Source organism: Coffea eugenioides, chromosome 9 (assembly GCF_003713205.1).
Source record: "Coffea eugenioides isolate CCC68of chromosome 9, Ceug_1.0, whole genome shotgun sequence".
In the NCBI taxonomy this organism is placed as follows: domain Eukaryota; kingdom Viridiplantae; phylum Streptophyta; class Magnoliopsida; order Gentianales; family Rubiaceae; genus Coffea; species Coffea eugenioides.
In genome coordinates, this window is record NC_040043.1 from 5,549,539 (window position 1) to 5,610,486 (window position 60,948).

The 60,948-nt window shown below is 36.6% G+C and overlaps 10 protein-coding genes and 2 long non-coding RNA genes across 12 annotated transcripts; 6 read left to right on the plus strand and 6 right to left on the minus strand.

Moving 5' to 3' along the window:
* Window positions 1-974: 974 nt before the first annotated feature.
* On the minus strand, window positions 975-3,078 carry LOC113783802 (floral homeotic protein AGAMOUS-like). Its single transcript, XM_027330024.1, has 2 exons — window positions 2,991-3,078; window positions 975-2,054 (listed from the first exon to the last, which is right to left on the minus strand). The coding sequence occupies exon 2, from the start codon at window positions 2,050-2,052 to the stop codon at window positions 1,087-1,089; it is 966 nt and encodes a 321-aa protein (XP_027185825.1). The 5' UTR covers window positions 2,053-2,054; window positions 2,991-3,078; the 3' UTR covers window positions 975-1,086.
* A 1,108-nt stretch (window positions 3,079-4,186) lies between these two features.
* On the minus strand, window positions 4,187-8,153 carry LOC113782052 (WRKY transcription factor SUSIBA2-like). Its single transcript, XM_027327963.1, has 6 exons — window positions 8,121-8,153; window positions 6,869-7,363; window positions 6,513-6,692; window positions 5,537-6,398; window positions 5,246-5,378; window positions 4,187-4,928 (listed from the first exon to the last, which is right to left on the minus strand). The coding sequence occupies exons 1-6, from the start codon at window positions 8,151-8,153 to the stop codon at window positions 4,187-4,189; spliced, it is 2,445 nt and encodes an 814-aa protein (XP_027183764.1).
* Window positions 8,154-9,183: 1,030 nt separating this feature from the next.
* LOC113783807 (seipin-1) lies at window positions 9,184-11,023 on the plus strand. The gene is made up of 2 exons (XM_027330032.1): window positions 9,184-9,881; window positions 10,203-11,023. The coding sequence occupies exons 1-2, from the start codon at window positions 9,267-9,269 to the stop codon at window positions 10,902-10,904; spliced, it is 1,317 nt and encodes a 438-aa protein (XP_027185833.1). The 5' UTR covers window positions 9,184-9,266; the 3' UTR covers window positions 10,905-11,023.
* A 1,121-nt stretch (window positions 11,024-12,144) lies between these two features.
* On the plus strand, window positions 12,145-14,169 carry LOC113783291 (UDP-glycosyltransferase 71K1-like). Its single transcript, XM_027329382.1, has one exon. It carries the CDS (start codon window positions 12,564-12,566, stop codon window positions 13,998-14,000), a length of 1,437 nt encoding a protein of 478 aa, XP_027185183.1. The 5' UTR covers window positions 12,145-12,563; the 3' UTR covers window positions 14,001-14,169.
* Window positions 14,170-14,293: 124 nt separating this feature from the next.
* LOC113783292 (isopentenyl-diphosphate Delta-isomerase I) lies at window positions 14,294-19,438 on the minus strand. The gene is made up of 6 exons (XM_027329383.1): window positions 19,045-19,438; window positions 17,462-17,517; window positions 16,785-16,876; window positions 15,383-15,485; window positions 15,160-15,297; window positions 14,294-14,776 (listed from the first exon to the last, which is right to left on the minus strand). The coding sequence occupies exons 1-6, from the start codon at window positions 19,356-19,358 to the stop codon at window positions 14,523-14,525; spliced, it is 957 nt and encodes a 318-aa protein (XP_027185184.1). The 5' UTR covers window positions 19,359-19,438; the 3' UTR covers window positions 14,294-14,522.
* Window positions 19,439-24,555: 5,117 nt separating this feature from the next.
* Window positions 24,556-26,150, minus strand: LOC113783695. Its single transcript, XR_003469951.1, has 2 exons — window positions 26,086-26,150; window positions 24,556-25,016 (listed from the first exon to the last, which is right to left on the minus strand). It is a non-coding gene; the product is annotated as an uncharacterized LOC113783695 (long non-coding RNA).
* Window positions 26,151-27,578: 1,428 nt separating this feature from the next.
* LOC113783657 lies at window positions 27,579-29,388 on the minus strand. The gene is made up of 3 exons (XR_003469941.1): window positions 29,130-29,388; window positions 28,955-29,030; window positions 27,579-27,885 (listed from the first exon to the last, which is right to left on the minus strand). It is a non-coding gene; the product is annotated as an uncharacterized LOC113783657 (long non-coding RNA).
* A 5,796-nt stretch (window positions 29,389-35,184) lies between these two features.
* LOC113782053 (peroxidase 5-like) lies at window positions 35,185-36,517 on the minus strand. The gene is made up of 2 exons (XM_027327965.1): window positions 36,290-36,517; window positions 35,185-35,961 (listed from the first exon to the last, which is right to left on the minus strand). The coding sequence occupies exons 1-2, from the start codon at window positions 36,515-36,517 to the stop codon at window positions 35,185-35,187; spliced, it is 1,005 nt and encodes a 334-aa protein (XP_027183766.1).
* Window positions 36,518-38,843: 2,326 nt separating this feature from the next.
* Window positions 38,844-39,515, plus strand: LOC113783659. The gene is made up of 2 exons (XM_027329857.1): window positions 38,844-39,002; window positions 39,114-39,515. The coding sequence occupies exons 1-2, from the start codon at window positions 38,939-38,941 to the stop codon at window positions 39,281-39,283; spliced, it is 234 nt and encodes a 77-aa protein (XP_027185658.1). The 5' UTR covers window positions 38,844-38,938; the 3' UTR covers window positions 39,284-39,515.
* Window positions 39,516-42,239: 2,724 nt separating this feature from the next.
* LOC113748426 (basic leucine zipper and W2 domain-containing protein 2-like) lies at window positions 42,240-49,252 on the plus strand. The gene is made up of 8 exons (XM_027291976.1): window positions 42,240-42,371; window positions 42,782-42,805; window positions 43,770-43,875; window positions 44,037-44,105; window positions 44,972-45,465; window positions 47,149-47,410; window positions 47,658-47,866; window positions 48,928-49,252. The coding sequence occupies exons 1-8, from the start codon at window positions 42,367-42,369 to the stop codon at window positions 48,992-48,994; spliced, it is 1,236 nt and encodes a 411-aa protein (XP_027147777.1). The 5' UTR covers window positions 42,240-42,366; the 3' UTR covers window positions 48,995-49,252.
* Window positions 49,253-50,115: 863 nt separating this feature from the next.
* LOC113782054 (small ubiquitin-related modifier 1-like) lies at window positions 50,116-50,555 on the plus strand. Its single transcript, XM_027327966.1, has one exon. It carries the CDS (start codon window positions 50,202-50,204, stop codon window positions 50,553-50,555), a length of 354 nt encoding a protein of 117 aa, XP_027183767.1. The 5' UTR covers window positions 50,116-50,201.
* A 1,447-nt stretch (window positions 50,556-52,002) lies between these two features.
* LOC113781931 (riboflavin biosynthesis protein PYRR, chloroplastic) lies at window positions 52,003-57,970 on the plus strand. Its single transcript, XM_027327806.1, has 9 exons — window positions 52,003-52,532; window positions 52,745-52,879; window positions 53,211-53,310; window positions 53,430-53,555; window positions 53,639-53,952; window positions 54,192-54,311; window positions 56,222-56,467; window positions 56,641-56,766; window positions 57,555-57,970. Exons 1-9 carry the CDS (start codon window positions 52,140-52,142, stop codon window positions 57,843-57,845), a joined length of 1,851 nt encoding a protein of 616 aa, XP_027183607.1. The 5' UTR covers window positions 52,003-52,139; the 3' UTR covers window positions 57,846-57,970.
* The last annotated feature ends 2,978 nt before the right edge of the window (window positions 57,971-60,948 follow it).

The following is a 60,948-nucleotide window of genomic DNA, read 5'->3' on the forward strand; positions in this document are numbered from 1 at the left end:
ATTTTGCCCTTCTTTTTCTCTGGCTGACATTGTTGTTCTCTCTTCAACTCTTTAGAATGGAGGCCAGGATGTGTATGCGTTATTGTGTGTGTGTGTGTATATATATATATATATATATCTTTGCTAAGCGAATTTCAAGTCGGCATCGTTCCCGAATCCGATATGTGCAAGGAAAACTTTTTTCCCGAGAAATAAGAAAACAAGGAAGCTAACAAAGTATTGCGGAAGACTTCGTAAAATAAATAAAGACTTAACATGAAAAGAAAGAAAATAAAAAAAAAAGAGCTGCCTATTTTGCAAGTTTGCGATTAACTACTAATGTGTCAGACTAGTAAGGAATTTCATAAGTCGAAACCAAATTTATTACAAGTACTAGTGGTAATTTTTGGATATCCATTTTCTCACTATTTGATGTCTTTTCAAAAAACTATTTTAAACTTTTGAGAATTGGCACTTTGAATTTGAGGATGTAGTGCTACAATATCGTTTATTTTTAAGGTAAAATATATAGTAAATGCCTTCTTTGATTTACCAAAAGGACACAGAACCCCTTATTATTCAAAAACACCCAAATAATTCCCTTGCATTCTCAGTTTAACTTCTACTTTTTTTAAAAAAAAAAAAAATAGAACTAATTAACACTTGTTGCCTCTTAGCAAATGCCTAACTAGACAACCTTTTCCGTGTCAAAATTATCGAAAATAAATTGAAACCCAAATCATTAAATTGCCCTAGAAAAAAAAATGGAAATATTGATAAGATCATTTTGATTAGGTATTTTGAGGCAATCATTTTTTTAAGTGAAAGCAAATTTGGAGAAGGACAGGTTACACATTCTAGCTAGGGTGAGGTGAGACATGCAATTTTCAGTGGCTTGCAGTAGTTGACTATGATGACAAAATTCTCACCATCAGAAAATATACACAAAACAGCTACTAACCAAAAGTATATTAGATTATAACATCTCAAGAAGTCAAAGTACAAAAAATTGAATTTTGGATGATTCAAATAAATCAACGGAAAACCAAAATCTACTAATCCTAGACCATAAAACTAACAGCTGAAAACTATCATGGCAGATCTTCTCTATTTTGGATTCATGAGCTGAAAATCACTGAACCCATAATTTTCATCCCTTTGAGAAGCATACATCTGTGTGGGAGCTCTGGATTGTTGCAAGGAATATTGCAGGTAGAGCGGCATCGGCTGCATTTTGGGAACGTAATAGCAAAATTGATTCCCAACAGCATTATTGCCTAAACTAGAAGTAATATGTTCTGCTGCTGCTGCTGCTGCTGCAGGATCCATATTAAACTGAACAAGGCTCCTACGATCACAGTTATCGTAGCTTATCAGAGGAGCATTAATGCTGCTGGAGGCGCCATTATTCATCCACATCATCATCTGTGGATTCACCATTGAGTTATAATTGTATGAATCTTGAAAGGCTGAATCTAAGCTATGTCTATTTTGATCAAAGGAAGACAAGGGCTGTGGCTGAGGGATTTCGAATAGTGTGCTGCTGTTTCTGCTTCTGCACAAGTACTGCAGGTTGCGACTTGTTTCAGCAAAATAAGTTTGAGTGCCCTTCATGAAATCAACTCTAGCCTTCATAATATCAACTTTTTCCTTCAATAGGTCATCAAATTGTCTCAGTTCTTCCAAAGATAAAAAGTCATATTTTTCGTCCCAGGTGGGGTGCTTGGTTTCAAGATTCTTTTTTCTCAATCTGGCAAGTTCTTCTTCAGCTCTCCTCTTTCTGTTCTGGTAAAAGAAAGAAAAATCAGTGGTTCTGCCCCTGCGATCATCGAGATTTGCCTTCTTAAAGGAGTCAACGAGGCTATCAATCTCCTGAGGATTTTGAGGCCACACTCTTGGTTCAATTGTCTGGTCATCGTCTACGGGGCCAAAAACTATCAAGCATATTCTAACACCACAGAGAGTTGATAATTCACGAGCTTTCTTCTCCAAACCTTTTCTCCTCTTCTCAAACGTTACTCGACGTGCTTTCTTGTTAGTTATCATCTCCATCCGTGCCTTTGCTCGTCCCATCCCTGGAATCATTCATTAGCAGAAGTTAGTCTTGATAGTTGATGCATACATGAATGTGCCAGAAAAGCATCCAGGCTGGCATTTGTTCCTAATTTGCTCTGGGCTTTCTTTTCTCAGTGAGAATTCTCAAGTTGGAAACTCTTTCTTGGTAAGATTCCTGAATTGGGATTTTGGAAGTACTCAGATTGAACATTTAAAAGAAGACGATATATAGGCTCCACAGGAGAACGAAGATAGAGAAATCTGCAGAGATTATATTTGATAGAGCCTGTGTAAAGCAAGGCATCAAAATTCAAGTCACCGGATTTATCAATTGTATCGGTCCTTCTTCCTTTACAATTTTTTCAGCCTCCAGAAACTGGGAAAGGGAATATGGCGTCTAGGCAAGGCAGAAAGGAAGAGGAGGAGGATCATGATATTAGGAAAGTGTAGAGACTATAACGATTTAAGAACCTTAGAAGACATTAACACCCTTCCTCCTACTATAACATAAGATTAAGAGAATAAGGATGCAGTACAAGATTGATAAATAACAACTGCTACAAATTATTGAAAACTTTAGTTGCTTTTTTGATTGCTTTCCACTCAAGAGAACTTCGTAAACTAGTCATAGTATAAATACACAATTAAACAGGGAAAAAGACAATAAGAAAGAAGTTTTTTAGTCTAGAAACAAAAACTAATCTTGAGAAACAAAATCCCACTTGCATAATTAGTACAGGATGCATTAACAGAAGACAGCACTTGACTGACCATATTAGCCTGCAGAAACTTTTCTACATGTTGTTGTGGGCACCAATGTACCAGTGCAACACAGAATCTATGAATTTGTGCAACACAGAATCTAAGAACTTATGCAAGAAGAAGAAAACCAGGGCGAATAATGACTAGTTTCTTATGAATAGACAGGAATGTATAAAGGAAGAAGTCTTGATTACCTTAACTCCTTTCTTTCTTTGTTCCTCGTATGGATGTTGGCTTTTGGTTAGTCATGATTGATACTTATATAGGTGTGTGTATTTGTGCAAGAGAGAGAGAGAGAGAGAGAGAGAGAGAGAGAGAGAGATTTTGGTATCTTTCGATGGAACCCAAAATTATGGTAAGATTGGGAACAGAATCGAGTCAATTACAAAATTGAAGGAAAATTTCTTTGCTTGCCTATTCAGAAATTGTTTCCGTAAAGAGTTACATACCAAAAAGCTAAAAAAGATATCGATTTTTCGGAGGGATGACCCAAATAGGAAATCACAAGCAAAGGGCCTTCGTCGGCTAAATTTTTAGAAATGTGACGAAAATTAATTAAGTGCTTAACATCATACCCAAATTTGGAAACTTGTGGTCATGATTTGGCCCGTCAAGACAAAATTGGAAAATGTGTGGTCTAAATTTCTTGATCAGAATCTACGTGGATCCACATGTATGTCGGTTTATTCAAATTGTACACAAATTTTACAAGTTTGCCAAAAAAAAAAAAAAAAAGCTTAAAAATTGGATTTGATGATGTACAACTTACCAATATGGTGTAAATCGTCTAGATCAATTGTGCTTGACCATTGTCTCGCCCCGAATCCCTAGTGGCTAGTTTGGAAGTTTTGGAAAGGGGAAAAAAAGAAAGAAAGGAAAGAAGAGAAAGGTAAAGGTAGAAAAGGGCCAAAAAAAAAAAAAGGAACATTTATGTCCATCTTCTTCTCTTTTTGAACTATGCATAAAGTAGAAAAGTGATATTTTATCTTTGGTTGCAAGTGTTTTTAAGTTTTCCTTCCATTTCATCCCACTTTTGGAGGTAAAGAGTGGGAGTGTTTGAAGATGTGGGAGGCCAATTCTGCAACAAGATTAGAAGGCAGAAAATTAGAAACCAAAACTGAAAAGATTGATCTAACTGGTAATTACATAACTGGCAACGACACCTTGATTAGAGCCTACAAGATTAGCATCTATCTTGAACTCCTATCTGCTGGCTACAGAAGCACTTCACTTAAATTGAATTACTGGCATCTGGGGAATGCTGTCCTCATGTGGTACAAAGTTATCATTTAGTGCAATAAACTGAAATCAAATACGTGATTTCACACTAAATAAGGAGAGCAGATGGCTCACCACCAATGTACATATATCAAGACTCTGGGGAAGTCGATTAAGATGGAAAATTTCCATTGGCCCGGCAAAATTCTGTTGAAGATGTCACATTTGAATTATCAGGGGTTGCCAGGCAGGTTTCATACAAGTTATCCTCCTTCTCCTCTTTAGGCCTGAGGAACCTCAAATCACCCTCTGTAATGTGCTGGCATCGGACTGCAGTGGCATTAGGAATTGTCTGGTTATGGTTATAAGAATGAAAAGCATTATTCAGGGCCATGTTTGGTGATGATCTTGGCACATTGATGGGTATTGACATAGGGAAATCGGGCACAACTGGAGGAAACTTCTGGCATGATACGCGACTATCACTGCCGCTGGAGTTCATCAGGAATGTACTATATGATAAAGGATTCTGCAGGGGAGTAGGAGGGAACTTCATTTGGTAGATGGGCGAAGCTCCAATCTGCATATGATCAGTCACAAAATCACCTAGCAAGTTAGACCTCAGGAAGTCATGATTTCCTAGTGCTGGTTTCATTTCATAGTGAAGAGGAAGATCCTGAACTTGCAATTCCCTGTTGGAGATGCTAGGATTTCTGGGCACTATCAGGGAAGAGTTAGGATCAGAGACATCAGGGGGCGAATTAGAAGCACTTGGGAGTCCGCTAGTTTTGTTTGTGGGGACTTCATGGTTGTGTTTCCCCTCATATGTTGTTAGTACTGATTTTATATCGTCAGAGGCCCTTTCAACATGCTTCCTTACAGGGCATCCTGCACTCGTGCATTTATAGTAGCTCCTGTTTGCAGCAATGCAATTCGTGTTACATGTAAATACCGAGTTAAAAAGCAACAATACCACTTGTATTATCAGTCTGAAATGGAAACAAGAACTTCAAATTTCCAGTAAACTGGCAAAAAAAAAAAAAAAGAGAGAAAGAAATGATGTAGACAGAAGTCGGAGAGTTGCAGATTCATTACATTGCAGTAAAATGTTATCAAAAGCTCATTTAAGCGTACGAAAAGAACGAACATGTCCAACAACTGAAATGCCTTCTAGTTCAGTAATTTTCTTTTGCATGTCCCTACGTACTTCTTCTAATGAAACTTCACTTACCTTGGGTTTGGATTTCCTTTTACAACCTTTTGTCCATATTTTCTCCAGCGGTACCCATCATCCAGGACATCAATTTCACTTTCTATCTGGACTATGACTCTGGGTTCACGGGTAGACCTCGATGGCAGATATGCTTCTGTTGAGAAGACTTCTTTCTTCCTGATATAAACAAAAGATTGAACAACAAAATGTGCTTATTTTTGTTGCTTCAATAAATAAATGTCAGTACACTAACATGCGAATTCTGAGTTTCCAACTACTACACGTTAAAGGTTGTAAAACAGAACTGACATTGGAGAGTACAAAAGTAGAAGATAACTTGCCTCCTTTTAGGCTCAGATTCATCTGCATCAGCTTCATCACCCTGAGATGTGCTTCCTTGGGTTGCCCGATCGTCATCTTCCCCATCTTGGTAAGCAGCAGTTAATGCAATCTCTGGAGTTTCAGTCGATCCAAATGCCTTGGCAGATTTTCCTTGAGTGGTTGCTAAAGGATCCAAAATCTCCGTCAAAACAGAAGTTGAAGATGTTCGTTCCATGCCATTTGGTCTCCAATCTGAAGTAATTCTAAAATCCTTACTCCTGATTAGTTGGTTATTGAATCTCCAACCTGTCCTGTTTTCAGCTTTTAGACCAGGTTCACTTCCTTCACTTGTCTCCAACATTTCACTCGATTGAGATGGAGGACCTAGGCTTATGCGAGGGTGAGGTTTCGGATGATTATGAGCACCCTTATAAATGATTTCTGTTATCTCGCCATCGTGGGAACGCTCAACCTTCTTCTTCACGGGGCAATTTGAGTTATTACATTTGTAGTAGCTCCTTGGATATTCACTTCCTTTAACATGTTTCTGCCCATACTTCCTCCAACTGTAGCCATCTTCTGCATTTCTGGACATTTCGGCAGCACCTGGATATGTCCCTTTTTGGTCCTCCCGGTGTAATTCTTGTATTCCTGTTTCTGATTTGATACCTTCTCTGAGATGAGGTAATTGATTATTCACGACGCTTATATTTGGTGTTTGCGAGTTCACATGGTTAGCCTTCTGAGGCATAGTCTCGAAAATGTTTGTTTTAATTGATCTTTCTAAGGCACAGCTCTTTACAGAAGCTTCAATTCTAGACTCTGGTGGAGATTTTGAAGTCATTGGTAGCTGGATACAAGAAATACTTTTTTCGTCAGCTCTAACCATGAATTCAATTTAGTCTATGGAGGAACAGAAAACCTTCCGGAAGTGCATCAAATTGGTGCAGTTTAATAGACATACCTGATTTTCTGAACTCAGGGGACCTGATATAATAGGAGTTGGATCAGCAGGAGGCTTGAAAGGGTTCGAAGTATGAATGGCACTGCCCTTATCCCTATCAGCAGCAGGACTGTCTGAGTTAAGCACAAAGCTGTCATGGTTGGAATGAAGTAATTGAAGGGTTCCAGTAGTGGGAGATGGCTGTTTACATACAAATGAAGAATAAATAAACGCAACGCCAAGCATATATCACAAGCATCCAAAACGCACATCCAAATAACAATTCATAAACTGTAATCTGTCATCAACATTGAAGAATGTATTCATTTGTTCCTTTCAGGCCCTGATAAAAGAAAGGGAGGGCTGGAGATATGCACCTGAGAATTGGGGAGCATGACTGGTGAGTCTAGCAATGCTGCAGGGCTGAGCCCAGATGGTATGGTAAGATAGGGTGATCGAACAAGAGGCGAAGATGGAGAAGTGGAAACTTCAAACTTAGCCACATTGATTCTTGAAGCATCAAAACCAAACTTCGCAGCCCTTCTTTCTGCAATACTTCCTCTGAATTCCACCTCTGGTGAAGATGAAGAAGATGATTTCTTGGACTGATCATCCAAATGCACGTCATTATTACAATTTTCATTATTGTTAATATTGATACTACTGTTATCTGAAGCGCCATTTACACCGTTAGTGCAAATATCACCAATGTTATTCCTTTCTGTCTCACCATAATCCTCTCCGGGCTTGGACTCGAATTCATCGACAACCACCAGAGCTCCCCAGTCATTAAAAGTTTCCCCATTCACTTCCATCTCCAACAGAAAATAATGGTCTACACTTCTACCACATCCCCGTACACCAAAGTCTTTCTGCAGGGCAAAACAGAAAGAAAACAAAAACACAGTATCAATCAAGAAACCCCAGCTCGGAGGGTTTCAAAAATCCGATTGATACTGTGTAATGCGATTCCTTACTAGCTCGCTAGCTTAGCTAGGGGTTTCTATGATTGGCGATGGCAACGTATGATGTCCCTGTGTGCTGAAAAGGTCGAAACAGGCACACTACGAATCAATCACAATCTGTAAATTAGTTTCCTCAAGTCAAGAAAACAAAATTTATATGAACAAATGGTTGGCCTTAAAAAAACTCTTAGCTTAACCCCATTTTTACGCATTGACAATCATTTTTGTTGTTCTTTTTTCTAGAAGCAAAAAGAAGATAGGGGCCTGTTTCTCATGACTTCATATTTATGTGATATTGACAAGGAAATAGAGGTGTCGTGAGCTGCTTTTTTCCCTGTTGCAGATACATTTGTGCTTCTTTATCATGGATTTAGTTAGGGATGAGCGAGTGATATGGAGATTGTATGGCCACCCGGGATACTGATGAGGGGAGGTTTAGATACACAAATGTAGGTTCCGGACTTGTTGGCATCTTGTAGAATCCAGCCCACATGTAAAATATTAGCCTCCTAAATTTCGGGTTTTGTTGCACAAATGTAAACCTTGAATTCGAGGATTTTGTTGCACTAATGAAAATCTAAAGACAATTGGTAGGAATATGCTTATATACCCAAAAAAAAAAAAAAAAAAAAAAAAAAAGAAGAAGGAGCAATACATAATCTACCGAATGACTGTCAATAGGATTATAGGGAACCATTTTTTTTTCTTTTAATAAAATATAGGCTAATATTATTAATAAACTAGTTGAAAATCGTTTAACATGATTTTTTTAATAAAAAAAAAAGCTGTACTAATTGCAGAAAACAAATAATAAGAAATAGCTAATATGGAACTCTATGATAAGTTTTGAAATTAAGACTTTTCATTTTAAGAAAACTAACTTTGATTAGCAATATATTGTAACCTTTCATAGATTAAATAGTGGAACTTTATCCTTTTCATTTGGTCATAATCCAAAGTGAATGTGCAGTAATAGGACATTAATCTTACGTGCACGCGTTGGAATTGGGATGAGTATTTACTTTATCATACACTGTGCATTAGTTTTGACTTGTGACAGTTCTTCTTGGAGTCACTTTTACTTTTCAGTAGTATTTCTTCAATGCATTAATGTGTTGAAAAATTCTCTAATTACTAGAGCTCATTAATTACTAACAGCTCCATGCATAACACTTTCGCATCAAAATCCATTCAAACGGATTAGGGATAGATACAATTGTACTTTTTACATGATAGAGCGTATATTTATATAGTTTCGTTGTGCTTCATGTAAATTTTATTTGTGTACGCCGTGCATAAATACAATCGCGTCTATAAACGTACACTAAATTGTAATTGAAATATGATAATCATATGCCCAAATGTGCCTAGCTTCCCAATTCCTATTCAAACAATGAAGAAAGCCAGAGATCTTAGACTCCGTTTGAACTTGTGTCGTTTTTCGTGATCACATTTTCTTATTATCTTTTTTTCTCACATATATCAAATCGCTATAATAATTTTTCTAAAAAAAATCCAAGAAAATGCAATCCAAACTAGGCCTTAGTTACCCAGCTAGCCGAAGACTTTCTCTTTCATTACACGTATCAGCTGTTCTCTTGCATGTTGTACAAGTGGTCTCAAGTGTCAGCCCGAGGCGGCTAAGTCAGTCTGGTGTCCTTCTTGCTCAAAAAAGAAAGGAAAAAATGAAATTTTCCCTCTGGCTTTCGAACGGAGTAACTGTGAGATCGTCTTGATTACTGAACCTTATATATCAATGTAAGCAATCCCAAACAGCTTGGAATTGGATCGCTGTTCTCCAATAATATTGATGGAAGAGGAAGAAGAGGAGGTATTGGTGAAGAATTGTTTTCCCATCCCAAATCCTACGTTGTACTGGTTCACAAAGCTGGTAATCTTGCAGGCAGACGTATTCTACAACTGCTTGGTTGTTCTGTTCTCACCCTTCCTCTTTCTGCTATCCCTAATTTCTGAGACCTCCCAGTCCCATTACTATCCACCTCAAGAAAGTAAAGAAAGTAAATTAACAGCAGAATCAGCCGTGCATGCGGCCGCTGGAGTCCCTTCCAAGCTGTTCCGCGGATGCGGCGTCTTGCTGAAGAAGGTGTTTCTTGGCTTTCTTGGTGCAGTTCATGTTTGCAAGATTCTGATGCTTCTGTTAGTCGTGGCTGTGATTTTGGGAGTTGGGTTGGTGCGATTTTGGGCGGAAGAGCCTGTTTTTATTGGGGAAAGATTGCATTTCGACTACACCAAAGCCCATCCGGTGGCAGCCTTCTCTTTTCACTGCGGTAGTTGGTGTCAAGGATATGCGCATCAGATTAACTACAAGAAGAATATGGGTGTGCCCGTTGGGCATACCTTTTATGTTTCTTTGGTATTCTTGATGCCTGAATCTGATTACAACAGAGAGATTGGGTTGTTCCAGGTGCGTGTACATATATCCACCTCTTTCAAGTTTTCCCGCTTAACTCAATATATTTCTTGTGGCTTTCTATTTGTTTTGTCCTAAGGATTAGTACGTATTTGTTCTTTATGCTGCGAAACCCTGCGAGTGTGCATGTGTTGTTTAATTACAATACATAGAAGTTTAGGGTGCATTATCAAGGACATGTATGGGGCATACATTATGCAATTGCTGTCATCTTGAACTAAACATATTTGTTTGTTAGTCACTTCTTAGGTGCATTATCGAATGAAATTTGAAACTAAACATGCAGTGAGTGAATGACTTTCTTAATTCACTCAGGTCACTGCAGAAGTCATATCGAGGACTGGAAACATAATGGCAAGATCAAGCCATCCTTGCATGTTGCGGTTCAGAAGCTGGCCAATCCGGACGATGCAAACATTTCTTATGGGCTTACCCTTCTTGCTGGGAATCAGGGCCGAAACTCAAAAAATAACCGTCCCAATGTTAAAGCACAAGGAAGATTTTCCCAGGACTGAGGCCATAAAAGTAACTTTGATTCCCAGAGCTGGAACTGATTTTCTTCCACAGTTATACGAGGCCGAAATCCTTCTGAAATCTGAGCTTCCCTGGGCTAAAAAGCTGGTTCATAGATGGAAGTGGACATTTTACGTGTGGACTTCCATGCATATATATGTCTTGCTGCTTGCGATTCTCCTCCGCTGCTCTAGACCTCTCATTCTACCGGTGATGAGGAAAAGTCCCAGCAGTACGAATAGTAAGCAGGAGTCAGAAGTCAAGGCATCTTCGGAACAAACAGAGGAAAGGTCGTCAAGAGATGAAAGGTATGCGTCGGTTACACTGAGAAGATGGCAGGAAAACAGAAGCAAGAGGAAAGCAATGCTTCTCCACCAAGACATGGCTGAAACAGTAGTATCATCTGCTTCAAGCACTAGCTTAACCAGGGAGGAAACAGGTGCAACATTGGAAGATGATGATGAAGATGATACAGGGGATTCAGAATCAGTGTGCTGTTGGTGATCTAGAAGAATAAATACAAGAGGTATAGAATTGAGAGTCTTCGCGCTACTGCAATGTGTAATCCAAATTCTATTCTCCAGGAGATTGTATTAGTCGAACTTGCTATATATCTTGAAGCATCTCTTCAACCAAGAAGCAGCTCTGGGAATCAAAGGTATATTCCTGAAGCATTATGGCGATATGAACTCTTTAAGTCACATGCCTATAGAAAATTTAGAAAAAAAAAAAAAAATTACTGAAAGAAATACTAAGTAAAACTCAGCACCTATAATAATCTTTTGCTGCAATAATCTTCCATGGAGAAGAAATATGTGAATAACAGTGCAATGAGGCAAGTAAAATGAAAAGCATATCCATTAGCAAAGAGGAGCTGAAATATAGATCTTCTCATGTAGGAAAGGAAAAAAAATAAATAAATAAATAAGCGATTAGGGCTCTTGAATAGGATTATGATTTAGCAAATATTAGCAAGCAATTTTCCTGAGGTAAATATAATATAACATTAAGAAGCCATTTCATTTGACGGCACAAGAACCATTTGGTTACAAAGTATGGATGAATTCAAACTCAAGAAATTTGTCAATTAGATTGCGAAAACAATCCACATAATTAGCTAGTCAATTTCTATGCTATAGCTTACCATATCAAGAACATTATCCATGGTAGCACACAAAAACTCAATGAAATCTTTCTTTTCTTTTCTTTTTTGCTTTATCGATTTAAATGTCTCCAATAAATATGTCTTAAGTGCCAATTGATCAAAATTTAATAAAATTTGGTAAATCATAAAATTAAGGATATTGGTGGCAAGCTTTTTAAGCTAAAGCATGAACCTAGATAATAATATTTATTTTTCTTCTATTGTTGAAAATATATATGATTGTAGTTACTTCTAAAAAGTATTAAGTAATAAAATATCTTTTTTATTTTGAAAAAAAAGAGTGAAGAAGTCCGGTTTCAATATCAAACACGTGCAACGCACGTTTATTTTGCTAGTCTACTATTATATTTGGAAGAAATCACACCCTAAAACACAAGATTTCTTATGTTGACTAAATTAATTACTTACTTCTTACGGTGAATATTTTCTTGCGTATGTCAAAGTGCTGGAAAATATGCAATTCATTCACCGTAGGAAGTATACAACCACCACCACCACCACAAGAACACACCTAATACTCGACAACAACGGTCATTATTACAGAAGGGCATAGATTAGAAAACTTCTACATGTATATACACGTAGCTTTTGTTTAACTTCAGTGATGCTTTTACATCAAACTGCTTATTTATTCCTCCCTGAGTCCATGTTTGGTTGGTTTTTTAATTTGAGTAAAGCAAAGCTACCAATGAAACGCATATCTAATTTTTCCGGGACAAATCATGTAATGATGATGCCCTCTTGAGTGCGAAGACGGCGCATTTGGAAAGTCAAAAAAGTTGATATCACACCAAGAAGATAAGATTTCTAACAGGCCATGTGTACAGAAGATAAGATTTGCTTAGCCAGAAAGCCGTGGTAAGTTTTTTTACAGACCATGATTGCTTTGCTTCCGTCCAAAATCTGTGGAAGTGTGTCGTTATCATCGCCACAGGATGCAAAGCGCTTCTTCTAAGACTCTGAAGTGTTTCCAATTTCCATAGAGCTAAAGAGGATTAATGAATCCTCCAGAGATGAAGAAATCAGAGTTAGTTTTTGTCCCTGCACCGGCAAGAGGTCATATAGTATCCACCATCCAGTTCGCAAAGCTGCTTCTTGAAAGAGATGAAAGAATTTCAATAACCGTTCTGGTCATAAAGCGCCCACATCCTCCGAACCTTGATTCATACATTGAAGAATTCGCAGCCTCCAATTCTAATATTCGATTCGTTCATCTCTGTCACGTCGATCCACCACCTCCGGAGTTGTTGAAGTCAGCTGAGAATTTCCTGTCCATTCACATAGAGAAGCACAAATCCCTTGTCAAAGATGCTATAAGCAACCATGTTGTGTCAGGTTCAAGCACTAAACTTGCCGGGCTAGTCGTTGATTTGTTTTCCACCCCAATGATAGATGTGGCAAATGAGCTTGGCGTTCCTTCCTACGTTTTCTTCCCCTCTAGCGCTGCTTTTCTTGGACTTATGCTATATCTCCCAACTCGACATGCCCAACTTGGGACTGAATTTAGCATTTCCAATCCTGATTCGACTATTCCAGTCTATGCCAACCCGGTACCCTCGAGGGTTTTACCATCTTTTCTGTTTGATAAACAAAATGGTGGTTATTCATCAATGCTACATCATGGCACACGGTTCAAAGAGACGAGGGGTTTCATCATAAACACCTTTGCAGAGTTAGAACCTATTGCGATTGAGTCACTGGAATCCCGCAAGGAATCAGCTGCAATTTACACAGTTGGACCTCTGCTCAACCTTGAGCTTCAAGAGCATTCCCAGTCTGATCAAAAGGTTATGAAATGGCTTGATGACCAGCCCTCTTCAACTGTGGTGTTTCTCTGCTTTGGAAGCCTGGGCGGTTTTGAGCCACCCCAGCTTGCAGAGATGGCAACTGCACTCGAGCGAAGCGGGCGTCGATTCTTATGGTCTATCCAGGCACCTCCGCTGAAGGACTTGAGAGTAAAACCGGCTGCGTATACCAATTTTTCGGAGATCCTCCCAGAAGGGTTCCTAGAAAGGACACAGAACAGAGGATTGGTGTGTGGTTGGGCACCACAAGCGGAGGTGTTGGCCCATGAAGCAGTTGGAGGCTTTGTGTCTCATTGCGGGTGGAATTCCATACTGGAAAGCTTGTGGAATGGTGTACCAATTGCTACATGGCCTATATACGCTGAGCAACAATCCAATGCATTCCAGCTGGTAAAGGAATTGGAATTAGCAGTGGAATTGACACTAGATTACCGAATTACGAGTTCTGATAAGCTTGTAACGGCGGATGCAATTGAGAAGGCAATAAGGCTTCTGATGGATTCTGAAAACCCTGTAAGAAACAGAGTCAAGGAGGTTGGGGAGACTGGCAGGAAGGCGTTGAAGGATGGAGGCTCTTCCTTCCTCTCAGTTGGACGCTTTATCGAAGATGTGCTGGTGGTAAAGAAATGATGAAGAATTCACGTATGCTCTGAAGTAGCTCGCTTTGAAAGGTATCAAAAGCCCCAATTTGGGTGTTGGCCTTTCGTAGTCTGTAATAGAATAGATGCCAGATTAAGATGCTTTTTCTAAGTGTCAAAACTCAATAAGTAACGAGTGGGAATCTGTTCAAAAGCCCCAATTCGTCTAGTGTTTTCCCCACGAAAGCTTATGCCACACCTCAATTGTTGAAAAACACAAAAGTCTAATTCAACATGTCTGCGTGTAGAGCAACCAAGTTGCTTCAGGATAACAAATCAAACGAATTCCAACTTTTCAAAACCGCTCGAAATTGCGAAAAGCCAACAGAAACTTCAGTGATTTTTTTTATTTCATACAAAATCAAGAAACATATATAATACAGTTCGTACAGTTATTAAACTCACTCAAAGCCTGAAACAGGAAAAAGATATAAACTAGCAATGTAAAGCCTTATGCATCTTCCTACAGTTATCACACCTTCAAACTTATTAGTCACGAACCAGAGCTAACAGCTCAAGTCAGCTTGTGAATGGTTTTCATATCAACTGCATCCAAGAGTGTCCCTTTCTCAACATGTTCCCACCACTTGAACAAGAAATTGTCAACCACCAGTCTGAACCAAGGGGACAGCTTGAGACCCTCCTCACCAGCATCTGCTTTTCTCAAAAGCTCTTTCAACTGCTCCCGATTGATGTACTTCACATCAGCAACTTCATCTGGGTTGGGATTCACCTTGACATCCCGAACAATGAAGAGAAGGTAATCAACTGCAAGTTACCAGAGATGTATTACTAAAAGTACACAATTGTAAGAAACAAAAGGATGCAGTGGCTGGTTGAATAACAGATTGACACGAGGCAAAATCTGAGGAAGCAGAAAATCAGGTAAAAAATCTTGAAAAGTTACACGAGCCAAACTTCCCCAATAAAAGGAGATGGTTCTAAGAAAGAGAACATAGACCTCTGAGTCAAGCTTGTCACCAGTTAATCTACTGCATTAGGATATTTTGATGCGACACTTCAGATGCAATAAAAATGGTGAACTTGGACAGAGAAAATCACTGTGGAATGTAGACAAAACATACTACATGTACTCACAGAGGGAATGACTGATCAAACATGCTAAGCGTCATTATAAAAACATTTCTTACGTTCATGCTCTCCCCACTTCCCGTCAGATGGGGCTTTGTAAAGCATACGACCCAAAGGGGTAAACTTATCGACTGGCAAATCTTCAGCTGGAATACCCAGCTCATCCAAAAGCTTCCTTTGTGCAGCATTCCTCACTCCTAAGAAGTTACTACATACATAAGATTGAGAAAAAAGCTGAATTGCCAAATTCACATCTCAATTAGAAATAAACAATAGATGTACCAAGAACATTCTCTTCAATAAGTTCTGATTCACGGTACAGTGGATGGCTGCAGCAGGTGTTTGTCCATACTAGAGGAAAAGTTACCTTGGTTGCAGATCGTTGCTGCAAAAATAAGATATTTAGTCCAAGGCCTAGTGAAGACGAAAATGGACAAATGGAGCAAGCAAAGAACTGGAATGCTAGTCAGCATACTTAGGTATAGTCATGAAATGGATTAATACTTGCACAAGATCAAAGTCCTAGAACATGCTGAACGTAAGCACCTTTGTTTACACCACATTAAAATATAACTGTATCCCTTATAAGAGAGGATTGCAACCCCAAAAGATGTTCCAAAGAAATGGTAGGACAGAATTAAAACACCTGAATTGTTAATGATGCATAGATACTGTTTGAGGACTAGAGTTTTCACAATGGCCAGCTCTTGGTTGGTTATAAACGTCATCCTTATCAGATTTCCAAGATCTCTCAATACTTCCAATCAAGGCTGCCAGTTGAGGAAGCCCATCTTTACTGATTAAAATATTTGGCAAGATTTTAACTAAAATGCCTGAAATGGTGTTATGTTACCAAAAGCTTGTATAGTTTCACCCGCTATCACCACCTTTAGATTTTTGAGATTATGTGAATTTTCGCATTATACAATGCATTCTTGATGGATGACCACAGGTAAGAAACCTGATCCCAGGATCTGGGAAGTAACATTTGAGCTCTAACTTCATTGCATGCTTCTCTCTTTTCATTTAAATGCGAGTCAAAGCTCAACTACTCCATGATTACACATAGCAAATAACAATTTTTGTTCTTTCTTTAAGCACGTAAAAACTTTCAGATAATATGAGCATGAAGTTGAGTATCTTAGAAGTTATTTTCTGCATGAAAATAACTGACAACACATGCAAGTATGTATCCTATTTCCACTATGAAGAGAAAAAAGTCCTATTTCCATGGAAATTTTATAATCATTTGTAGCCCGCCTTGGAATCTGGCAAGATTCTTAACTTAAACATGGATCGAACACATGAATAGAATTATTGCTTATTGTCTGTGAGTGTCTCAGGTACAATCAGTAAGGAGGCAAGTGCATATAGGATTTCACCTCTTGGCAGCATATGTCGTCATTTTGTAAATTACAATTGATAAATGTAATACGTATGCTGGTCCCTGAATACTCATGAAATGAGTGATAACAACGACCCACTAAAACCATTGAGACATTGTTAAGGAGGCACTAGGCACATTGTCTCTAAAAGTCAGGATTCAGGAGAGAACAGGGACATTAAATGGAATCTAAATTTTTTAAAATGCAATGTCAAAGATGTTCTGAAAATGGAGAGGGGAAACAAGTCCCAATTGACTCTTACATCACATGAACCAGCAAACATCATTTGCAGTGCATACCTGAAGAAGTAACTCAAACTTTGAGTTGAATAAGAATACGCTAAAAGCTCTGTGCAGCAAATTTTCAGATTCAATTTTTTCCATCAAGTGGCCTGCATATCAAAAACTACCATATTTTAATTGTCCAGATAACGTAAAAGCATCCTTAGCCTACACTATAGTATGTGAAACTAACAAAATCTTAATCATACAGACTCAAACTACTCCACACAAGGCTTTGTAAGTTTCTGTGACTTCAGAAGCCCATCATGTGCAATTAAATTTTGTACAATGCATATGACTGAGATGAGATCTCAGATTTTATTGGACTGCCAGATCTCGACTAACTACTAATTATCCAAGTGATGAGATATTAGCAAGAAAGTGAACATAAGAGGGAATTAGGATCAATGTTAAAGAAGCTGGAACTCAAAATAAACCAAAATAATGCTAATGCTTTGACGGTAAGCCATACTTGCCACAAAGTGATGAGAAAATAGCACTATTTCTGAAGCATATAAAACCATGGTTACGAACAATGACACAGAATCAACTTGGCAAGACAGGAAATCTATTGTTAGCCAGTGAATTGGAACCATCCAAATATACATAAATATCTAGATTTAGCAGGTGAATGTGATACAGGGAGAGAGGGCGGAGAGAGAGAGAGAGTAAAATGAAGAAAAGCACCAACTTACAATTATATTTGGTATCATGACCAACAACACGATCATTCTCATCTACCAAAATGCATCTGCAGGATCAAGAATCATACGATTGGGTCAAAACACTGAAAGACAGAAAGAAATGGGAAAGAAATAGGATGCATGGGAATTGAAAGTTAATGAAACTCATCCACATTCAAAATTTTGACATAAACTGGGAAAATTTTTCATTTTTTAAATTAAAAATTTCAACACAACTAGTCCACATCATGCCATCATGTTGATGAGGCATTTCATCAAATTAGAGCACAAAATTTGTTAATAAGAACTTCTATCTCATGACATGCCTTTTCTCATTTGCTTTAACGATTTAAAGTAGCTTTACAAGGAAAATATTTCTGGAAAAAACAATTTTAAAAAGATAAAAGGCTACTTTTGTCTGAGAATACTTAAAAAGCAAAACAAGAGGTCCTTCTTAAAGCTCAAACAAAATAAAAGCAACGATTAGGGGAAAAATATCAGCCGACTGCAGTAGAGGAAAAGTAAGCAGTAAACAGCTATCGTACACAATACAAACAAAACCATCAGGAATGATCAATATGCCCAGTATCGTTCTGTCAACTTAACCATATTCAGATTTCCAAAGAGTGAGAAAAACAAAAAAGAACAACAGAAATCTGCAGAGACTTTTTACAGTCAGATTTGCAAGAGTTCTTTTCCAAAGATAAAATGCTGGATACTTGATATTTCATCATATTAACCCAGAAAATGGTATAATAACCTTACGCACTCTAAAAGTGCGCTGATTTCTATATACTGGGACAAATCACCTAACAAACTTCAGATTGGGAATATTCACGAGTCAGGAAAAGCTCATAAAACCAATTTCACCCAAACAAATTTGATATTTCTTCCGTTGTACATAAATCATGAAGAACAGCAATAATGTAAAGAAAAGAACTTCCTCCTAGAGGAAAAAAACTGCTCGAGTGAAATTAGTAAAGTTTTAGCTCCATTTGATTTATAGGTCAAGAAAAGAAATCAAAGAAGGGCTTCATTTCCTTCTTTACTTTTTTGGCCCGTCTTCAAAGTAGCATATGTCAATTCAGATTTGTCCCATCAACACGGATCCGTGTATCCTTTTTTTTCCCCTTGACAAAGAAATTTCAAACAACAAAATCTCTGCGAACCTAATTCACCACTTTCAACCCAAACACGGATTAGACTGTTCATTAACTTTTATTCGTGCAAGACAAGAAATTTAAATTTTTTCAAAAGACTTGTTGGAGATTCTAATTAAAATTCAAAACACTCTAATAAAATCACAACCAAAACAACAATGAGAACAAAATGAACGGATGATGCCATTCCTCTCCTCTTTACACGGATTCAAATCTAAAATCTCAAAACTGACCTAACTAAGCCACATGAAAATCGTAAGACTTACGTCCACACAGCACGAATATATGATCTTAAAAAATTCGAGAAGCTATATTAGAACCCAAAAAAAAAAAGCATCCGAAGCAACTTCCGCGCTCGCAGGCAAACCGGAGACCACATAAAAGGTAAAATGTTAAAGGGAACAGGCGTAGAGAAATAAGAAGAAGGTTATTAACTCGTCTTCGAACATGAGGCGTCTCTGGACGACGTCCATTGCCGCATCGGCAATTGCATCACCCATGACTGTGGAGCTGCTGGTGGATGCTGTAACTGCGGACATGCGCGAGAACGAGGAGGAGGCAGAAGAAGACAGCGAGCTCCGACAGAGAGGTGATGCGGCAGCGGAGAGAGTTTGTTTGAGGAAGGAGGTAGCAAATGGGGAATGAGATCTGAGGACTGGAAATGTCGAGGAGGAAGTGGGGGAAGAGGAGGAGAGTGAGATCCTCTTGAGGACGGTTTGAAAACGAGGAGTGGTGAATGTGGAAGACATTTTCTGATTTCTCTCTTTCTGAATGGCTTTTGTAGCCAAGAAAAAGGCCAAAGTCTGTTGGGTGGGACTGTGGGAGGTTGGAGGTGGCTCGGCACCTACCTGGCCGTTCGTCAGGATATAAATGAGGGGCAATTTCAGAAGCCTCCCTCGAGTTTTTTGACAATTTCACTTTTAGCCCCTTTGAGATTTTGAAAATTATACATACCACTCTTTAGATTCTTATTTTAATGACAAAAATTATTCAGTGGTCAAAATTTTTGAATGAATTAACCATACAACATCACAAATCCACTTTCAATACTCATCTCTACTATTCTAAACCTTTCATATTCTCGCATCCTAAATCATAATATCACTATCTTCGTTACCATCACCATCATCAACTCCTGAATTCTAAAACCTCAATTTAAGTGAAAAGAAAAAGAAAATTGGCACCATTAGGTTCAAAAAAATCTCACCAACTGCATTAATATGACGCCTTATCCTTCAAATATTGGAGCACCGACATCAGCCTTGTCCCTCTTAAACACCTTTCAGCCACATATTCTTTTATTCAATTTTAGATCCTCTAAGCAAAACTTAATTTTTAATATGTTTAAAAATGTGTTTATGACATAATTGATTATTCCATGAGTGAACATTGTCTTTGTTTCCGTTTCATGTCTAATTGTGTGAAATGCGCATTCATGTGCACAAGATTAGGAGCATATTATTTTATTGCATGAAAAATATTGATATGCTAAGGTTATTATGATCATTTTATAAGATTAAGGGAGTTAGGTGCAACATTAAAAATTTTAAAGGTATTAGATGAAATTATTAGAAACATCAAGAAATGTTTCTGAATTATCCCTGTCAATAATACTACATAGATGTACACCGTGCCAGAACGGTTGATAGGAGAATCGTACGAGCTGATTTTATACAAAATGTACAAGATGTAACTTTATATGTACACGATGTAATTCACTTTCAATAACGTTTAACTATAAAACAAAATTTTATACTTTACACATAATGTAAAAAATAATATACAAGATACAATTTGAATCTTACATTTTTTTTTAATCAAATTTTAGCCATGGTAGTTGCATCTTACAAGCGTTCCTGCCCCTCCTCCTACATAGACAGAGACGAGAAAGTAAGAAAAGTTGTAGACCTTTGATAGTTTAAAGGCGTAGGTGGGGACAATTATAAAAAAATGTATAGGTTGGAACAATTATAAATTTAGTTTTGTCAAGAGGGAACAATTATAAATTTTTTTTTTGTCAAAAGGGAACAATTATAAATGGAGAATCTTTTTCTTTCATCCTAGCTTATTCCCCCGCCGCCTCAGTTCGTCAAAAGAAAATGGTGGGAATATATTCATTTTCTGAATTTTATTTTATCTTCACTAACACTTTTTCGAAGATGTATATAGTACTAAATACACAACGTGAATTAAAGTTATAAAAAAAACAAAATTACCACTTTGAATATCATTACATGGGTTGTTTAATTTCTATGTTATGATCAAATGCTTCGTAAGAATCATATTTAGGTTTCGGTCATAATTTCAGACAATTATTTAAGTTTAACACGTTTAACACTTAAACGGAAATGAAGGAAATTGATATTCGTACTCCTCATTTTATGGTTAGAAATGTTAATTTACATCATCGCTCGCTCGCACGTCTTGACTCACACCACCCACTTTTCCACATCATAGAACTCGAAAAAACTTAAAAAGAAAAAAAAATGACCCTGATAAAATAAAATTTTTTTTTTACTTTTTTCTGTAGTATATTTCTTTTTTTTTATTATTATTTTTTATTGTGTTCAATTTCAGAGGATCCTAAGCCCCTTGTATTGTTCCCAACGACATGATGGATGCATGTCAATTTCGGACTGCAACGGGAAACAATTTGTGTATTTTTCACAAGGGCATCATGTGCATGTGAATTTTTTCAGACTAACTGCGAAATTTGTCTGAACCTGTTTCTGGGTTGATTGAAGAAGACATCAATTGCCGTTTGTCCCAACAGGTGCCCGATTTTGGGTCAGCCGGTGCCCGATTTTTAATGACAAGAAAGGGACGAGATACATACGTCCAATTGCGTGAGCCAACCAACAACTGGACCGCTGGCTAGAGAGAGCTCCTTTAAATCCTCTATCTTGCGGGTCATGTTAGACGTACACGTTTCTTGTTCTTGAGAAAAAAAAAAAAAATTAGGGAGTGCAGCGTGACACGAGAAAAGATTAAAGGCTATTCTCTTTTTTAAGGACATAATAATAAAACTCACTTATCTCCTCGAAGATACAATAACCAAAAAAAAAAAAAAAAAAGAGTAGTGAAAGAACAAAATGTACAAGTATGTTTCTTATTTAGATATTTCAATTTTTTTTTCAAAGAACATTTAAATGATATGGTCGTGTACGTCATATTTTATGAATACCTATATGTGACAGGTTATAAGTATTAATTGTTAGAAAATTCTATACTAAGCGATATACGATTTTATGGGATACAAACAAACTAAATTAAATGATGGTTCAGATTCTTGATTTTAAAGTTTCTCATATTCGTCTCTATCGCTAAAAAATATCATCATGATTCAGGGTTGTTTGTTTTTCTTTATAGGTGGAAACTGAATTGCTTATTGAAATATTTGCTTCTGCCAATGCCTCGTGTGCCACGAGGAGAATTAGGCACCATATTCATCCAAAAAAAAGAGGACACCACGAAATTAATCGAACCCGGGGGGAAATTTTGGAAATCACATCACCAGCAAAGACAGCCGATACACTTAATAAGCAGGTGGGCCGGGGAGCACTAGAATTGTGTAGACTCTTATTGGCATTTAGTAGATTAGATCACTACGTAGTTCGGCGAGAAAAATGGCTCTTTATTTCATCCTTCCTCTCTCTTTTTTGTCCAAAGAAAAATGATGGTATATTGTTTTATGAGTTTGGTTTTATCCCCGTTTCAATTCCAATCGTTGGCATGCAGGTAATTTGCACTATTCCTTGATTGAAGCATGCATCAAACCGTTTAGATACCAAGAGGGCAACAAAATTTACCAAGTCCCCTAGGGCTCTACATGCAATTTCTTCTATCCGATGTAAACTAATAAATGACAAATTTAGCTTTTATCTTGTATGTGTGTATGAGTAATATATGAGTTGGTCGAATTGTATTTTAGTATGGAAAATATAAGTGAAACATTACAAAAACCACACAATTTAAGGCATAGAACTTTCACAACAAGATGAAATAAAGAGAATCTTGAAAGGAAGTTCACATAGACAAATCACGAAATAAAAAACTAAAAGTTCGAAGCGATTTAGGTATAACATAAAGTGACATTAGTGCAATTTTTATCTCCATTAAGGTACATTAGTAACATAAAAAGTGAGTGACAAAAGGGTATGTTTCTAGTCTGCAATTAAACTTGAGAGGCTAAAATACATAAATTTATGGATAAATCTTTTATATACTGACAGTGTATATACTAGCGAGTTTAGATGCATATCATATATATATATGTGTATAATTTGATGTTTAAATTCAAATTCAAATGATGTGACATTCATCCAATTCCGTTAGTGTATACACTGACAGTGTAGAAGAAGGGGCACATTTCGCTAAGTTTTTACTATTGCTGCCATTACTGTAGTTATAAAACATGAAGAAGGGGCATGCAAATTATAATTGTCATTAGTTTGCGACAAATGATGTGGGGGGTGCAAGGAGGACAGCCCTCTTGATAATGAGGTGAATTGTTTAAATTGTTTTCCTGCTTCTATATCATCACAAAGTTGGGTTCCCATAGCAGTATTTGGACGTCATAACTTAAAGCAGTATGAAAGTTGGAGATACCTCTGCTGTTGGGGTCCGCTCCAAAATCCAGAAGCAGTAGCACACAATTCTCGTTTCCTTTTGATGCAGCTACATGCTGAGTACAAAAAAAGGATGTAGAATGAACAAAAAGACAGAATTGCATTCTAGAAATAATTTTTAAGGAGTCAAATGAGAGTAGTATATATATACACACCATGGCAGTTCTCCCATCGTTGTCAGATTCATTTGGATCTAGACCAAATGAGTGGCCAGAGAAACGGAAGGCAGGGGGGAGACGGTGGTGGGAAAGGGTTGCAGGTGGAAGCGATGGTGGAGAGCAGAGCACCTGCGGCTGAGGAAAAATGGTGAGTTAGATAGAAAGAGAGGGGTGCCGATACCCTTGACCCGATTTTAATTTTTGATCCATATTAGATCCGCGTTTGGACCCGTTTAATTGTGGAATTGGAATTAGAATTCTTTTGATCTGGTAAAGAATTCAATTCATGGAATTGGAACCTCTTGGAATTAGAATTCAATGCTAATTCTATGGAAAAGGCAGCATCCAAACACAAGAACTAGAATTGGGGTTCCAATTCCAATTCTAAACCCCAATTCTATGGGGTACCAAACATACCCTAAGGGTACGTTTGGTTCTACAGAATTAGAATTGAATTAGAATTGAAATTCTATAGAATTGGAATTCTATGAATTGGAATTCCAAGTCATTTCAATTCTTTCGTTTGGGAAATGCATAGAATTGATACGGAATTTATTTGAAATTCCAAATTCTTTGTTTGTATGAGAGAAGAATTCATTAGGAATTAGAATTGTTTCCAACTAATATTTCCTTACATAAAAAATTTCTTTTTTTTACTATATAATAATTTTTTAACATTTAGCTAATTGTTACTAAAGCTTTAAGGAAAAAACCAATTAGTACCTTTAATAATTTATTTTTTCTTGCATTTAACTGATTGTTAATAAAGCTTTAAAAGAAAAAAAATTAGTTCCTTTTTTGCAAAAATAAAAAATTCTTTTTTTTAAAAAAATTAAATTATATTAAATAAAAAATAATTGTATATTCTAACTTAAAAAGTAGTTAATATTTATCGAGTTAAAACCTTGATACGTTTTTAAAGTTAAGAACTTTAAATTTTAGAAAATCAAAAGCCTACTCTATCAAAATGCTAAAGCCCTACTTTTGTCAGATGACCAATTCACACACAGTCAAGTACTTGCTAAATAGAATAATATCTGTCATCAATTCTTTAGTGAGTGTGCAGACTTGTGGAAGATAAAAACCAACAGAATACAGGAAGAGCACTTATACAAAATCTCCTTAACTTTGAAAAAGAATGCAAAGGTTCATGTAACTCAAGGACAAGTCAGGGCATCAACACAGGCAGCTATGTTAATCTCAATATCTAAAATGCTAGTTCATCAGACAAAAGATCCAATGTTCCATTCTTATCATCTCAAAAACAGAGAAAATAGCTGAAATACTCTCTAGAATCTTTCTATAATCTTGTTTTGATCCATTACATAAAAAACAAAGAACTCATCAGAATTTAAAAAGTCATGGATACACGATGGAGTAGTAACAACTTCTACTTGCTCTACTTGGGCTTCCAGCAATCAGCTCAACTTCTTCTACAAAACAACTTCAACTGGAGATTACCAAAAAAAATCAATTACCAATGCACATTTACCATCCAATTTGTTTCCTTGGTTCATTTGGTCAATAAAACAGGTGCCCATTACACGATCCATTTCAGGAGTCCAAGTGAAATACCCTTTGCCTTTCCCTTTTGACTGAGATGTTGCTTCAGATGCCATATCTGAGGCAGATATGCACCAGAAAAACATCACAATGTCATGTTCTTAAGAACATATTTAATAGCTACTGCATTATAGAACTAAAAATGAAAGGCAAATATGCACCTAGTCATGAAAGGCAATCGATCTCTAAACTTAAAAACGTGTTGGGCTGGACATTGATTTCATATCATTGAAGAGTAAATAAAGGGAAACGTCCATCAAAGGTAAACAGAATTCCTGTATTTTAAGTTCTATGACTATGGCTGGACATTCCAATTCTTTGCTTATGCTGTCTTCAAACAAAACTAGAAAAAAATGATTTGCCTTAAATGTCGAATGAGCTTTCACTAAGAGAAGGCATCAAGATTCAGAAGTGATATTTATGCCTCAAAGATACCAATTATTTTGTAGAGAGCATGTTAGTCTCTTTAATGAGTAAGGAGAATTCTACACTTAAAAAAGCCAAAACTCAAACCATATGAGAAGGGAGTTATAAAAGATTTGAGTACAACAACCCCCAAAAACAGCAATAACAAAATACAAAATGAAAAAAATACAGATCAACAGGCAAACCAAAATGAAATGGACAATCGCAGTAAATATAGACACCTTTTAAAAGAGTAAATGAGACTGGTGTTACAGTTGTCTAGGAGATGCAGATTCAGCCATTTTCAACTTGTACGGAATGACCAAAAGGGTATTTTTCACTTCTCACTGATGCAAGAGGGCCAGCCCATACAGTCCGCACTCGGACAGGATGAGGGGTAAATCATACAGTACTAGCAATTAAATCAAAGACGGCTCAAATTAATAAATAAAACTGACGCCTGGAGAGTATTAGGGGCCACATTTCGCTAAGTTTTTACTATTGCTGCCATTACTGTAGTTATAAAACATGAAGAAGGGGCATGCAAATTATAATTGTCATTAGTTTGCGACAAATGATGTGGGGGGTGCAAGGAGGACAGCCCTCTTGATAATGAGGTGAATTGTTTAAATTGTTTTCCTGCTTCTATATCATCACAAAGTTGGGTTCCCATAGCAGTATTTGGACGTCATAACTTAAAGCAGTATGAAAGTTGGAGATACCTCTGCTGTTGGGGTCCGCTCCAAAATCCAGAAGCAGTAGCACACAATTCTCGTTTCCTTTTGATGCAGCTACATGCTGAGTACAAAAAAAGGATGTAGAATGAACAAAAAGACAGAATTGCATTCTAGAAATAATTTTTAAGGAGTCAAATGAGAGTAGTATATATATACACACCATGGCAGTTCTCCCATCGTTGTCAGATTCATTTGGATCTAGACCAAATGAGTGGCCAGAGAAACGGAAGGCAGGGGGGAGACGGTGGTGGGAAAGGGTTGCAGGTGGAAGCGATGGTGGAGAGCAGAGCACCTGCGGCTGAGGAAAAATGGTGAGTTAGATAGAAAGAGAGGGGTGCCGATACCCTTGACCCGATTTTAATTTTTGATCCATATTAGATCCGCGTTTGGACCCGTTTAATTGTGGAATTGGAATTAGAATTCTTTTGATCTGGTAAAGAATTCAATTCATGGAATTGGAACCTCTTGGAATTAGAATTCAATGCTAATTCTATGGAAAAGGCAGCATCCAAACACAAGAACTAGAATTGGGGTTCCAATTCCAATTCTAAACCCCAATTCTATGGGGTACCAAACATACCCTAAGGGTACGTTTGGTTCTACAGAATTAGAATTGAATTAGAATTGAAATTCTATAGAATTGGAATTCTATGAATTGGAATTCCAAGTCATTTCAATTCTTTCGTTTGGGAAATGCATAGAATTGATACGGAATTTATTTGAAATTCCAAATTCTTTGTTTGTATGAGAGAAGAATTCATTAGGAATTAGAATTGTTTCCAACTAATATTTCCTTACATAAAAAATTTCTTTTTTTTACTATATAATAATTTTTTAACATTTAGCTAATTGTTACTAAAGCTTTAAGGAAAAAACCAATTAGTACCTTTAATAATTTATTTTTTCTTGCATTTAACTGATTGTTAATAAAGCTTTAAAAGAAAAAAAATTAGTTCCTTTTTTGCAAAAATAAAAAATTCTTTTTTTTAAAAAAAATTAAATTAAATTAAATAAAAAATAATTGTATATTCTAACTTAAAAAGTAGTTAATATTTATCGAGTTAAAACCTTGATACGTTTTTAAAGTTAAGAACTTTAAATTTTAGAAAATCAAAAGCCTACTCTATCAAAATGCTAAAGCCCTACTTTTGTCAGATGACCAATTCACACACAGTCAAGTACTTGCTAAATAGAATAATATCTGTCATCAATTCTTTAGTGAGTGTGCAGACTTGTGGAAGATAAAAACCAACAGAATACAGGAAGAGCACTTATACAAAATCTCCTTAACTTTGAAAAAGAATGCAAAGGTTCATGTAACTCAAGGACAAGTCAGGGCATCAACACAGGCAGCTATGTTAATCTCAATATCTAAAATGCTAGTTCATCAGACAAAAGATCCAATGTTCCATTCTTATCATCTCAAAAACAGAGAAAATAGCTGAAATACTCTCTAGAATCTTTCTATAATCTTGTTTTGATCTATTACATAAAAAACAAAGAACTCATCAGAATTTAAAAAGTCATGGATACACGATGGAGTAGTAACAACTTCTACTTGCTCTACTTGGGCTTCCAGCAATCAGCTCAACTTCTTCTACAAAACAACTTCAACTGGAGATTACCAAAAAAAATCAATTACCAATGCACATTTACCATCCAATTTGTTTCCTTGGTTCATTTGGTCAATAAAACAGGTGCCCATTACACGATCCATTTCAGGAGTCCAAGTGAAATACCCTTTGCCTTTCCCTTTTGACTGAGATGTTGCTTCAGATGCCATATCTGAGGCAGATATGCACCAGAAAAACATCACAATGTCATGTTCTTAAGAACATATTTAATAGCTACTGCATTATAGAACTAAAAATGAAAGGCAAATATGCACCTAGTCATGAAAGGCAATCGATCTCTAAACTTAAAAACGTGTTGGGCTGGACATTGATTTCATATCATTGAAGAGTAAATAAAGGGAAACGTCCATCAAAGGTAAACAGAATTCCTGTATTTTAAGTTCTATGACTATGGCTGGACATTCCAATTCTTTGCTTATGCTGTCTTCAAACAAAACTAGAAAAAAATGATTTGCCTTAAATGTCGAATGAGCTTTCACTAAGAGAAGGCATCAAGATTCAGAAGTGATATTTATGCCTCAAAGATACCAATTATTTTGTAGAGAGCATGTTAGTCTCTTTAATGAGTAAGGAGAATTCTACACTTAAAAAAGCCAAAACTCAAACCATATGAGAAGGGAGTTATAAAAGATTTGAGTACAACAACCCCCAAAAACAGCAATAACAAAATACAAAATGAAAAAAATACAGATCAACAGGCAAACCAAAATGAAATGGACAATCGCAGTAAATATAGACACCTTTTAAAAGAGTAAATGAGACTGGTGTTACAGTTGTCTAGGAGATGCAGATTCAGCCATTTTCAACTTGTACGGAATGACCAAAAGGGTATTTTTCACTTCTCACTGATGCAAGAGGGCCAGCCCATACAGTCCGCACTCGGACAGGATGAGGGGTAAATCATACAGTACTAGCAATTAAATCAAAGACGGCTCAAATTAATAAATAAAACTGACGCCTGGAGAGTATTAGGGGCCACATTTCGCTAAGTTTTTACTATTGCTGCCATTACTGTAGTTATAAAACATGAAGAAGGGGCATGCAAATTATAATTGTCATTAGTTTGCGACAAATGATGTGGGGGGTGCAAGGAGGACAGCCCTCTTGATAATGAGGTGAATTGTTTAAATTGTTTTCCTGCTTCTATATCATCACAAAGTTGGGTTCCCATAGCAGTATTTGGACGTCATAACTTAAAGCAGTATGAAAGTTGGAGATACCTCTGCTGTTGGGGTCCGCTCCAAAATCCAGAAGCAGTAGCACACAATTCTCGTTTCCTTTTGATGCAGCTATATGCTGAGTACAAAAAAAGGATGTAGAATGAACAAAAAGACAGAATTGCATTCTAGAAATAATTTTTAAGGAGTCAAATGAGAGTAGTATATATATACACACCAGGGCAGTTCTCCCATCGTTGTCAGATTCATTTGGATCTAGACCAAATGAGTGGCCAGAGAAACGGAAGGCAGGGGGGAGACGGTGGTGGGAAAGGGTTGCAGGTGGAAGCGATGGTGGAGAGCAGAGCACCTGCGGCTGAGGAAAAATGGTGAGTTAGATAGAAAGAGAGGGGTGCCGATACCCTTGACCCGATTTTAATTTTTGATCCATATTAGATCCGCGTTTGGACCCGTTTAATTGTGGAATTGGAATTAGAATTCTTTTGATCTGGTAAAGAATTCAATTCATGGAATTGGAACCTCTTGGAATTAGAATTCAATGCTAATTCTATGGAAAAGGCAGCATCCAAACACAAGAACTAGAATTGGGGTTCCAATTCCAATTCTAAACCCCAATTCTATGGGGTACCAAACATACCCTTAGTGTAATTGGCTGTCAAAAGATCAAATTTCTTAACTTGTATTTTTATTCAAAATTTTTTAGATTTTCACTAGCGATGAAACTCGTTTGATCCGATGGCAATTCAGTTCCTTTTAAATTATCTATTGATCTATTTGAATCTATCCCTTCCACTTAGTGTAGAGTAGGAGCAGGTATATAGTAAAAATTATTATATCGACAAAAGGGGGAAAAAAAAAAAGTCCTACTCTTACCAACTTTTGGCGGCGCCCGTAGCAATTTCTAATAAGTAATCTAGTCATTTTTGTCACGAAACCTATAGTCAGAAATGCTTGTGTATTTCGGGTTTGACAATGATAATGCCAGAAACGTTGCGCTTGGAATTATTCAAAGTTCAAACCGGCCAGTCACTTGCAGGATGAAAATAATAGAAATGATGGGCTTAACCTGGTCTAATCACTCAGGCTATACTTTGGCAGGATCGTTCTGACATTTTATGGATCAACCTAACCTGGTCAATTTCTTGTTTCCAGCCTTTTAAGAGTGAGCCGAATCGTTTTGACATTTTATGTATCTTACCTAACCTCGTCAATTTCTTGTTTCCAGCCTTTAAGAGTGAGCCGAATTTTTCTGGTAGGCGAGCAATTGAGGCTGACATTTTCGTTGGCGATAATTTACAGGGGATAGCTGGACTATCCAATCAGAGAACGCCGCAGCTAATGGTCCGTTAGATCGTAATCAATCAATCACGTCATACATACGGAACAGATCCTAGAAGTTGATTGATGGTTGATAAAAAAAAAAAGAAAAGAAATGGGGGTGGTAATTTCAGAGCGACTATTTTACTAGCCACCCTTCAAGTTTAGAAGATTATATATTATTGATTTCTCTTGAAATTAATTATCTTGTAATATTTTGGCCCAATTTAGTAATTAAAAATGATGTTATGAAAAGAAAAATAACATGATGATTCCATTATTGTCTCTCATTTACTACATTATTTAGTTAGTTTAATACCAATTCACACATTAAAGAAAAATTCTAAAATTTGCTGTTTATTATTAGGGGGTCAAATCACATATATCATCAAAAAATAGTATATTATTCTATATTTTTCAATTAATGCAAGATCCAATTTACTCTTTTTAGTTACGTACCTATTACCAAACATAATTAACAATAAATATTCAAAAAAATTTGCAACTAAAACATTACAGGGTGTGAAGAACTTTAGCATCGCAAATATTCTTATCAACATATTCAGATTAGTTGTTGAGATTTTTATGGTATTAAAGTTTGCTTTTTGTAATGTTTTGGTCTTAGATTTTTTTAATTATTTATTGTTGATCATGTTTGACAATGAATCTATAACTGAAAAGAATAATTTGAATCTTACATTAAATGAAATACATAGAATAATACACTATTTTGTGATGTTATATGTGTCTTGATCCCTGATGATAAAATAGCAAATTCTAGTGTTTTTCTTTAATATATAGGTTGGTATTAGATTAACTAAATAATATAGTAGATGAGGGACAATGGAGGAATCAAATTATATTCTCTCCCCTAGTATCATTTTTTAATTACTGGTTAGACTTAAATGTTACAAGATAATAAATTTCAAACGAAGTTAGTGTAATTTTTTAAATTTAAGAGCGATCAGTGAAATAGTTAGAAACCTTAGGGGAGGTTTCTGAAATTATCCCAAAAAAAAAAAAAAAAAAAACTAGTCGATTAGAGTGTTCATGGCCGAGAGCAATCGAAGGGATTTGGGAGAAATTATTACTTTTATTATACTAGTTTCAAACATGTCAATCATGTCTTCGTTTTGGAACTAGCTAGCTGGTATGGCATTCAATTTTGTAGGGTATGAAAAATTTATTTTGAATAATACTATAGCACTTTTTATAATATAACATAAAATGATAATTAAAAAAACATATATATAATGTGACAAAATAATTTTGTCCAAATATTAAGTTATAAGAACAAACCCCCAATAGAAGGCAAAATACCTACTATTAAGAATACGGAGAGGGAGCTGCTAGCCAGAAGTAGGGGGGGGGGGGGGGAAGCACGTAGTCATTCTAAACTGGTCAAAAGTGATACTACTTCACAGGACAAAATACTTTTGCCTCGTCTCTGCGAGATGAAAGCTTTTAGGAGGATGAATCTTGCTTGCCTCATAATAATCTGAATTTGGTGGATAGTCATCTTTTCTAATGTGATCGCATCAATTTTTAGAAAGCCTTTAAGATCTTGTCTTCAAATTAAGTGATGAATGTTTATTTTTTTTTTTTCCAAGAAAATACCCATTAGGTGCAATACATTTGTGAATTCTTCGAAAATGGTGAGCATTCATCTCTTTCTATCCTCATCTAAACTATACAAAGCTTCTCCTCATGCATGCATTTCTTAATTATGTAGCTAATAGATTGGAGAATCCCAATGAGAGCTAAACATCTCGACAGTGTACTGCAAATAATTGCTCGATCTTTAGGGAAACTTGGGATCTAGAATTCTGTCGGTAAAACATGAAATTCATCAGCTTTCCTCGTGTACAAAAGTAGAAAACAAGAAAAGGAAAGCTGGAAATATCAACCCTTAACAGTCCACGGATCTTTCTGTCCGTCTGCTCCATATCATCTACTCTATGCTAAAGAAAAAAGATTGTGGACCCTCTACATATTCTTGCTGCACAACTCTTCCCTTATCGTCCACAAATTTTGTAGGCCCTTTTAGATATTATTACAAGATTACTGCTTCCAACCCTTTTTGGGCAGCCGACATGGTGATCATAGTTTCTGCATGATTGTACTGCATTGCAGTAATATACTGATATGGTAATTTTGCTTTTGGTTGGTGTCAGTATTCAAGAGTTTTTGTTCTTTATTTGCTGGTCCTCCTGTGCTTGTGAAGAAATTGAAAATTCGAGTGGTACTGGTGCCTGTAGATCCCACTCCCCATATCCAGTGAGAACCTATCGTCCTTTTCAAAAACGCGTTGTTTTCGTTTTTTTACCCTAAAAAACATGGAGCTGGAACAACACTTGCACACAATAATTAGATAAACTGCACTAGATTGCAAGCAAGATTGGTTGAGGTAGATGTCTATAGATGTATTTGGCATATACAAGAAGGGCAGATCAAGTTTTTACCATTTCTCATTTTGTTAGCTTTCTTAATCTCTTTTTACCATTACACGCAAGTGATGTACAATGGAATTGCGTAATGGCTCTCTTTTATTTTTCTTCTTTTGTTGGCCAAAAAAAAAAAATTAATTTAGGTAGACTCGATTTTTGTTACTATCATGAATCAGGACATGCATTCAGGATCATACACCGTTCATCAATACAGTCGTCACATTAATAACAAGATTCGTATACGTGACCTTTTATGAGGAAATAGTCCATTTTTACCGACTCATATTGACTCTTGATTTAAGGGGTTGCAAACTTGCAATAGCCAATCTCTTGATTTTACTGGTGAGTCCTGCACTATACTGCCACAAAATTCGAGTGAGCAAGCGCAAGATGGTTGAGAACTCTTTGGTTGGTTGAGAGGTTGAGAACTACTTGGTCCACTCTCCAATTGGCAATCATCCAAAATAAGGAATTAATCAAAGATCCAGGCTAGGAGTTCCGTTCAGGATGACAATGCTCTCCAAGTCCTTCAAAAGTAATGATGTGCCTAGGGCTGCAAACGAGCCGAGCCGAGTCGAGATTTGAGCTAATCGAGCCGAGTCTCGACTAAATTTTACCAAACTCGAGCTCGAGCTCGAGCTCGACGAGCCGGCAATTTTCGAGCTCGAACTCGACTCGAATCAAGTCGAGCTCGAAAAAAATAAAAAATAATTATTTTATTTTTTAAAAAATGAATAAAATAATATTTTTTTCTTAATAAATAATAAAATATTAATGATATATACGTAATTTTACTATGAAAATAAAAAAATAAAAAATATATATATAATATACGTAATTTTATTATTAAATAAAAAAAAATAAAAAAAAATATATATATACTCAAGCTCGCGAGTCTAACGAGCTTAATATTCTGAGCTCGACTCGAGCTTGACTCGAGCCGCTCGCGAGCGGCTAGATTCGTTTGCAGCCCTTGTGCCTAAGGTTGTAGCCCAACAAATTAAATTAGTTTGCAAAATAATGGTTACCGGTGGTTTGATTATACATTGAGTTTTTATCGCCAAAGCTTTCGCAGATTCTTCATTTCCAGTGCAGAGGAAAAGGCTTGCTAGTACATGTCTAGGCCCCTTTTCGGCCTTGTTCCACGGCCTGCAGCCTCCAGTGAAATTTCTTGATGATTTCACGAAATGGGCTTTCTTCCGACTCCAATCATCGTTTGACAAATAATTTTAGAAGAAAAGATAGAGCCTGAAGATCGGTTTGAAAATAAGAGCAACTGCGAAACTATAACTTAATCTTTTTCATTTTTTTCCTTACCGAAACTGAGCTAATCTTTTTTATTTTTTTACCGAAACGATAACTTAATTCTATTGATTTCAAAAGCTGTGCAATTGCGAGCAAATATTCGATCAAACTATACAATCAGTGCACTTGAGCATTGACGAATCAGTAGTTCCTCATCTTGTGTTATATTTAACGCATAACAGCTAATCTTATTACTTATGTGATTCTTATTCCTAGTTACTAAACAAAAAGAGCACGTTTGAAACAATAAATTTAGATGACGAATGCCTTCCACCAATGTAGCTAATCTAATATCCCGAGCCTTATGAGAAAAATGTACCTGAGAAGCTGCTTGTCTTGTACTTCCACCTCCACCTTCTTCCATTGTGCTATTACAGCTTTGCTCATAGCCAGCTTTAAGACTACTGTCTCATAGCAATCTGGATGTCATGTTCAATTAATCATCACAACGATAATTATTAATTAGGATAAATTACTCCTCTGGTCCTAAACCTACTCCATCTGGTTCGTATTCAAAACCTCACCCTTAAGTCCTCGAACTTCATTAGTTAAATGGACGTTCAGGTGAATCAGGTCCCTTGATACTACTATTATTTAAGCTTTTTGGACCCAGTTATAGGACAAAGAGGTTTTGAATCCCAAACCTTTAACCTTAATCTCATACAGCCAGTACCTTCAAGAAATTTCTAAAATCCAAGTCAAGAAGCCATGGATTTCAAAGATTTGACCAGTTAAATAGTCTTTGTAAATTGAGATATATTTTTTGACATGATTTTGGACCAAAATGCATGTATGCTGGTTATTATTAATGGAGATTTGACCTAATAGCATATAAAGATATTGTTCGAGGAAAAAAGAGAGAGAAACAAGAAACGTCTGTGAATTGGTACTCATCCATATCTTGGTTCAAGTGTAAGAATTTGTGAGGTAATTAATCCAATCAAATAAACCAAGAAACCCCAAAAAGAGGAAAACTGAAACAAAAGACACATTCATTGTGAATTTGGTCGAACTTGAATTCGGTACAATTGTTTTTTTACAAGAAACATCAATTCAGGATTTTCATGAAATTGCCCAAAAAAAAAAAAGAAGATGAATCACAGTTGAATTTATTATTGAGAAATCACTTAACAAATAAGCCAAAACACACACACAAATTCGAGCTTCGGGCCAATTCCATTTTGAGCAAAGCCAAGTGGTAACTCAGTTCACGAAATGGCAATTTCTTCTGATCTCCCCCACTTTACCAGTCAGCACATCAATGGAACCCATATGCACCATAGCAGCAGCATATTCGGCAGCCCAGGCAGATCCATATACTGCATTGTACCAAACCTGCTTAGCAGTCGAGGGACTACTCAATAATGTTTGATCAGATGTCAATAACCCACGATGATATTTCAAGTTCACATAATATTTGTTGTCCAGGCGAAAAGGGGTTGAAACATCAAGATTAGCAGTTGGGTTACTGCTGCCACCGTTGCTTGCAGGAGGGCAAATTGTTTTCAAGAATGCTGCGTATTCGGGATCCAGCGCAGGATCTCGAGGATGACTAGCACTAAAGTTGTAAAGCCTGTTTGAGAAGGAAAAACAATGTGCAACACCAATGGAGTGAGCACCGGAAAGCGTAACCATTTCATCCAGGGACAATCCCTTTGCTTCGAAATTTTCTTCGAGTTGCGTGACGTTGAAGAAAGGAGCAGGAAGATTTTGTATAACTTCATCACTCAAAGAAACACTGCCATCGCGACGTCCAGCAGGCACTTGATAGCTTATCCCTCCAGCAATTAAGGCGCTGTCTCGAGCAGCGAATGCTATTATGTCCGCACATGAGACAGTTTTAGGGCATGTAGCTTCGATTTCGGCTTTGGCTGCATCAATTACCTCGAACCCATGAAGGCTTGGGTTATTGACAATACTATCTTTCTCAGCTGCAGGGCCCCCAGGAACTGTGTCTAGCAGCACAGAACCATCGCAACCCTGAATTGTCACGACAGAACTTAACAATTGAAGATTTAAAACAATCAAAGACTTAGATTTGGTGAATATATCTTGGCTAGAATTACGGTACAATAACAAGTCAAGTGAGTTGAGTAACTTCATTCATTAATTTTTCCAGATCATTGTTAACAACTTTAACATATATATAGCCTGAACAATTGCTGAATGTGAAATAAGATTGACAATTACTTCCATTTAAATGGTTTGGGTAATTTTCATCCGTTACAACACGTTGACATGGCATTTGCACGATAAAATTATAAATAGTGTAATGCTGATATTATTTAGGGTAGAAAGTATAGGATACCCTGACGAAGCAATCATGAAAATGCATCCGAATGAGCCCAGCAGCCGTTCTTGGATTGCTAGCCACAGCCTTGTAAACAGCTTTTCTGACAATTGCCTCAGCAGGAGGGCAATATTTGTTGTAAAACCCGACTTTAAGTAGTGGGGAAGCCAGACTGAACTCAAACTTGATGAAAATCAAACACGAAAGCATCAAAAGCACAGCAAATTTGGAAGTCAAAGAACTCATTGTGCTTGCTAGTCACTTTGTGGTTATGTATGTTCGTCTTTTTGAGACAGGGAGAGATTGCAATGTCCAGAGACCTTTAACAATGAAAGATTGAGCTAAGTCTTGGATACAGTTCGAGTAGATTATTGGAGATTTATAGGCAGAGAGATTTTAGAAGATCGCCTGCATGCATGATTATATTATACTGCTTGGAAATGCAAGACGTGCGTAGTTGTTGAGAACTAATGATGCGAGAGTTTTGAAGTTTTCTTCAGGCTTCTGACTTTGCACTGTTTTCTGCCGCCTTCCCATTAAACATTTACCTGAGCTCTCTCCCATCCAAACGCCCTTAAAACATATTTTACATCTTCATTAGTTTCCCTTTTCTCTTCATTTTTTATTTTTTACGTTCTTCAATTATCACTTCTCCTGCTGGCATAGATGGTTATATACCCTGCTATGAATGTGTGATGTTTGTTATTTTTACCTGATGTGTGCATCCAGTTAAACACAAGCAACTTTGGCTCGAGTCATACTTGCAGGCGAAGAAATTTTCTCCGTCGCCAAACTTTGCATGGTTAATTTTGTGCATTTTTTATATAACTGGAATTGACCAAAATACACAGTATTCTACTGAATCAATGAACAATAGCATCCAATTAATGATCTAAGACCCTTTGAAACAATACAAAGGAAGGGCATTATGCTGGACATACCCGAATATTTTTTCTCAACTCATCAAGGAAAAAAGTGAGTAAATGGGATGCTTTTGCGATAGGTTTGTAAATACTATAGCATCAAGTGTACAACGTAGATATTCAGGCTATGGAGCAGAATTTGGTGAAAACATAATATGGTTGCAGCTGCACACCAACATTAGTCCCAGAAAACTAAGGTACTATTTCATAATCCAATTCAGTATTTAAACCTAATGGTTGGGTTCAGATTTTCATCTATTCATACGTATTTGATGATAAAAAATAAAACAGCTCAGATGTCACTCAATTTTCTAGGCAAAATTTATTCCAAAAAATAAGTGATAACTTATTCACTTATTATTTAATACAGACATACTCGAATGATGGGATTTTAATACTTAATAATTCAGTAATTTAATGGATTCATATTTTAGATTTTAGATTTTAATTTTTGATATTTCAATTTTATTAAACGCATCCTAAGGTGATTCTGGTGTTATTGTTCACGTTAACAATTGAGTGCCCCGTTTGGATTGGCTATAAATAATCAATTTTATAGATTCACTGTACATTCTCAAGTTGTATATAAAACAATTAGAAGTTGGGACAAATTATTTCATAGTACTTCTCAGGTTGTATCTAAAGAATTCGGTTGGACGATCACATCAAATGATATTTTGAGTAGTATTTGGTATGATGGATTAAAACTGGAAAGCTTGGAATGCTTCCTAGAACTGACATATGTCTACAACTGGAAAAGCAACAATTGCCTGCACCAATACTAAAGGTCGATCAGTGTTTTCTGGTGGAACGAGAACAAGCCATATGTACCAAGTTATCAGCCTACAAACGATTAGTGATTAAACCATTCGGGGATCGCCGAGAGCTGTTAGAGTTAGAATTAATGAAGGTTGAGAACGTGAGATTGAAAATCCCCCTTACGTTTAGACCAATTAATTATGTGTTTGTATCCGAGTTATACCAAACCAAATAGGGAAAAAAAATGCCATGGAAGATGCACTGACGCCAATTAAACCACCGAGTTTTGGTTTAGTGGTCACTAAAAAGAGATTAAATTCTTCTTTGCACTATAAGTCGGGATTTCGAACCCACCTATAGTAAAAAAAATCCAAACTCTTTTGATCTATTTGAATCTGTATACCTACTAACCCTTATACAACCTCTTTAGAATAGATTAGATTATAAAATGTTATCGTTGCGACCAAAAAAACAAGAAAAACTCTTGCACATTAGTCCCTTGCTCTAATTCATTTCATATTTGCAACAACCATTAGTTTCAATTTTGATTTAACCCCTATTGAGAACTAGAATATGGTAATCAAAAAAGAAAAAAAAATTGGTGAAACTTGAGAGCTTGTGATTGGAAAAATGAATATGGTCAAACATGATAATACTCAATTATTCAATTTAACATTACTGTTCTTGTGTCGAACTATGTTAATGGAGTTATTAGATTCAAACTTTTCATACTCCAAGAAATTAAAATGGAGAAAAAGGAAGACCTTTTTTTTAACCGATCACAAACGAGGCCTAAGCCCATTTACATATTCACAATTGTTTTGTTTCCTTCACCAATCTTATCTTGTTTGGAGTTTGGACTGATACCCTCGTAGGCCCAACAAATTGGATTGAAAAGGGCGCCAAATGCCAATCAAAGACGTACAACTTGTTAAACTGCAATTGAAGCTAGCAAAGTCTAAACCGTAAATCAAGAAAGAGAGAGATGTGGAGAGACAAGAGTCCCGGAGTTAAGATCCTCTGGATCTGGACCATCGGAACTGCCGCCGGTACTGATTGCTACCGTCTCTCGTCTCTCCTTTGTCCACCACTTCCGTCCCTCCATGAAATTCCGCATTTCTGCTAAAATGGGTTCCTGTTTTTGCTTTGTTTTGTTGCAGTTTTGGTGACAAATGTTGCTAGGACTAGGATGAGGGACATGGAGCAGCTCATCAACTCCCAATCCCAAGAACAAGAGCAGCAGCAACAAAACCCTCGTATCATCGACTCTGTTATAACTGATCAGCCATCTGATCCTGCTTTTGAAGCCATTCGAGAAGAGAAATCGTAGCTTTTGACTAAAAGTTTTTTGTGAACCTACTAGTGTTGCTTTCCCGCCTAGGATAATACTAGGTGTTTGATGAATTGCCTGACTGAGATGTCTACTTCCTCTTTCAAAATCCATATGTTGAATGCTTTGCTTGTCTTGCTCCTTCCAACCATTTCAAGAGCTCAAATACTATCTTGCAGGCGGGATGGGGTGACAGTAGCGAGTTTTTGAATTCAAGACTTCCTGCTCGCAATCTCTTCTATTTTACCATGCAACTTGCCAGAGCGAGAGTGGTTTTTACACATTTGTCGTTCCTCTTTCATCTTCGATTAACTGAAAACATGCGTGTCTATGTTCGGAATCACAGGAATTGATTGGTTTTGGTGACTCCCAAGAATGAAGGCATTAGGCTTTACACTCTTTATTATCATACTTGATTCTGGTTTATGCAACTCCCAAGAATGAACAAGGCCAGGTAGCAAAACTAGTTAAGTCATTTAGGTTGTGCATCAAATGACAAATACTGAGCCTCAAAATCTGGGATGATTTCACCATTTTTTTGTTTTTCTTGTCTGATAAAATGAAAGTCTCGTCAACTAGATGGTTGAAACCGTCCACCACCAACACCACTTGCTTGACAATAGACAAAAGGGAAATTCCAATCACTAATTGGCGGAGCAATTGCTTTAAAACAGACAAGGAAAAATCCCACAAGAGTCAACAAAGTCGGACAACTTGGCAAAACGAGCCAATTCATGATCCGCAGCTCGCTTTGCTTGCCTTCATTGGAACCTAAAGTTACATCAAAATTGGAAAAGACTACTCGCACTTGTTTTCTACTATTGGTCAAGTCCTCACACTTGTTTTCTGCTATTGGTCCTATTGCACCTACTTCAAGTGTATTCTTTGAGGTCAAAGAAAAAAGAATTAGCTATGGAGCTCATATCTTGTAAAAATTATTTCTATAACCCAAAGTAATTTTCGAAAATTTTTACATGTTTATTAGTAATTGAAAATTTTGGATTGCTGATTAAATTTTAAATTAGTAAATATTCTTAAACCCCTTGTAAAATGTTTGAAAATATTTTCTTTTACAATGCAATCATTTATTTTTTTTCTCTTTTTTCATTGCATAAATACACATATTTCTTGAAACTACAAAAAAAGCATCAAATAAACTTAAAATCTAAGGGCATATAAGTGTTTAATAAGTGTGTATTTAGTATCGACGCCCCTCCTTATTATACTTTCTAATAGTTAAACAACAATTTTGGTTCAAGAGAAAAATTTACTTATCAAACTAAAAAATTTTTAATAATTTAGTGACTAGTTTTGTTATTTACTTGCTTGCTTGCTAGTAGTAATTAAGAAGCTAGTCACAAGTGCATGCAATGAACTCACCCGGAATTTTACCCACACATGAGTATGAGTTATCCCCCCCCCCCCCCCCCCCCCCCCAACAAAACAAAGATTTAGACAAGGCAATTGACTGCTGACTCAATCCGTACTTGAAGATTGAAAAGCAGGTGCTTCTTTTTTCCTTTTCTAACGACGGCAAAGCAACGGATGATAACGATATTGCACTACTTTTTCAGTGGCTCACATGCATGACGCTACTGTGGATGCCAAACGCGGAACCCATAAGCAGCGGAACGTGTAAGCCACTCCTGGCCCTGGGTGCATCTACAAAGCAACCGCTTCCGTCGGACATTCACTTTTTCTATCCCCCACTAACTATCCCTATAATCATCCTATCCCGCCTCCACAAAAAAATGTCACCAAAATTCGAGAATTATGGAATGACAAAGTGTTGTTTGGATTGCCATTTACATATTCGTCAACCATCACTTTTTTATTTATATATATTAAATTATTACAAAATAATTTTCTATAAAAACAAATAGGCTTTCATGTTAAGAACTAGTCAAGAGTGGCCGGTACATCACACCCTTGCTTGCATGAGGTGAGAGTCTCACGTACGGACGGAGCTGCATCCTTACTCACCTGGTGTCTATTGTAGAAATTTTAGGATCAATGATTGGACCATGGAAACTAGAAATATTATGTTTTTGGGGGATAAAGGAACATATTAATTATGTTGAATGCCCTCATAGAATTCATAATTGCACGAATCAACTTTAAAATTTTGGACAAGTGTGTTTGGTTAACCATGATTTGGGAAAAAAAATTATTTGTTTGGATTGAGGATTATTTGCCAAAATTTATTTGCTTACATCATCATTACAATTTCCAATACACCTTTTTATCTTTCCAATTACCTTTTTATCTCACATACATCACATCACAAAAAGTACTACAGTAAAAATATCTCAAATAATTTACAATCCAAACAGATACAAATCACTTATCCTTTTTTTTCTTGTCATTAAACCACTTCCACTGGCTAGGGTCTCATATAAAACCAAATAATTTGTAAATCTAAATTACCTAAGTTATCCACTATATAAGAGGTCAAAATAAGATATACCATATAGGACTGAATGATGAATTGAGTTATTCGATACCCGATTCGAGTTTAATTTGATAAAAGTTCGTTTGATTCTGGTTTCCCAACTAATTAAGTGGAGTTTGACTAGCGTCTTATATTCAATAACTTTTAAATTCGATAAAAAAAACTCGTTCAAATCTGATTCATCAGATAAACAAAGTTAAATTTAAATAAAATTTTAAACTTGTTAAAATAATCAAACAAACTTGAATATTAAGATGTTCGGTTTCGTTACACACTCATTTACAGCCCTAATAGCCGACCTCATAAGGAGGTTAAAGTTTTTTCAAGGGAAAAAAAAAAACAAAACGGAGAGAGAGAGGATGTCAATGTAATAACCAAAAGTTAATGAGGGAAATTTCTATAACCTTGCTAAAAGTTGGAGAAAGTTAGTATATAAAATACCCCGACCTTTTTGGGTAATTGTAAGAAAGTCTCAGGCTATAAATAATTTCCTGCGCGTTAAAACTAACCATATTGGTGCTCTCTCTCCCTCTCTCTCATCTTCCCTTTCTCTCTCTACGTTTCTATCATCGCACAAAGCAAAGAGTCTCTCATAAGACTCTAATTCCTCGATTTTTCGACATCTTGGTTTATGAGGTAATAATGAATTGATTTTGAGTTAGCTTTGATGAGATTTGCAGATAGATCTGATTTTACTCTTTAAGAAATTGCTGAAATGGAAAATCTGCTTATTGTTTTTTTTTTTCCAAAAATGTCAATTGAACAATCGGTGTTAATTGTTCTTTCAAGATCGAATGATTCGTTCATTCTGATGTGTTAGGTGACTAATCGTCTTCCAAAACAGGAAAAGATTGGAATTGATTTAACAAAAGCTAGCCTTTGTTTTTTTTTTCATATGATTTCTTGCTGTAGATTTAGCTGAGAAGACGTTTTATGGTTCAGTTATATATATATAGATCTAGAAGATAGCTGATTTTATTGTTTAAAAATTTTATTCACGAATCACGATGGAGTATTGAACTTATTGATCTGGTGTGATTTTGCAGCTCGAAGGAGAGACCCACTCTTGGGTAAGTTTCCTTTAATTTTTAGGTTTTCATGCATAAATCTGTAAATAGGATGTTCATTTGCTAGTACTAGCTATTGATTATGTTTTATTATGATTTGACGTCAAATTGGAATATTCTGGTGGATAGTTATTGATTTCCTGGATATTAATTTTAAGAGTTTGGAGAACTGAGTTTTATGATGTGATATAAAATGAGGCTTCTCTGATGGTGAAGCTAAATTCAAGTAACTGCTTTGAATGTTTGGGACCTTTGTCATTTAGAACGCAATATTAAAATAAGGTTTCACTTTCTGCAGTTTTAAATGCAAGAGAACTAGTAATTGACAGCAGAATATGTGACTTTAGCCCCAAAAGAACACAAAAAAGGAAGGAAGAATGAAAGAACCAAAGAAATGTTCCAACTGGGAATTTATCCTTAAAACACAACAGTTACACACTGCTTTGCTGGTTTCCTGCAGTTTCTTTAGACTTCAAAACGCCTATGGTTTTGTTTCATCAAGATGATGCTATTTTGGTTCTGAAATTTATGGTTTTTTCTTGTTTTATTTGCACTTTTGAGTTCTATATGTTGTTGCATCATTGCCAAAGTGATAGGTCATGCTCCATAGAGAGTGTGATGCTATAAGTTTTCTTTCATGCATGTAAAAATTGCTCTGTCAGGTTGTTGATTTTAGCCTGTCAAGACTGAGGTTACTCCCATCAACTATTTTTCATTTATCCTGTGGACAACTCAATCAGAACTATCGTGATTTGTTCTCTCTTATATGTTGTCAACTAAATCAGAAGCTTAGTTGCTTAATTGACCTGATTTTCTTTTGCAGTTGTATATTTGTTTGGCAATTAATATGATTATATACATAGGTAGTACAAATAAAATGTGTTAATCCTGAATATTATGGCCTGTTGTGTTTGTTTTAAACACTTACCCTGTTTAGAATTAGTTGACAATTTGGTCTGCCGTACAGTGGCACGCGGATTAAGACCCGCAAACGGAATATTGCGGCACCGCTGGACCCTGCAGCATTTGCGGATGCAGTGGTCCAGATTTATCTGGATAATGCTGGTGATCTGGTAAATATTTTTTTGATCCATACTAACTTCATTTTCTCCCTTTTTCTTCTGTTTTTCTTTGTTTATATTCTACCTGCTTGTGCATTCTTACAAGTTTGTACGCATGTTTGGCTGGTGAAGGGGTCAAAGAGGTTCCATAATAAATTTTGCACTTCATGCAGGAACTTATTGCTAGGAGCATTGAGTCCTCAGACCTTAACTTCTCAAGATACGGTGACACCTTTTTTGAGGCAAGTATCTCAGGATTTTTGTAAAGCTCTTTATATACTTGATGCGTGTATTGCCATTAGTTTTTAATATTTCAATTTCCATCTCACAATGACTGCAAACATTGTCAGTGGGAAGTAAACAAGAATGTCTGTAAGGTTTGATAAAATTTATGAATTTTGAGTGGAAAGAACTGTTCCTGCTACCCATGAACTTTTTTAAATGAGATTGTACAGCTAAGGATAATTGAGACTTTCTTGTGCTTTAATTGGATGGTGATGTTGTTAGCATTGTGAACGAGTCTTGTTTACCATTGTGCTTGAAGAAAAACGAATGAAGCTCCTATCATCATTTAATTGTATTATTATCATTTTGTACTCTACCCACTGGAAACATGACTGTTTTCAGACTCTGAGATGTCAAGTATATGCTCCACAAGTGTAGTTGGCCATCCTTTTTGTGGATTGCCTATTTAATGCCAATGGATGCATCCAGTTGCTAGATATGTTCACCTAGCACAAATTTTGGGGCATCCTAAATTTTGATAGTGGTTCTGTATGAGTATGTGAAGACCATTTTTTTAAGTGCTTTTCTGGTTGGTTCCTTTTAACTTGAGCAGTAAAAAGGTTGTCTGAAGATCTTATTCTTTGGTAGTTCGAAGTGTGTGGATATTAAAGTACTTGCGGGGGTTTACATAGGCAAGCTCTTCTTTTTCTCTCTTGGGTTACTTCTTTCTCCATTTCTCTTTGGGAAGTAGTGCTGGAATGGAAAGAGGGTTGGTAAAAACAAATCTTCTAATGGCACCTGATGAGGATTACTTACCATGTTATATTGTCTGAGGACTTTGAGGCTGCTGTGCTCTTTGATCTTACTCCTTGTAAATTTTCAGGTTGTCTTCACAGGGGGCCGTACACAACCTGGAACGACTAAACCTGATGAGGGGGACCGCCATCCTTACTCTATAATTGAGTGTGAGGCTAAGCGTGATGTCATTTTACCATCTGTAGTATACATACAGAAGATATTGCGAAGGAAACCTTTCCTTATAAAAAACCTTGAAAATGTTATGCGAAGATTTTTGCAATCGTTGGAGCTTTTCGAGGAAAATGAAAGGAAGAAGCTTGCTATTTTCACTGCTCTTGCTTTTTCACAGAAGTTGTCAGGTCTCCCACCTGAGACTGTGTTCCAACCCCTACTTAAGGATAACCTTGTTGGCAAAGGGCTAGTTCTGTCATTTATCACAGACTTCTTTAAGGAATATCTGATTGATAACAGCCTTGATGATTTAATTTCAATCTTGAAGCGGGGTAAGATGGAGGAAAATCTTCTTGAGTTCTTCCCCCCTGCAAAGAGAACTCCTGAAGCTTTCTCAGAGCATTTCACGTAAGTTTTCTCTTTCCCTTTTTAAATTTGGAATGGCCTTCGGTGGCAGTTCAGTTTTCCTTTTTGCTTTTGTAAGATCAAATTTAAATATTTTAGGTGCTCCTGTAAAAATTCGTGATAGAAAAGATTTGAATTGATTGGCTTTTGTCTTTTTGTTCGTTCTATTTTGAGATTGCTTACAGAGCGGTTTCATGTTTACAGTATTATGGAATTTGAATCGTATGATTCTACCATCCTTTTTATATGACCTAGCTGTTATTGGATATGCAAGTGCCATTGTGTTAAGTCATGAAGATAAACCGTCTTTTCTTACCATTGGATATACTCTTTTCGAGTAACTTGATAACGTCAAGAAAATATTTGGCCTTAAGCAAATGCCATGTTTGTACTGTGTCCTATGAACACATGAAGAGTTACTCCGTAGATTTTCTGAGAAAGGTTTAAGCTGCTTGTTTTACTTTTTAGTGTTTGTGTATGGTTTACTAATGTAGAAAAAAGTTCTTACTTAGTACATTATTCTTGGGAAGAAAGAAGTTTCTGAAAGAAGTAACTGACAGATAGCAAAAGCTGTCTTAGTGTTTTTTTTTTATTATATCCTTCAGTATACAGGGGAAATATAGAGAAATTGAGAGACGCCATCAACTCTTCTTACCATCACTATTTAAGATGAGAGCAGTATGTATTTGTGATGACCATGATATGTGTGTGTGTGTATATATGTTGATGTCAATTTCTTCTCTCTTTTCTTCTTTGAAGAGGATTTTGGTCTTTAGTTTCAAGTAATATCTTTATTGTTGTCACTGCCATCTGTGCTTCTTGAACTCTGTCATGTTTCATTTCTTTCCATATATTAAGTTTTGTCACTTTTTGCTTTGAACTTTCCTATGCTTTAAGTTGGGCCTCCTTTCTAATTAATTTGTTGACTGGTCTGAGAGGAATGAAATGAGGGCATTGAAAAGTTTATAAGCAAGATAGTTTGGAATTTAGCCAAGCAAGAAAAGAAAGTAAATTAGTAGTAATACGCAATCCACATCAAACATGATATTTTTCTTCTCTCCAAAGAAATGGAGGAAAGACTTAGGTAGATTTTTTATTTTTATTTTTATTTTTTGTTGGTTAGCTTTGGCCAGTTGAATAGGATTATATTGCTTATCTTCGAAGTTCCAAAAATAATACAAGAACCCATATGTAAGAATGATGATGTTTAAGCAGGCAAAAAGCGTAGGCCTGCTTTGGTTTTTACTCTTTCCCCTTCCTAAATGTGCCCTCTCTCTCTCTCTCTCTCTCACACACACACACACACATTTTTTTTTGGTTTTATGATATAATGTTGATTCTCTTTTCTTAATGCCTGTTGCCTAGTTCCCTCCCTTTTTCTCATCTACTTGGAAAATCAGTCACTTAATAAACACGTCTCTCAATTCTCAACAGTATGCATCAATTTTACTTGAATGTGCATGTATATGCATTAAGGGGCAATTTTCAATCATTATATTGTCTGGTTCTATGTACATGTTGCTAATAGTAGTTATATTTCTATTGTTTTATTCATTGGTGGTGATCTGAAACTCAATTTGTCTCTAGGTCTTATTTAGTTGATAGTAAGTCCTAAACATTGTAATTCTTTATTATCGTCTGTTTCCAGAGTTTAGTCAACTGTACTGAATTAAATGAATGTTTCAGCAAAGAGGGGCTTCTGCCGTTGGTTGAGTACAATGACAAGAAGATATTTGAGGTGAAGCTGAAGGAAATGAAATCTGCTCTAACAAGCCAGATAGCAGAAGAAGCAGGCATATCTGAAGTCATAGAAACAGTGAAGCAGCATGTAAAAGATGCTAAATTTCCTGACATTGAGGTTGTTCGGATTCTGTGGGATGTTCTGATGGATGCTGTTCAGTGGTCAGGCAAGAACCAACAGCAGAATGCAAATTCAGCTCTTCGTCAGGTATGACGTTTGATTTATGTATGGGGACCCTGCATAAGCATTGTATGTATTTAGCTACAACTTGCTAAATCACAGATAGAGTTTTGAACTATTTTGACTTAAGGAGTTTTGCATGGTGATTCTGTTCCTGATTTAGCCTGCTCTTCATGTTTTAAAGAGAAGGAAAAGCTTCGCTACTGTTTGCACTGGCTGTAATGTTTACATAATAGTTACTGAATATATTTTTTGAATGTTTTTCTATGTTTAGGTCAAAACATGGGCAAAGTTATTGAATACCTTCTGCACTAGTGGAAAGCTGGAGCTGGAACTTATATACAAAATCCAAGTCCAGTGCTATGAGGATACAAAACTGATGAAACTATTCCCTGAAATTGTGAAGTCCCTTTATGACGAGGATGTTCTAGCTGAAGATACCATTCTTCACTGGTGCCGAAAGGGAACCAATCCTAAGGGCAGGTATTATATTTAATTGGCATTTGATACTGTTTTTAGGCAGATATCATGTAAATTTCTCGTGTTATTTTTCTATTTTCTAGAATCCTCCAGGAGAATGTCACCTTTAGTCCATCAAAGAGCTTAATATTTGTCATTTTACACTTTGATTATCTTCTTTTTCTTTTCTCCCCTAGAGATGCACATTCTAGATGGAAACCTCTTCAGAACTGTAATTTCCGCTTCATTATTAGTATGGAAATCAGTTACCGTCTGCCTTTGACCCCTCACCTAGCTGCCTTAATTTGTTTTATCTTCCCAGCTTACTGCTGATAGGGTGTAGTTACCTCTTGCTTTCCACAGGTGGTACAAATATATTTACTTGTAAACATGCTATAGTTTGACAGAGGCACTATTCGACATATTTGATGTACTGCAGAATGTGCCTGAAACTGTGATGAGCTTTAGAAGTTATTGAGCATAAATATTTAACAAGCAATCTGAAAAGGTTTGTTGTTTTAGCATATTGTTATTATTCTTTTGGCGGGTGTAGTGTGGTGGTAGCGGTGTCCCAAAGGGAAAGTATCAGCTCTTGCAGCCTATCCAGTTTATTATTCATCTTCTGGGATTGAACAATTTGGCTGACCTCCTTATAGTCTGGTTTCTATCTTTTCTGAACGAGCTTTGATTTTTCTGTGATTTGGAGAATCAGGGATAAAAAAAATTAATCTGACATCCTTATCATCTTCTGGGATTAAACAATTTACCTGACATCCTTGTTACTAACTGGTTCCTATCTTTTCTTAATGAGCTTTGATTTTTTCATTGTTTTTGGAAAATCATAATAACATAGAGTTGCGAAACGTATAGTTTAGTCTTTCTTAGAAACTGTCCATTAACTTATCTATGAACACTTTGGATGCATGATCTAACTAGTAACTTCTGCATTTTCACTTTGGGAGCTGAACAAAGTTCTGCTTACCGAATGCTGGGGTAGACTAAGGAATATTTGTCAGATCACTACTTTTGATCATTTGATTTTTCAGGTCAAAGTTGTTGGAGCTAATATTTACTCTTGAATGCAGGCAAACCTTTGTCAAGGCATTGGAGCCATTTGTGAAATGGCTGGAGGAGGCGGAAGAAGAGGAGTGAGTTTCTGGAGACAGTTCAGCTGTTGAGTTGGGCAATGAAGAGGAATAAAACTCCGGTGATGGAATTGAACCTGGCCCTGAGAACTCACTGTTGTCTCGAATGTTGACTCGTGGCTTACTATTTCTATAAAGGATATTGAACGTCCCTAATGTCATTTGTATTCTTGTTTTCCTGATTGTTAACAAATAATACTCTCTTGCTTTATACCTTTAGACAATCTTATGCAAGTTTGCTTTTTCTTTTCTTTTTTTTAATTAACTTAATTATTATATCCTGGTAATTGATCTGTGTCCCAATAAATTTTGCTTTTCGACTAGATTCTTGCTATATTTTGCAGCTCGTTTTCTTAGGGAGAAGAGTTGTTTCGAGATAAAATCTTAATAAGAAGTTTTAAGATTTTGGATTGTGCTATTATCATTTCATCTGCTATCATGTTTGTTGTGCTAATCTCCGTTAAGAGCCCAAGAAGATGGTTCATGGCGTTCCTGTGGCTGGAGAGTGTTTAGGTCTTGAATAGCAAAATGTTGGGTAACCATGGTCAAGATATTCATAAGCAATTACAATACCGGTCATTGTAAGAGTAACAAGATTGTATTGGGCATCCATAGCACAATTATGTCGTGAATACGATCACAATACGCGACAAATAGTTTGCACATATTTACTGTAATAGTAGAATTTCGTGGAGTAAGCTTCGGCTTTATGTTTCAGATTTTGTTCTTTTGTTGACACATTTTGAAGAACAACAAATAAACCACGACGGTGACAATGGTGCGCGTCCTTAGGTCCGTGCATGTACTGTTTTGGTCAGGCCATGATCCCCTCAAAACTACAGCACTGAGATTCACTCGGATTTGGTTTGCCGTGCTGCTCTGAATTTCTACAGTCATGCGTGCACGATTCCCCATTGAAGAAAAAAGAACTGTCCAGTCCAATGCCAAGAATTGAGGTGCACTATCCTATCCACTGTCATATCGAAAAGTCAGTTGAACCATTAATAGATGGATGGCATTAATGGAGTCCTGGAAATCAAGCATTGGGATATGTGAACAGACCTTCCGGTCCTTAAGTCCTTACCCCTTCATCATATACCATCATAACTAAGACCACAAGTCTTCTTAGCATCAGTTTAGCGCTAGAAGGAAATATAGCAGAAGAATCCCCACACCCAAATCCACCCATAATTAGTCGGTAGTGGTGGGTGGCGATGAAAATGCAGGATGAAAAGCTAGCACAAGGAAGCGTCACACAGGACACAGAAGCCAAGGAGGAGGAGGAGGAGGAGGAGAAACACCGACGTCGCCATGTAACAATTAGGGTGCAGAAGGAGCACGCAAATGACATTGTTATGAAAATCAAACGGGATGTTCGTCTAGGTCGGATGATGCTTGTTTATTGCGATCATCTCCGGCTGGAGGCCGCTGCTCTAAGGTTCAGTTTCGAGGGGAGAAGGGTTCAGGAATGGGACACACCAGAGGGGATAGGCCTTGAGGATGGGGATATCATCGACGTCTGGTCTGATATGTCCGGGGGTGGCGGTGGTGGTGTCATCTCGCTGTAAATCACTCACGTACTGCTTCTGCTTCTGCTTCATTCCCGTTCTCATTTCCTTCTCTTTTGGCCTGCATAAATAATTGGTCCTTCTGTCATTTAGTTTGATGTATATTGCCAGTAGCATTTTTGGGTTTTCGATGATGTTCATGTTTGTACTGGTTGATTAGCGTCGTCACTTTGATCCCTATGTGTCGTAGTGGTGTAATTGCATGAACGCATCAAATTCCAAGCCACTAGCCTTTTGGCCTTCTTAGTTGGAAAAAAGCCGAAATCTTGCAGTAGAGTAAAGCACTCATAAACATCATTCGATTCTGTGATCTCAACCCATACGTGTAATTGTTAAATACACATGGACGCTTGTGATTCTGAGAAGCTACACCACTATAAAGAAAGAAGGATGATGAGTTTTAAATGTGTACCTTTACTGCTACTATGCTATACAAACAAGAACACTAGTAAGAATCACTAGAACTAGAAGCAGATGGATGAGAACTGCAGCATATGACAGCTCCGCTACAAGCCTACAACGTTGAGCACTAGCACTAATATTAATGTTTTTTTCAACAGCGCAAAGAAGCGCAAAGAAACACAGTACCCAGAATCTAAGGTAATTCCATCAGTTTAACCAAAAGGCAGTTGCTACTAGTTTGGATTGTGAATTATTAGAGATATTTTTACTGTAGCAGTTTTTGTGATGTGATGTATGTGAGATAAAAAGGTAATTGGGAAGGTAAAAAGGTGTATTGGAAATTGTAATGATGATGTAAGTAAATAAATTTGGAGAAATAAAATCCAATCCAAACATAAAGGTGTATTGGAAATAGTAATAACTTGCCTACATCTTTCGGCCAAACTAGAAGTACTGCTGGGGTCGAGTAGCATCGTACTTGAGTTTGAACTCGGAGAGTGTGAGTACTACTTTAACTCAAGTTTGAACTTGAAGAGTGTGAGTCGATCCGAGAAAGTTATAAAAATATTTAAACTCTGCTCGATAAACTAAAAAATAAAGTTGAATCTTATTAAGTTTTCAAAAAACTCGACTTGAACTAAAATACTAAGTTCGAACAATATAGAGCCTGTATTAGTCATTTTTATGTATGTAACTATACGCATATGTTAATTATTTAATGCAATACTCGATAGAACTTATCAAATTTTGAATACTTGATCATTAAGCTTGAAATTTACTCGAAAATATTTTCGAGTAGGTCAATCTTGAGTCTACTCAGTTCATCATCACTCACGGGCAAAAAACAAAACATCTAAGCGGGTCAGTGTTTACACCCATGGCCCAACTAGTGACATTTTAATTTATTCCAATAACATTTATTTTATCCACTTTTATCCTCAAACTCTTTAGCTCTGCCACAGCAATTATTGGCCAAACCCCTGAAATAAATGCAATGAACTCTTTTTTGGTTTTGTTTTAATTTACGAGTTATTTATTTCCACGGTTTATACATTACTTTATATCTGCTCAGTTAAAAAGAGAGTTGGAATTTCAAAGACGCCTAAAATTCAATTAGAAAAATCGTCCCAATTTGGACATTTTTTTTTTCTCATTGCATCTTCTTCAACCTTCCTGTGTGAAATGGCGCTATCATTTTCGTTTGGAGGACTTCCTATTCCTCCTCTTATCGATAGAACTACTATTGCTTGCTCATCCAATAACACATCCTCATCCCACGCTTTTGATGCTGCGTATATCAAACGCGCCGCGGAGCTAGCCGATAAGTCCGCCGGCTTCACCGCTCCCCATCCCAACTTGGGCTGCGTCGTTGCCACCACCGCCAATGGCTCTGGAAAAGAAGGACGACCAGGAGTCGTGGTTGGGGAAGGTTATCTTTACGCTGAGGGTACCTCTCCGGCTGAGCTCCAGGCCGTCGAGTCCGCCGGTGAACTGTCCAGAGGCGCCACAGCTTTTCTCAATATGGAGCCCGGCGATTGCTACAGTGATCGCACCGCCGTCTCTGCTCTTGTCAACGTATGCACTCTCTCTCTCTCTCCTGTTTATATATATTTTTTACCGGTTAGAAATTGATGATGTATGTGTACGTCAGTATCTGCTCGACATTGGCTTTTCAAGTGAGCTTAATTAAATTCTGCTTCTAGTTAGTTTTGTAATTGGAGTCTTGTATTCTCAAATTTTCTATTGGAGTGAAGATTTTTCTAATGCGAGTAATGTGTGTGGATTAGGCAGGAATTAGTAGAGTTGTAATTGGAATTAGGCATCCTTTGCCACATCTTCGGGGAAATGCTATTCGAGCCTTGAGAAGTGAAGGACTGAAGGTTGATGTTCTTGGGGAAGATATACAAAGTAAAACTATTGAGGTACCATTGCACTATATGATTACTGCTTTAAAAACATGCAACGAATGAGAATTTTTCGGCATACATGATTTATTATGGCATGGTTAAGAATTAATATGAGCTTGGCAATTTGAGGATGTTAGTATGACCATTTACCAATGATAGTGGTACTGTTGACATGTATATGCTTTCTTAGCTAAACAGAGGAAATAGTATGGTTGTCTTTCTCTATATGCATTCTAAGTTTAGTTGCCAACCCTCCCATCTTCTAGAAAAAGGTCCTTGCTAATACACAATGCAGTAGAATTACGTTGCATCTGGTGTTATTGACACTGTGCACGGTGTGCTGCAGGAGGCTTTGAAATCCTGTCTCCTAGTTAATGCTCCTTTGCTTTATAGAGCTGCTAATCGAGTTCCATTCTCTGTTCTCAAGTATGCAATGACCCTTGATGGTGAGAAAATGCAATTGTTATCAGATTGTTTGGTGCTTTGCCTTAATTTCGTTTAGTACTTGTGATTGAACGTCCATATGTGGTCCTTACAAATTTAATTGGCCTATGTATGAGGACAGGAAAAATTGCTGCAAGTAGCGGGCATGCATCATGGATAAGCAGCAAAAAGTCAAGAACTCTAGTTTTTCAATTGCGGGGCAGGAGTGATGCTGTAATTGTTGGAGGAAACACTGTACGCAGAGATAGTACGAACCTTTGTTAGCCATTTCTTTCCCTGTTGGAGATGATTAGTATCCTAATGCTATCATAATTCAATTTGGTAACTCAGATCCACGTCTAACTGCAAGACATGGAGGTGGCCATTTGCCTAGACGAATTGTAATGTCAAGAACTCTTAATCTTCCTGAGGTAGCAAATCTTTGGGATGTTGCTGAGGTACCCACTATAGTTGCAACACAAAGAGGTGCACAAAAGAGTTTCCAAAAATATCTTGCTTCCAAAGATGTTGAAGTGGTGGAGTTTGACATTTTAAACCCAAAAGATGTTATGGAGTACTTCTATGACCGTGGTTATCTCTCAATCCTTTGGGAATGTGGAGGCACATTGGCTGCATCTGCCATTACATCTGGTGTCATACACAAAGTATGCCCAATTTTCTGTTGTTAATACCATTAGAGTAGATTGATACACCTAGTGCCACATGCTCCATAATTCACTTAAGATGAAAATATTTCATTAAAGGATGTGAATATCTTCAGTAGCCTATTTCATCCATCTTTTGCTTCCTGGTTGGTATAGGATGATGTAAAACAAACTTTAACTAACAGACATTTTGAAAAGTTGTCCATTGATGGTCACTAAATTTAGCTATGTAAATGCAGGTACATGCATTTGTTGCTCCGAAAATCATTGGAGGAAGGAATGCCCCTTCTCCTGTCGGCGAACTAGGGATGGTTGAGATGTCACAGGCTATGGAGCTGATTGATGTTAGCTATGAGCAGGTTAGTTGTGATTGCTGTGTCCATATTATATTTTGCTGTACAAACTTTTCATTGCATTGGTTATGGTATCCTTCTGATCTAGTGGATATCATGACCTGTAATTTTTCTGACTTTTATCGGTTTTAGTGAAAAATGGGCATAGGCAGTTACATGAGTAGAATGCGACACTTTTAGGTGAACTTCTTGTTTTGCAATATTGCTGATAATGTCTTGTGCTATTTTGTTTTCATATCACCAGGAAATGCATGAAAAGTTATAATAAGGAGAGAAATGTGAAGAAGAGAAAAAGTTAACTCTACGCTAACTAAATTAAGTTCTTCTCCTCATTGTCAGATTGAAAGAATTTGGATTCTTCTTTTCCATTTTAAGTGAATATGTTATGTATCAAAGCTTGAATATAATGGTCATATGCTTTTCAACTGCACAGAATTTAGAAAGAATAGACATACCTTAATTTTAAGTTCTCAATTTTGTCTGAACATGAAAACATTTGAAAAAAGAATGGTACTTTCGATTTAAGGAGTGCAACTGTTCCCTGAAACAAATAAATGGTGTTTTTATCTTCATTTGCAAGTGGTAGTTCAACTAAAATAGTTCGTACGAGATCCTATTAAGGGACTAAAACTGCAATTCTCCGTTGGAATTGACTCTAAAGGTGGGTAGGATCAGGAAAAATGCACTCATGGACTAGAAAAAGCAAATGCTGTAATTTGTTGTTAAGTCTTCATAAATGATCCTTGAAGATTTTTATCTTAATAGCCCAAGATAAGCTGCATTTTTTCTTTATGAGCTAATAAAGAGAACAATTTACCTGGAAAGAACTTGAGCTAGAGAAAAGAATTCATCTGATGTGCTACCTGTCATATCAAAATATGACGAAATGCAAAAAGCATTTGATGCTAGAACTTGTGTACATCCTTTCTGTGCTAAGGGATTTGTATGGGCTACACCTGAATGTTGTAAGAGATTTTAGCAGGAAAGCATGTTGGAATATTAGCATCAGTTGAGCATCATTTATCTTTATGCATATTCTTCCTAAATTTTTTATGGAGATAGTATATACTGTATGAATAGGGGAAAGAATTGGGTGCAATCATTTGCTGTCTGTGCCTTTGAATAAGATTTGTGACTCCACCCCTAACCCCTAACATTCTAAGAAAGATGAAGATAATACTTATTTAGGGAGATTGCTTCTTGCCTGACTGACTTTTTGTCTCTCCTGAAACCAATACAAGTTTTGGTATTTTTGACTATACTGGGGAGGCCCATGTCAGGATTATGAGAGAAAGGATGGTATAACCACTGGCCCAATTCTTGCTCTCAGCTTATAAGCTGGTTAGTTTGCTTTAATTGCATTACATGTTACAATGTTTAAGAATGCAAATGAATTCCTGAAAACTTATTGTTTGATAACTATTTTCATGAATAATGGAAAATTTCCTTTGGTAATTTCTTAATATGAGTTTATATGATGAGTCAGGCCCTTATGGATGAATTGGCTGGATAATTGGATTACCTCGATAATCTAAAATGAACATTTGTATTGGTTGGAGAAAAGTCTGCTGGTGATAATGTCTGTCAACCATTGTTGGTAACAATTATGAATTAAAATGCCTTTCCTATTCATACGATAGTGTTTTGCTATTGTTTGCTTGTTCTGTTATTGGTTGAAGAATTTCCTATGCTTGCTTTCCCATGACATTTTCAGTATGCTTAGTTCTCTAGGTATGATTTCATATGTTGATAATGCTTTTATCGAAAGAAGAGCAAAGAATTAGACTAATATGAAGAGCTGCAAAAAGCAGAAATGGTGTAGTACTCATTTGTTTGCTTGTTTTGCCTTGATGTTGTCTGCTTCACTTTTCTTTTCGTGTTTTAATCTTCACCAACTTTTGGTGCACATGTTGCAGATTGGGCCTGACATGCTTATAAGTGGATTTCTTCAGCCAGTCCCTGACCTGTCCCCTACTATTCCATCAATTGAAGAAACCTCTGCAGTTGATCCTAGTGTCTCTCCTTATGAATCAAGTATCATATTCTTCTACAAAACATGGGATCCTTATGGTGCCTTTTCAAATTTCTCTCCCCATGCAATTCGAATTCCTGATGAAAATGGGGATTACTTCAGCTGGCCAAGTGTAGAGCACTATTACCAGGTTGCATGCTTGCTTCATTTATTTATTAATGCATAAATGGACTTGACAGGGAGAAAAAAAAAAGAAAAAAAAAAACAGAGGAGAAGATGCATTGGCTGCCACGTTAAATTCATACAAAACATCCTCCCCTGGACCTGTCTTATGAGTGTGGTTTTCTGACCCTCTATATGTAGGCACAAAAATTTATTGGAGTGACCAATTCTATAGCTCAGACCTGTTTGGATGAAATAAAATCAGCTAGAAGTCCTGAAGAAGCAGCTCGGATAGGGAGGAAAATACAGAGACAACACCCTCATCTGGTAAGAATTTCTAAACTTAGGAAGCTCATAGCCTGTTGGTACAGTGGCAATAGCAACCAAATTCCTTGTCTACTTCTTTGCAGCCATCCTTTAAGAAATAATTGCACTCTCCATGAAATTATAGCAGTTCTACTGGCATTTGCTTGTACTTCAATTATCTAGGCTTAGTCAAGTGTTTAACAAAACATGCAATTCAACTCGCATTTTCTAACAGCACATGTTGCTTTTTTTCTTTTCCCAAGTCATTGAACCTGGTGCAGGGATTGCTATGGGGGTCACTGGTCCAACCATGAGGTTTTGGACAGTGTGTTACATGGTACCAAAGTCATCTAAAAATGACTAAATGTGGCAACACTATTTGTTTCTGCAGTGTCTAGATTTTAAAATCGCGCATATGACTTGGAAAAATAATTTAACGAGACAAATGACTGAAACCAACATTTTTAGCCCTCAGGGATTAAAGTTGATACCATTAGATGTTTATGTAGCCGATGACCTTATTCTGTTAAAGTAGCATCCAAGTTGTATCTATATTTACAAACAGCCCCTGAACATGCTAAACACGGCACTTTTCTCAAATATTGGGGTCTGAAAATGCCATTAGTAAAGACTTTTGGGAAGGTACTGAACATGTTAGAAAGCTGGTTGTGCCTTTGCGCCTACTTCCTTTGTGATCTCTTAGCTTCACCTTCATTTTATTAAGAGTTTAGTTACGTACATTCTGTCATTATCTTTATTTCATTATGAGTTTTTGGCTGTGCGATATTCTTTTCCCTTCTCTGTTTCAGGTGAGAGATGATTGGGAATCTGTCAAGATTAATATCATGTACAAAGGCTTAAAGTGCAAGTTCTCCATATACCCACATCTAAATTCCATGCTGCTCTCAACAGCAGGTTCTGTTCTTGTAGAAGCTTCACCCCATGACCTGTTCTGGGGTGGAGGTCGAGATGGAGAAGGCCTGAATTATCTTGGAAGGCTGCTGATGCAGCTGAGATCTGAGTTTTTGGGTGACTTCTCAGCATCACACGATCAGTCTACTACTCACCAGGAAAGAAAAGATGAGCTGAATAGATTATAGTTATATATATATATATATTGTAGGATTCACATGTAATCTCGAGTTGTGCAAATAGTCAAATAATATTCTTTTTTAATCTTTTTGGATCTGGTGCTATACAAGTTAAATTGGGTGCCAGTAGAATATTACCTATTAACTTTCTCATATTTGATGCCTAGTTTCTGTTTTCCAATTATTCCTTATGCTTATAGGAGCATTATTATTAGAGTGAAGTGCCTCTCTTCGTGGAGAGTTGACAGAACGACGGGCAGAGATTATTTTTCCTGGGTAGAGATTTGGATACCTTAAAATGCTACACCTATGCATGCTGTTTGTTGGAATAAATTGATCCACAGGGGGCCGAATTTTGCCGTGCTCCTGTTCTTTGAGCAGGAATTTTGCGGGTTTGAGATTATGTGTTGGAGACACGGTCAGATCGGTTGCCAAGGGGCTGCGCCTGCGCCGCCTTGTACTTCTTCTTTCTTTTACTTTTCATCCTATGGTCATTCAACGACATTATTATGCTACGTCAACAAAACAGACTGAAGTCAGTTCAGGCTGCCTCTAGGTTTTGCAAGAGACATGACTTATATTTACGACAAAAACTTGAGTAGACTGGACTATGAGCCCTAACAGTAGACCGAGGGCAAATTTCTGTAAATATTACGAAAATAAGAAATCATGACTAATTTGGTGTTATGGACAAATTTGCACTCTAGTAGGGATCGCCGCAAATGAGTGGAGAGAAAGTTAATTTATTTACGATTTTTTAAATTGACATGGCAATTTAAAAGAAGAATGCAAATTAAAAAAAAAAAATGCCAGTCGCTGCATTTAGCCGCGGATGAGTATACAAAGGTATTAAGATTGGGCATGGTGTTTGAAACAAAGAAACATGTGCAGTAAGTTGTTAAACTGTGATTAATCAAGTATAGTAGGGAGTATGAAATAAGGGAAAGTAAACCAACGACCTGGTATGTTAGGTGTCGGTCCTACAATACTTCCCTACTGTGTAATTGGCAGTTTAGAGCGTCCTTGAGATGCACACACAATATATGAAAAATTTTAACTTTTGTGAAAAAAGCACACATGTATTCAGGTGTCGAACAGCAATGACCACAAACAGTTGACTTTCGAAATAATTTTGGATCACATCATTTATAAATTAGGGTTTAGGGTTTTGTTAAAAAAATTTTAGAAAAATTTTGGGTCATTGCCGCATGTACTACTATCACGAATGCAGTGATGCTTCTACCATCACGAATCCTAAAACAACACTACTTGTTCGACTTTTTCTCTTAGTAACATTATTTATAGAAATTCGCCGTAGACCGAGTGGTCTAATTTATGCCATGTTGTTTAGTGAAGTTTTTAATTTAGAATGCTTTCTAACTGTTAAGACCCACGCCCGCCTGTTCATTTCTCTAACAGATTATCATACCATTGGGACTTTTCAGATGCCCGACCCCTCAATCCCAGTAGATCATTTCAACGCTACCTTCTACGTTCTCCTCCATTTTCATGCTTTTTATGCCTACTTCCCCTCTTTCTAACATATCCTTGGAACGAAGTTTTTAGCTTTTTTTTTTTTTTGGGTTAGATTAATCAGTTTCAAAGAAAACCTACAAACCAAATCTAAGCAAAAATTCAACAAAAAGAACAAACGAACATTGGCGAGGGGGCTTGGAGATCTTACAAGAAGGGTAAGATAGAGTTTTGGGGAGGAATGAAGAAAGAAAAGCTAACCTGGAAAATGATGCAACTGGATTTTGGTTTCATTAGCCTTCCTTGAAGTTTACAGAATTACACAAACTTCCTCTAAGGTTAAGGTTTTGATAACAAAATTAGTTCAATTAAAAAAAGTACTTTAAGGAGAGAGATGAAACTTTTATTTCACAAATAGCCCTCTTATGCATGCATATAAGTTCTATTAGCAAAAGAATAAAAATAATTAAAAATTAGAAACAATTAATACATATATTTTGCCACTTAAAAAGTTCACATTGAATAAATTAAACAACACAAATAAGCAACAAAACTATACTAATGATCACAAGATTCAACAAAACAGACTAGTCATCTTTTTTAACATGATGTTTGTTATAATTCTTATAATTTTAAACAAAAAAATTTTCGTACTTTACCTTTTTTTTCCCCTCATTTCTCCTTTACTAACATGATGTTTGTTCTTAGACTCTTAATATGACAAATAAATGATGTCAACATCTCCCACCATAAAATATACAATTGAAGATGTGAAATTGCAAACGACTATGAAAGGTCCTTGAAACTAAATTATGATTTTCGTGGACATAATCAACTCCCTTGACCAACCAATAAATCACAAATAAACAATGGATAGAAAAACTCTTTTATTATACTTTTTTGTCGTAAAATTGACCAATGTAGACATAGATTTTTTTTTCTTTTTTGGAAAGCAGCTGAAAATTCCGATTATAAACGTGAACCTCGTGAAAGTAGAGGGTCCCTTCTTTGATTATCAAGTGACCCTTTTCGTAGTGGAAAAGTAACAAGCAAAAATTTTTTTTTTCTTTTTGGTGAAAGACGAAAATGGTCTTTGCTATCTGACAAGATCATGGAATCTCTTTATTCAATTTTCTTTTTGTCAACAATGATGAAGAAGTGAGGCCACTATAGTAGTAGAAACTTTCAATTAACGTTAAAGTTTCTTTCAAAGTTGTGCTTTTCTCATCGAATGATGTGATTATATTTCAAATCTTCTCGAGCGTTATCATTACAGTTGATTCCTATCATTTTAAACGTGTTGAATTTTTCTAGCCATTTGTTTTATATATATTAGTAGAACTTTAATTGTAGTATCTTGAGAAAGCTTTATCCTAATCCTATTTTTCTTTTTTCTGCTTGTTCCATTTATGCACTGGCAAATCAATCAATCATACACATAAATAAGTAACTTTTGTTTTTTTTTGTCAGTCATGTACATAAATGATAAGATGCTTAGGCATCGTGAAACTTGTAAACTTTTTGAAATAACACCTTTTCACTTTTTTTCCTTTGGGAAAGATGGTTATGATAAACGCACCAACTTTCCAGCCCTCAAACATTACCATGGCTCTCCTTGGACCCCTGTTTGTTTCTAATA

Bases quoted from the DNA above. Each gene is read 5' to 3' on its own strand.
- LOC113782053 (XM_027327965.1), bottom strand. From the start codon at position 36,517: ATGAGTTCTTTGACTTCCAAATTTGCTGTGCTTTTGATGCTTTCGTGT. The intron at 35,962-36,289 runs GTATCCTATACT...GTGACAATTCAG, and splicing joins TTCATGATTGCTTCGTCAGG to GGTTGCGATGGTTCTGTGCT.
- LOC113783659 (XM_027329857.1), top strand. From the start codon at position 38,939: ATGTGGAGAGACAAGAGTCCCGGAGTTAAGATCCTCTGGATCTGGACC. The intron at 39,003-39,113 runs GTACTGATTGCT...GTTTTGTTGCAG, and splicing joins GACCATCGGAACTGCCGCCG to TTTTGGTGACAAATGTTGCT.
- LOC113783291 (XM_027329382.1), top strand. From the start codon at position 12,564: ATGAATCCTCCAGAGATGAAGAAATCAGAGTTAGTTTTTGTCCCTGCA.
- LOC113783802 (XM_027330024.1), bottom strand. From the start codon at position 2,052: ATGGGACGAGCAAAGGCACGGATGGAGATGATAACTAACAAGAAAGCA.
- LOC113748426 (XM_027291976.1), top strand. The intron at 45,466-47,148 runs GTAAGTTTTCTC...TGAATGTTTCAG, and splicing joins GCTTTCTCAGAGCATTTCAC to CAAAGAGGGGCTTCTGCCGT. The intron at 47,867-48,927 runs GTATTATATTTA...TCTTGAATGCAG, and splicing joins GGAACCAATCCTAAGGGCAG to GCAAACCTTTGTCAAGGCAT.
- LOC113783807 (XM_027330032.1), top strand. From the start codon at position 9,267: ATGGAAGAGGAAGAAGAGGAGGTATTGGTGAAGAATTGTTTTCCCATC. The intron at 9,882-10,202 runs GTGCGTGTACAT...TAATTCACTCAG, and splicing joins GAGAGATTGGGTTGTTCCAG to GTCACTGCAGAAGTCATATC.
- LOC113782054 (XM_027327966.1), top strand. From the start codon at position 50,202: ATGAAAATGCAGGATGAAAAGCTAGCACAAGGAAGCGTCACACAGGAC.
- LOC113783292 (XM_027329383.1), bottom strand. From the start codon at position 19,358: ATGTCTTCCACATTCACCACTCCTCGTTTTCAAACCGTCCTCAAGAGG. The intron at 15,486-16,784 runs GTATGCACTGCA...TTATTTTTGCAG, and splicing joins AGTTTGAGTTACTTCTTCAG to CAACGATCTGCAACCAAGGT. The intron at 15,298-15,382 runs GTACATCTATTG...GTAACTTCTTAG, and splicing joins TATTGAAGAGAATGTTCTTG to GAGTGAGGAATGCTGCACAA.
- LOC113782052 (XM_027327963.1), bottom strand. From the start codon at position 8,153: ATGGTTCCCTATAATCCTATTGACAGTCATTCG. The intron at 7,364-8,120 runs GTAGATTATGTA...TTTGCCCTGCAG, and splicing joins ATCCTATTGACAGTCATTCG to AAAGACTTTGGTGTACGGGG. The intron at 6,693-6,868 runs GTGCATATCTCC...GTATGTAAACAG, and splicing joins TCATGCTCCCCAATTCTCAG to CCATCTCCCACTACTGGAAC.
- LOC113781931 (XM_027327806.1), top strand. From the start codon at position 52,140: ATGGCGCTATCATTTTCGTTTGGAGGACTTCCTATTCCTCCTCTTATC. The intron at 53,311-53,429 runs GTGAGAAAATGC...GTATGAGGACAG, and splicing joins GTATGCAATGACCCTTGATG to GAAAAATTGCTGCAAGTAGC. The intron at 56,468-56,640 runs GTTGCATGCTTG...CTCTATATGTAG, and splicing joins GTGTAGAGCACTATTACCAG to GCACAAAAATTTATTGGAGT.